Source organism: Cebidichthys violaceus, unplaced genomic scaffold (genome assembly GCF_023349555.1).
Source record: "Cebidichthys violaceus isolate CVI_PGR_0920_01 unplaced genomic scaffold, fCebVio1.0.p SCAF_3, whole genome shotgun sequence".
In the NCBI taxonomy this organism is placed as follows: domain Eukaryota; kingdom Metazoa; phylum Chordata; class Actinopteri; order Perciformes; family Stichaeidae; genus Cebidichthys; species Cebidichthys violaceus.
In genome coordinates this window covers 5,200,826-5,272,914 of record NW_027176483.1, presented here as the reverse complement: position 1 = coordinate 5,272,914, position 72,089 = coordinate 5,200,826, and the positions used below count along the sequence as shown (strand labels likewise).

The 72,089-nt window shown below is 40.3% G+C and overlaps 3 protein-coding genes across 7 annotated transcripts in view; 1 reads left to right on the top strand and 2 right to left on the bottom strand.

The window, feature by feature from the left end:
* Positions 1–13,741: 13,741 nt before the first annotated feature.
* On the top strand, positions 13,742–48,637 carry shisal1b (shisa like 1b). Of its 2 annotated transcripts, none has more exons than XM_068723636.1 (4): positions 13,742–13,950; positions 32,014–32,225; positions 35,721–35,934; positions 38,828–39,134. In XM_068723636.1, exons 2-4 carry the CDS (start codon positions 32,159–32,161, stop codon positions 39,132–39,134), a joined length of 588 nt encoding a protein of 195 aa, XP_068579737.1. In that variant the 5' UTR covers positions 13,742–13,950; positions 32,014–32,158. The 2 variants fall into 2 exon arrangements, with proteins under 2 accessions (XP_068579737.1, XP_068579736.1); XM_068723635.1 differs by lacking the exon at positions 13,742–13,950 and adding an exon at positions 45,194–48,637 and having other exon boundaries at positions 32,060–32,225; positions 38,828–39,130.
* A 7,243-nt stretch (positions 48,638–55,880) lies between these two features.
* parvg (parvin, gamma) lies at positions 55,881–66,587 on the bottom strand. Of its 2 annotated transcripts, none has more exons than XM_068723687.1 (13): positions 66,368–66,587; positions 65,560–65,666; positions 64,431–64,495; positions 63,669–63,771; positions 63,157–63,300; positions 62,163–62,278; positions 62,014–62,069; positions 61,900–61,934; positions 61,726–61,787; positions 61,033–61,101; positions 60,792–60,893; positions 59,697–59,769; positions 55,881–57,954 (listed from the first exon to the last, which is right to left on the bottom strand). In XM_068723687.1, the coding sequence occupies exons 2-13, from the start codon at positions 65,621–65,623 to the stop codon at positions 57,881–57,883; spliced, it is 963 nt and encodes a 320-aa protein (XP_068579788.1). In that variant the 5' UTR covers positions 65,624–65,666; positions 66,368–66,587; the 3' UTR covers positions 55,881–57,880. The 2 variants fall into 2 exon arrangements, with proteins under 2 accessions (XP_068579788.1, XP_068579789.1); XM_068723688.1 differs by lacking the exon at positions 66,368–66,587 and adding an exon at positions 65,871–65,929.
* A 608-nt stretch (positions 66,588–67,195) lies between these two features.
* Positions 67,196–72,089, bottom strand: part of parvb (parvin, beta) — a 16,754-nt gene continuing 11,860 nt past the window's right edge. For all 3 annotated transcript variants that reach the window (XM_068723596.1, XM_068723598.1, XM_068723597.1), the window contains exons 9-13: positions 71,544–71,605; positions 71,357–71,425; positions 71,017–71,118; positions 70,862–70,934; positions 67,196–69,162 (exon numbers count right to left, since the gene is read on the bottom strand). In XM_068723596.1, the coding sequence (XP_068579697.1) occupies positions 69,086–69,162; positions 70,862–70,934; positions 71,017–71,118; positions 71,357–71,425; positions 71,544–71,605 (383 nt within the window). In that variant the 3' untranslated portion in view covers positions 67,196–69,085. The remainder of the gene's footprint in view (positions 69,163–70,861; positions 70,935–71,016; positions 71,119–71,356; positions 71,426–71,543; positions 71,606–72,089) is intronic.

Below are 72,089 nucleotides of genomic sequence, written 5' to 3'. Positions count from 1 at the left end.
TGCCCACATCTGTGTCTGAACTCGGTCCGCTGTCTTAAAGGAGAGCAGCGCTGCAACACTAGCAGGCTGACGAGGACAAAAGTAAAGAATTTGTGATTTGATCTGCTTTACTTTAGCTGATACAGATCCATTCAAGTGTGTGCTGATCGGCTGTGATACAGGTCATTAAATTATGACATTGTGGGAATATTAGGTTGAACCAAAGACAGAAGGAGAACCTGAAAGCATTGAGCGGCGTTGGCATTGCAGGGGATACTGCTCTCTGCATGCTGTGGTCCTCCGAGTGTTTGGTCATGGCCTGTCTGTCTCGTGTCATGTTAAGTTAATGTGATTCACGACAAATCAAATTGAAATCACCTCGTCTGCTTTTTTTCCAAGGGCTCAGGGAGGGCAAGTCTGTCTCTCTCGGTCTCTTTCTTCTTCCTCCCACCAGTCTCAAAAGGGACACACACACACACACACACACACACACACACACACTCACACACAAAAAGAAAGACATAACAGACCCTGAGGTGCTTCAAGTATGAACAATTGACAGATGGAATCAAACAGTGAGAGCAGATGAAAGACGAGACACAATACGTCTGTTCTCATGAGTGCGTGTGCGCGTACGATCAAAGCTAATCTCGCTTTTCCTCAAGGCGATCCCAAAAAACAGTGTCACTGTTGGCTCAGCAGAGGGGTTTGAGTGTGAATGTGTTGCTATGATTGGATTTGCAGTATTCTTCAGATCCAAGGGAAAACACACAACACACAGCACTCCCAATCCCAAAATGGGAATAGAAATATCTTAAGAGTCAAATTTAAACAATCACGTGCCAGATTTAGGCAAATTGTGATTTAAACCACCGCGTCATTTAACACCTTTCTCAAAGCATTTATTGTGTAGGTAATGAACAGGATATAATGTATTTGCAAATATGCACATAAATGTTGATAATCCAAGTATTGAGGGAAAAAGATGATTTATATTTTCTGTGACTTTACACAGGGCTTAAATCATGTCTCCGTCCGTGACGTTTCTCAGTAAATGATGCGTTGCAGGTCTGCTGACATCGACACTGCTAATAAATCTCGAGCCCATCTGTCTACCTTCATAGGGGTCTCAGAGATACTGGTTTATTCGCCTTAAATTAAGGGTGATTCCCTGAAAATCAATAGAGTACAGGAAGGAAGTGCGTGACTAGCATACTAGAGGAATTGACCTCAGGATTTCAGGAATGACAATACCTGTTGTGCTTAAAATGAAAAACATTCCAAATAAGATCTGTTTTAAGTGCAAAGTGTTTTGTTTTTGCAGTAATTTGTTTTTTAAATGAGTTGTCGTCATGCCGCTTTAACACCCTTTAATTGCTTTTTTCACTTATTCTGTGTTCTTTCTCATGATCTACTAGAATTATATTGTTGGTTTCACAAATGATCCTGGAGTTGATGATTCATGCTTGATTTAACAGCTTAGTCTTGTGTAGCCAAAACCCAAACACCGGATGGAATAACAACGGTTCAGCCGGCTTCTTTGTTCTGCATGAGTTCAGGCCGACTACCAAAGACACCATGTTATAATAATCCAGGAATGAGCAAACAGGACAAATGTAGAGCGTCGGTGCAGGTCCTCTGTAAGTTATATCCCTCATTCCTATGGTACTAAATGCTTTTCTGTGATAGCATACTGATCCCACTAATAAGAAATTTCTCATTTCGGAGTCAGAAACTCCTGACTTGGGGGGGTTTAGTGTTTTCCTCAAGGACGCTTCAGTATAGCGAATGCTTTCTTTCCCAGTGTATTCCCAGTGTTAGTGTTATTTATGTAGTTACTTCAGGTCATTGACTCACACTAATAAATGGTTATTTTGACCTAGTAATAACATCATCTTTATATTTCTGCTTCTTTCTACCTTCTTTCTGCCATGTTACCTCTCTTATTGAAAAAAACACAAAACAGAACATGATGAAACACAACTAGCAGTGCTGTCATTGAAAATGTGACGCCTTATTACCTATTCCTAACCATGCAAGCATTCCTCACTGCCATTACATAACTTCAGCTACAATAGTACTAAGCATGAACAGCGTGATAGTCCTTTCACATAAATTAGAAACAGATGTACTGTATACGCACGCTAGAAACATGCACTCTCACTACCTTGAAACATGTCAATAAGGCAGAGAAGGTAGTGAATCAATAGTGAATGAATTGATTCATGAATTATTCAGATTATACCGTTTTTTGTTTCACCACACAAACGCTCCAGGCTATTCACCTCCAGTTGCTGAAGCTCAAAGTGCTTCCTTTACACCAGAGGATTAACCCTCAATGTAGTGGCAGATTTTAAAAGCAACCTGTCACTGAATTTAGATCTGTAGCGTTTTATCAGCTGTTATCAAAGTTGCTTACAGTGTCTGATAGTTCTAACTAAAGCAGAGCAAGGCAAATATGTTCAGAGGCTAGCACTAAAAAACGTTCCAAATCTATCCACTTTTTGTTTTTTACAAATAGAACAGAACCATCTTTGAACAACCAGAACATGCTATGATCTATCTAATTGTAGTGTGGGAAAAAGATATATAGGTTTCAGATTTATTGGATCAGGTTTATGAGCTACCAGCCTCAGGCTTCAGTGTGTGAGCAGCCTCTATATAGGCAGAGGGATCTCGTAATGCCGTCGCACACACACACCGAGGTCAGAGGTCAGCTCATCAGTCATGAGGAGCGTGCTCAAAAGAGCCCTACTTACATCGTCAGGTCGCCTGATTTTAAGCAGCTAGATGCACACTTACAGACAGACACAGACACACACACACACACACACACACACACACACACTCACACACACAAGGGGGCTCTTGAATGCGACTGAATAGCTGTCTAACAACCTCGTGCAATCACACCAAATGGCTCTTATGCTGATTGAGTAATAAAGTGCTGATCACTATTCCTTCTCCAATCAACAAAAATTTCAGAGACAAGAACTTTGCCACAGATGTCTACTCCTTGCTGTACCTTAATGTACCTTACTTGTACGGCACTGAAGGTTTTATATCTAATGATTTATTGTGATCATCTCTCCATTCTAGCACGTCAAATATACAGTTTACAGTGGCAGATTCAACACTCGATTCATTTCACACACATGCAGGCTCCTCTTGTCTAGCAGACAGTTGTAGATATCGTCAGCGGCAATGGCACATTTTATTTCAGCCATAGCCAGCTAGTTGATGCTAACGCAAACAAATGTTTGTGTTAAGATAACCCTAGGATGGTTTGGGCTTTAGAATATTTGGATAAGCAGCACAGGTGAATGTTCACAACGAGGAACATCTGAGATAGCAAGTGTGAAGAGAGTTCACACAGGAGTCACAGACTTCACGGAGCCTTGTATGTTAAACAATAAGAACTGATCATTCTAAAAGTTATTTTTCTCCAACATTTTCAAACAGTATGTTTCACTTTTAATGATGAGGAATATGCTAATCTTAATGTCTTTAGTTGCTCAAGTGTAAACTTCACCCAGGAAGTGAAGTTTACACTATGCAAACGTTATTCCAAACTCCATATTTCTTACACTTTTGCTCTAGTGTTTTTGGTTTTTATAGTGGCTTGAAAAAACAAAACACCACCACCCAAACTCTTTAAATCCAGTATTGTGTTTACCAAAGCCCAACACACACCACTTCAACTTGAGGAGAAATCCAAAGCTTGACAGGCCTGTCGTGCCTAGTTACGGTCTGCAATCACTGTTCAGGGGCAGGGTTCAGAGAACAGTCAATAACCAGAACATTTAGATTGATCGATAGTAATAGTTGTAAAAATATCAAATATGTGATGCACACAACTTCGCAAAGAGGAGGGTAGGTTTCATATCATTTTAAAATCAATACACTACCCAACGCTGAGTGTTGACTTCACAGTGCAAGGAGGCTGGTGACAATGTTGTGTTTTACGAGTTACTGTTATCTATAAATCTGTCCAGGAAAGACCGCAGTGTGCAGGCAGTGTTATAGTTACAGAGGAAGTTTGAGACATTCGGTCCCCACAGCAACTGTGCATCGTGTGTCTGTGTCCCTGAGCTGCTTCATACGGACTCGTTTTAAGCTCCTCCGGATAACTATGTCACTAAAAGCCTCAAAGGTAAACATTACATAAATAGTCCTTTGCAGTGCTGACAGTCTTTGCGTGCCCTTCCTGTAGAAGGCTTCGAGAAGGACTTCCTTTAAAGCCTCAATGGACGTGAATGTTTGTTTCATTGAACTGAATACCATCTTAACACCTCAACTGCTCCACTCCAAAACTAGTGTTGCCAGAAACAGAAGTACAGATAATGGTGTATAATATATAAAGTAATGAAGTTACAGTATAATTTTCCGTCCAGCTCAAAGATGCCGGGATACTTCGCTTCCCAAAACTACACAAGGCTTTTTTGTTTGGGTTCATCTGGTTCTTTGTCCGTTGAGTCCATTAACACATTTGTTTGTTGCGTTGACGGGTTAGTCAGCCCACAGACAACAACATAATTTGCTTCACCATTGTCTGATTGTCTGTCATTTGTCTCTAAAAATGTGTTTACCTAGGATGCACATTTTGCTGTTTGCGGCCCCTATTTTTTATATATTTAAAAGCAATAGCCCGGAATTGGTTGCCAATTTCTCAAAGTAGTTGCCAATAGCACTACTGGAATCTCAAATAGTATAATAGCCTACTTATAATATAAGGTAACCGTTTCTTTGGATAGTATGCAAATAGTTGGGTTGGGTAGTTTTGTTAAAATATACGGTTGTTGAGGTTTGGAGTAGGTCTTTTGTTTATGTATAGATACCGTTTACATCATGGGTTTGTCAATTACCTGCAGATAGGAGTTATGGTTCAGTTAAAGGGTTGTTTTTTTACAAAGTAATTTATTTCTTTGTTCACCACTGCTTTTAAAACACTGTCAACAGCTTGGTTTTTGTACAACTTATTAGAACTCATGTGCTTTTCCATTAACAATGACGAGGAAGATGGTGTGAATGGTAAAAGGGCTTGTACTTGTATAGCACCTTTCCAGTTTTCCGATCACTCAAAGTGCTTTTACACTACACGTCATTCACTCCCATTCATACACCTGCTCATCAGGACTAACTAACATTCACACCCATTCACATGTCGATGGCACAGCCCTCGGGAGCAATTTGGGGTTAATTGTCTTTCCCAAGGACACATCGACATAGATTAGAGGAGCCGGGGAAGATTAAAGGTCGACCCGCTCTAACTCTGAGCCACAGTTGCCCCTGGAGTCATGTCCAGTCATCTAGCAAGGTGTTGCTATTCAAACGGGCCACAAGTTGAAACTGTGAATCATGTTGAAAGATGACTCTGATCAAACAAACTTGAGGACATTATTTTTCAAGATTCTGGTTAAAAGGAAGGTGGGGATTATACACAAAAGAGTTGATTTTTCTCAATGTACTGAAGTCTACATGGAAAAATCTGAAAAGTACTGAGGCTGAGAGCAGATAAACAGAAACTGGAGATGAGACATTGCGAGGTTGAAAAAGCCTTAATTGGATTTCTTGAAAGTGGACAGAAATGTTCAGGTCAGGAGGTCAGTTCGTGTCTTAGACCTCCACACTCCCATAAGAAGCCCTTTTTAGACAAGTAATACATAACATTTCTGGCTTCATCTATCTGTGTAAGTGATGGCATTCAGACATACAAATACTTACATAAACGTTCCTTATGGCTTCATTCAGACATGACATTTAAAGAAAGAGTTGCCTGCTTGCGCAACTTTTGGCGGCAGTGAATTAAAAAGTTATGATGGCAAGGAAGAAACGTTTTCTCTGTTCTCTGAAAGGCACTGATGGATTAAAAAAAATATTTTGCTTCTGAAGCAAAAGAGATGCTCGCCATCACTTCGAACAATGAAACTATGGATACATTTTCCTATTCATTTCTAATATGTGAAGAACAATCTCCTCAATGCCTTAAATGCGTCTCTCTAACTTTCTCTAGGTGGCATCTTCCTGGTTCTGAAAAGAAAAACTAATGCGGAAGTATCTTAAACTTGCATTCTCTCTACTGGCCATCAGGGGGCGACTCCTCTGATAGCAAAAATAAGTCAGATTGTATAGAAGTCAATGAGAAAATGACCCTACTTCTCACTTGATTTATTACCTCAGTAAACATTGTAAACATGAGTTTTGGGTCTCAATTGCAATGTTTCTCTTTTTCAATACAGCATGATGTTCATTTAGTAAATAAAATTTAATTTAGAGTAAAATAGACGATAAAGCAGGGTATGTTTTAGGGCGAGGTCTTGTGATTGACAGGTCACTGCCGCAACCACAGCCGTATCCGGCATCTCTACATCACTCCTCCGCAGTCCAAATATTATCACTTGTCTACACTGGTTGCAAAAAAACAAGACGGTGAAGGCCAAAGCGCCAAATTTGAGGCTTCAAAACCGCAGTCCACACACCAATGGGTGACATCAAAACAACTAAATTGATTTCTTATATACAGTCTATAATTACAGTACAAATTCATTAAATTTATGTTTTTTTGTGTGCATAAGATACAATGATTGATATAACACATTTATTACTGTGATCTTAAAAGGTGGTACACAACACGCATTTAATCTCTCTCACTGTTGCAGCCTTTACGTTACAGGCTTTTTGCCATGTTGGAAGACTTACAGACAGTTTACTATGTGCGACCTATAAAATCTCCGCTGTTAATCTCCACTTAATGTAAAAGTCACCGGTGTGCTTTTTCAGATATGAGACAAACAAGGGACTTATGACTATCAAAGCAGAGGCCGTATTCATTACTCTAAACAATGACCTAAAAAGTAAGTACTATGAGATAACTAGACATAAATGAGCATTATATTGCCAGTGCTGCCCCTTCTAGTTGAATTTGATGGAGGTAATTTCATCAAATGCAAGATCTATTTTTCCTCTCAGAGAGCACACCGGGTCGACAAGTTAGAGCACTGTGAATCACAACCTGAGACACGAGGAGCCAGACACCCAGGTGTGTTAGATTTGACTTGGGCAGACATCACAAAGGCTCCTTGCCACGAAGATTTGCAACTTAATGTTGCAGTTAAAAAATGTGTTGCGTTAATGCCAAAATTAGTCGTATTTCAAGTTATTGTCTTGACTGTTCTCTCCAATGCTTCTTCTCTGGTTTTAATTTGTAGCTCCACGTTACTGAAGCTATCAGTAAGGTTGGCACGATTCAGAAGGCTGAGCTACAAAAAGGTGATTAGAGGTGAAGCAGAAAGTTCTTGAAGTACTACATGAATGAGTTTCAGTTTATTTCCTTTCTAAAAAAAAAACACACATTAAAAAAGAGCTAAAATCTAATCAGTTTGTCATTAAAAGCTTTGATGGCAGCACACAATTGCTTTTCTTAATTAGTTATTGACCATTTGTTCTGCTTCTAAAGTTTAACAAAACATTGTTTACTAACTTTATTGGTGGCAAAAATTTGATTAGGTCAGCATTAGATATCCTCAGTTACTAATAACGCCTCTGAACATTTTCATGTTAAATTCTGCAAATTCTTTCCATTTATCCCCCATCTCCTTTTATTGCATGCGTTTGTCATTGGCTAAGTTAAAACCTCTCACAGGAACCTTAAAAGCCGCAAATTTACATCCATGCTGCTCATCAGCTATTCCACAGTGTGTCATTTTAACAGCCTGCTGTTCTGAGGCACTGTTTAATTTTATTATGGACGCCATAAAGAAAAAAAAGGAAAAATCCTTTTCAGCCAATTGCTGAATTGTTTTCTCACTAATGATCAAATCGACAGCAAAGACATCAATTACTGCAAAAGACACGGTTGCTCTGGAGGTGAAAAGCTATTAAACTTTGCACAAAAAACCCCCACTTCATCTCAGTAGCAGGATTGTTGTAATAATGCATCACCTGTATTCACAAACACAAAAGTAATTGCAGTGCTTTATGGCGGCAATAACAAGTTGTCGGCTGTGACGGTGACCATGATCATGATGAGCGAAGCCTTGTTATTTTGTTTAATCCAAAAGTGTGTATCTAAAGTAAGAGGGTTGCAGATATTTACATTCATGAATTCATCTTAAAAGCTTTTCCCCCAAAAAGCCTCATACACAATTTAAGTGGACCACCAGTTACATCAGTCTGCATCCGTTTGACGGACAGCTGCTCTCCCCACTGAGGCTTCAGAGTGAAGCGTCCTGATGGGCGATGGTGACGGAGCGCTGAGGCTTTCTTGTTTACACACAGACGAGAGGATGAAGAGAGAGCAGACATACTATTGACAGCTGGTGAATATTTTATGGAGCCGTTCTGTGTTGTCTGACATTTCTTCTGGCCTCTTCATCTTCTGAGTATGTCGTACAAAAAAAGATTTTAAGAGCTTCGTCCCAGAATGTCTAAAAGTTTAAATAGTGCACACTGTGATTTACAGTAGGAGCCATCCTTTTCATAAATTAGGAGTATTTGCCTATAACATTGATAGTTTTTGAGGGCAAAGTCATTTGGTTGTGCAGGTTTTGTAGCATTTTGTCTTCTGAAAATTATATATATGCCTCTTCTAATTAAATCATCCCATTTAGCAGGTCGCCTACCAGGACAATTTGCTAATTGGAGGCGCCTCTCTTGCACATTACAGGCTAAACTTTTCTCAAATATTTAGGATCCATTAAGTTAATACTATATATAAATAAAGAGAGCAAATCTGTCCTTGAAACAGCAATTCTTTACACATATTTAATTAATCAAAAACCTATAGTTCTGTCATCAAGTACATCATTTGTTTATGATGCCAAACCTTTTATTTTATTTTTTACAATTAATTAATTTATCATTTAGATCACTTAAATAGCTTGCTCTTTCCGACCACCAGGCCTTGATCCAAAGATATTTAATTTATAATAATAATGTAAAACTGAGAAAAGAGAAACACATCCACATTTAAAGAGGCTGAAAACAGTGAGGCATTTTTACATTTAGATGACGTAAAGATTGATTGAAAATTGTTCCTGCTTTATGTTTTTCTGACTAACAGGTTAATGAACTGGTTGTTTCAGTCATTTCAGGTATTCTTTCTTCCCCCATGAGCAACATCTCATTTCTGAATGAGTTGGAAAAACAATGCAGTGCAGACGGACTAACAGTAGTGTGTCTGTGTTGTTTTGACAGTAAAAATGTTAGTGATTACATGATGAAGGTGAAAGGCTGCTGGAATAGAAACAGTAACACCAGAGATGACCTCAGTCTTGGCAATATGGCGACAGCTGCAAAAGTCCGGAGTTTGGACAGAGTGACTTTTGAGAGAGCAAAGCTCTTTCAGTGTGATGCCAGGACCCATTTGTCACTTCACATTCAGTCGGAGAGAACATCGATTAGACGTACGACTGACTCACAGAAAACACAACACACTGGAGGTATGACTCAAAACCTGTCAGAGAGAATTTCTTCAGCAGGGAAAAGTGGAAAAGTAGGAAAAGTTGGAGGTTATACTCTCGTAAAATCCGTCCCCCAAACAACAATATGATCTATAAATGCCAATTAAAGTTATATTCTACAACAATGAAAAGCTAGTTTCTCTGTTTAAGTATGCATATAATTCGGCTTTGTAATTCCCTCCAGACGTAGATTTTGGTGAGAAATGCAGCTGCTCAGCTCAGAACAACAAGTATTCAAAGAGGAGCCATAAAAACTGCATATTACTGTGTTCACTGGGTTGTTTGTTTTTCAAGGAGGAAAAAAATTATTATCCTTACATTTTTCAGATGGCTGAGCGGTTTATGATTGAGTCTTGTAATTGCTGATGTTAAGTGACACCCCGCTGCTTTCAAGATGGGGTTTAAAGCTTTGCAACAAGCAACGCTACCTTCGATGCAATTAGGAGGACACACTTCCCTGAATGAGGGAAAGCAAGCGGACAGCCACCCGTCAGGGGATTTGGCTAAACAGAGAGCTGCTGTTGTCTGATTTTTCTTTTTTGTAAAGGCTGTGTCAGCACCAGCATGTTCGCGATATCATGAAGGGGTGGAGGTATAAGTGTCCTTAACCAGCCTACCTGGAGGCCCACTTTTCAAACTTATCCTTGAAGAGCAACAATCGACTGAAACAAGAAACGGCTCATTTTGGGGAATTAAAGGAAGAAATTCGCTCATCTTTCTCCTTTCTGACCTTTTGAAATGAAACGAAGCAAAAGCAAAAACTGCTCCCAGATGTCCAAAAGTCACACTCGAGAGAGCAGCAAGATGCACGTTTCTATTAGCGGCGTACATCTAAAGAGCAGAGGACATGCAATGACTTGCAGGGATTTGCACAATTCCCCACTTCTCTCCTGACCTCCATCTAGTGTGCTTAAGCAGGGCCCCGGAGAAAAGCTTGACAACCACATTCACTCACTTTATTACCATGGGACTTACACGGCATCAGCTGCAGGACACTGAATTCATAGCTGGGCTACATTTTTGCATAAGAACGTAAATTCATTTTAAATCCACCACTACAAATGCCCTGCAAAAGGAGGTAACCCAGCCCCAGAGGCCTGTGCTGTAGAAGGGAGAAGGATCTAAGAGAGGAAAAAGAAAGACAAGCCTTTTCTAAAAGTCATTGCCTTGCACTTGGACCATATAATACAAAGCTGAGCCAAAATCTCTATTTTTTTTTTTTTGTAGATTGAAAGTCACATCTGTATCAAATACCCTGCAGGTTTAATAGTGAGCTGTGTAAGCTGATCCCCTACATTTATGGAGCCTCCTTAAAGAAATTCAAAGAAATCTCCCGGAGCTTGGCTTAAAGGAGGAAAGGCCACGCTAGACAGAATAACTCCTACCATCTCTGAATCTCTGAGAGGAACTGAAACAGAAAAGGGAACTGGAGGAGATCATTCTCATCTGTAAGAAGGTAGCGATATAATGAGGTGATGCACAGCCACTTGTATTATAAATGAGCCGAGCTGTGTGGAGGACGATTCAAATCAAGTCACTTACACAACCCTGGACCTCAGCAGGGCCACTGAGAGACTCTGTGTTGTCTCTGGTTCACAGAGGGAGCACACACCTGGAGGTGAAACTCCCACCTTTGTCCAGCTGCTGCAAAACTTGACTATTGACAGTAAGGATGGTCAAGTGCGTGTGGTGTCTGATATACAGTCATCAGAGGCATTATCTTGTGTCTAAGTGCCGCCAGCGAACAATCCATGCAGCCAGCTTCCCCTGCTTTGCATTCATTTATCATGACCTCGTTTCCCGAGTACATTTCAAGCCACTCAATATTTCATAAGAGTTGTAAGAGAAATGTGTAATATTTACTTTCTGGCACTCCGGGTGAGCGTTCCATATAAAAACAGCAATCCTGGCAAGAATTTCATCACAGCTCTTTTTCTGTGACAAATAAAATCATCTTTTGTGGTTTTGTGATGGATTCCAGCTTATTTCCCCGCATTTATAGTTTTTGGTTCACATGTAGCGCAAATGCAATATGATATACTGAAAATTGATTTCAGCCAGCTTTTCACTTGCTAAGTGTTTCTGTGTACGCTGAATGTTGGTAACAAAGAACGGCACTAAAGATGGCCCTGAAGCAATTGTGCTGGATCGGAAATGACTATGAGTAGTTAGCTATTTCCTGCAAACACTCACTCAAGTCCACATGCGGAAACACAAACGCACTGGTTATTTCGCGGCTGTGCACACTTCCTCCGTGGCTGATCATCACACATCCTTCCTCAGGCCGCCCTGTCGACCCACTCTCCCTGTGACAGAAGCTGGCCCTGATCGGAGCTCCGTCCTCCTGCTGCATGTGGCGGAGCATCACCCGCCAGCTGTGACGGCGCGATACCCACAGTGCACCAAGGGAGCACCTCTTGATCGCCCCGGTCCGCGGGTCAACGTGCAGCGTCAATATAGCCCGGTCACATGTTAGTACCTTTTGCTCTGGAGAGATTCTCTATCACTTCATCAGTGATGTGAACTTTGCCTGTGGTGTGTGTGTGTGTGTGTGATTCATGACATTTTGACACTTCATCAACATAATTGGGGACGCTGTCAGTTTGGCCCCTGAATCACCTTTCAGTGATGCGTGTGACCCGATTGATCTGCCGCTCCACGTGCATATTGACTCGAGTATATGTGGCGTACCCCAGGGAGGCGCTTTAGGCTCTCCGGCTGCCGTGCAACATCAGGAATCGGCAGAGCAGAAAAGAAAGGCAGAGCATCACAGGTACAGCATGTCCCATACACACTTCCAGACCAAGTCACCACTGTCAATACTGGTTTGTCTTTACGCCTGTAAATGTTACAAAACCAACAGTTCTCACTAGTTTACTGTTCGGGCAGTGACGTAAAAGCCGGGCTTCGAAAAAAAAAAAATGTCCCTGTAGTTTTAATAATAATTTGGACAGCTTTAATTTAATCCTGACCTACGATAAGCACTGGAAGTGTTGATGAGCACAGCTGGGAGGTGGCCAAAAAGGGCTTCAATTCCCATAGTGGCCTGGAGCAAGCCAATCTTCTCACACTTAACCAGCACCAGTCCTAAAATGTTTGCATGTTAATGCAATAGTGCTGCACATAATGACGATTTTATTTCAATGAATTAGTCTACAGATCAACAGAAAACTGTAAAAAAAAAATGCATATTCACAGCTTTCCGTAGCCCAAGGTGATGTCTTTTGTTAGCTTTGTCTCTACAATTGCATTGATGGTAATGGATGTTATAGTATACTATTTATATTCTATTTCATATTTACTTCTATTGTCGCTACCGCTATCACAAGGTGGCCCCGCCCTGAAGCTTACCCTGCTTTATGGTCTATTTCACTGTAAATGGGACCATGAATTACGAAATGAACATCATGCTGTATTGAAGAAGACTTAAAACTAACGATTGAGACCATAAACTCATGTTGACTGAGGTAATAAATCAAGTGAGAAGTAGGATCATTTTCTCATAGACTTCTATACAACCGGACTTATTTTTGCAACCGGACTCGCCGCCCCCTGTTGGCCATGAGAGAGAATGCAAGTTTAAGGCTCTTCTGCATTGGCTTCACTTTTCAGAAATGGGAGGTTACCGCCTGGTGCTGCATGAATGCAGTTTTTGAAAATCTTTTTCCTGTGTGTACAAGTACAAACCAGGCAGTTTTCTCTTCAGTGTATCAGTTAATTTGTGCATTTGACACAATATCGCTTCTGTTTGTCTGTGTTCATCTTTGCACAGCGTGAATCCGAAATAAAATTGCAGCACATTCCTCGCTGGAACAACCTCTGGGCAGGCAATGCTGGTGAGAGAAGAGATTAGATTAACTCTCACAAGGATGCTAATAAATGAAGGGACAGGAACAGAGAGCTTTTAAAATGCATTAAAACGCAGGGAGTATATCACTCATGAGGGAAGTTGAGCGGAGAACGAACGGGAAGTCTTTTCCCTCAAGAGGAAACAATGTGTCGTTACTGTAAAAGCAGCTGACCTTGTGGCTTCTGTCTAGAAGAAATGCATGCAGAGGAGACAGACAGGCAGATAAACATGAGCTCATACAGTAGAGAGGCTCTCCCTCCAATGCATACACACAAGCTCTCTCTTCCTCCCTCCCTCTCTCTTTCTCTCTCTCTCTCTCTCTCACTCGCCCACTTACTCAGTATCATTTCATCTGTCGCTCGCTCTCTCTCTCACACTCTCTCTCAGTCGCTGTGCTCTGACGGATGGGGATACACTGCCAGGGAGGACTTAGGGGCGAGAAGAGAAGTGTTTCTTTTCTTCTCTGGCATGTTTTCTTTCTCTTCCGCCTGGCTTCCCTCATGAGCTGTTAATTCCTTGCCCCGGTCCTGAGGATGAGGAGGTTCTATTTGTGAGGAAGGTCGCAACAAAGGAAGAGGAAACAAGGAGCAACAGGGTGGTAAATTCTGCGAGCGGGAGTGAGCGAGAAGACCTTTTCTTTTTCTCCAGGCTCGAGCAAAGGTTAGTGAGGAAAGCTGCTTATTGTTAAAGCAAACACTGCTGCTATTGTTTCATTCTCTGCTCTTTACTTTGTAATCTCAAACAAGACATTTGCTATTCAAAGCCCTTCATATTCATGTGCTTTCCATCCCATAGAGTCTATTAGGGCTTAAATCAAATGTCCTCACAGAGCAGTTTCCTAAATTGAAACAGTTTATCAAAATTAAAAGTCCCTCAGTTACATTTCTTTTTCATACAGTAAGTCCCCAGTTCAGCTACTGAAGTTTCACTCTAGGTCAACACCACTGCGTGATTTCCCAAAGGTATGTACGGTGTGGTTCCCAGGTGGAGTCTCTCCTTTGGTGAGGTAGCAGCAAGCGAGCGGCAGGAAAAGGCGAGGACAGCTCGTTCTCATCAGTCGCCACTTTACACGGGAGGCAATTAAGTGAGATTGGCAGCCGACGCTGCCGGTAACTTGGAAACAGGCGTGTGGGAGACGCATGGTGGCACATGATAGGATTTAGAGGGATAGGGGAGCAGAGGAGGAAGGAGATTCCCTTTGTTCATTCACACAAAAGCCTCTGTGAAAAACCCCTGCTCTCGCCTGTGTGTCTGTGTGAAAACAGGCCCAGGGGCAGCGGTTGTGGGCTCTCATGATTTTGCATGACAGCAAACACTGTTGCGAGTGTGTGTGTGTGTGTGTGTGTGTGTGTGTGCTGCAAGCGCATGTGCATAGAAAGTGTGTTAGTGTGCTATATCTGCAGCTGTGTGTGCGTGCTCATGCATGCACACACGGATAATACGTCTCTTGGGTGTGTGTGTGTGTGTGTGTGTGTGTGTGTGTGTGTGTGTGTATTGGAGTTAGTGAGTCTCTTAGGTGAGCCCTTGTGTTTAATTACCGCAAGTGGAGGAAATTATTCATGCTGTAAACTAGTCAGACAACAGGAGAATAAGAATAACAAAAAGTCATTAAAACAACCAAAAACATGTTCCATATAGTGATTTCTTACGGTGATGAACGATTGTGTAATTTCTGTAATGGAATGGATGAGCAGTTGTGTACGCGATGAATGAGCTCCCTAAGGACTCTGCTTTTTCAGGCTGTATTTGTTTACAGTGTGCGAGTGAGAAAATTCTCCTTGAAACCAATAAAATCCTCTTCCGCTCACCGTTTTTCCACAAAGCCTATACTCACAGCCATTTTTCAGCTTGGTTAAGATGAGTGTGCCTGGAGACACTGAGGTTGGCCTCTGGCTCCTGCGAACAAAGGCCTCTGTCGCAGGCTGATGAACGGTTGAGTTCTTTAAAGATTCACTCTTGGGTGGGGGGGGGAGAAGGGGAGGCGATTGGATTAAAATGTATTAAAGACAAAAAAAAAAAAAAAGGTATTGTGTTCTCTTTGTAAACACAGGTGGAGGAACGTAAGGCAATTATTCTAAACTCGGTGTGTTTTGACACAAAAGGAGAGATATTGCATAAGCCTAAGCCTTAGTGTCCATTCATTTCAGTGACAGTAAAGTGTTGGTCTATATTCAACAGGATGTGTTTATACAAAAAAAAAAAAAACTGAAGTGAAGCGATGCTTTCAAAAAGGATCATTCAGCACCAGATTAGTGACCAAGCTCGCTTTGTGTTTAGTCTGGACTTTGTTTTTGTCACATAATCTCAGTCAACTATAGCAGGACAGTTGGGCTCGGCCATCAGTCATCAGTAAAAGGCCCGTTTCCTGTGTCACCTTGTCTCCGGCACACACGCGCACACGCACACGCACACACACACACACACACACACACACACACACACACACACACAGTACTGCCACAAAAGGGCAGTTAGTGAGTCCATCAGTGGCTCACTGACTTTCCCTACTAGGAAGAGTCTTTGACATTGTTTCAATGTCTACCCCCGTGAACACATTGACTTGCATGTACAGTTTATACACTCACATTCCCCCCCCCAGGCATGTCATGCACCAATACACATGCACAAAGGCAGAACAGCACACACACACACACACACTTTCTCACACCAGGGGAGGCAGAGCAGGGAGAGGCGTCGTGACCGGTGGCTTGGCAGAAGCCCTCAAGGTGAAAAATTTGGAGTGAGGAGCATTTCAAATTCAGAACAGATGATCAAACCGGTGTCGGAGCTGCAGAGTAGCTGGCCGCACCAGATGCAGACAATCTTTTGGCAGAGGAAAGACTTTTTGGTGCGCCAATCTCAAAATATAAAAGTCGTAAGCGAAGGAGCTGAAATAAATACAACCGTGGTATCGTCATCTCACGGATGGTGGTTCTTATCACAGTTCAGATGTGGCAAAAAAAAAAAGCTCTCGGCAATACGGAGCGGCATTTTCTGTCACTGCACACATATCACAATCCAGCCATGAATCTAGACGTATCAGAGTGCAGACAGAGTAGGTTATTTAGGAGAGAGCACCAACTGAAACTGTATTTCAGAGTCTAGTGTCCCCAGTTTATCACACACAAACAGAAGTCAATGTTTGACCGGATATTGAACATTTTGTCGGCCAGGTAACTGTATATTCCCAAATTTCTCCAATGTAAAAGGGTTGTATACTCACAGATAGCTTATTACCTTCCATCCTACTAACTCTGTATGAACCATGAGGAAAAACTACTGTAACCTACTACTGTTTCAATAAGCATTTCACAATTATTATTTTCAACTCCTGATGACTCATTTAGTTTTTGCCTTCCACCCTCTGAAATAGATAGATATTCTGAATTTGCAAAAAAAACCAAAAACACAGGGACAGAAACTGAGTGTTTAACCGCTGCTATACCATTTAATGGCCACAAGGAGCGGACAAGCTAACCATGAGTGAATAAATTAATAAACAACTAAGGCCACATGAGCTGAGCTGAACGAAGCACCGCCACGTGTACAAGCCGCAAAGAATTACAAAAAAAATTGCACTCTTTCTTCACCACCCTCGTATGATAGACGTTGCCAGCAACAAATAATTTATTATCGCTGAGTCTGTTTCGTTTTTTTGTCCACAAATCAATTCATTGTTTTGTCCAAAAAGTGTCAATTTTCCAGAGCTCTTGATGAGGTCATCAAATGTCTTTGTTGTTTTGTTCAGAGCCAACAGTCCCGAAGCTAAATATATCCAGTTAACATTGGACATTTACAACATTTTAGAAACAGGAACAAGCAGATGTTTGATATTTCTGCTTGATAAATGCCAAATCAATCAATTACTAAATTGTTGACGATAAGACAACAGACTAATAGATTAATCAACCTTCAGCATTAATTATCATAAGGTATTTAGTTGGGTTTGAAGTTTACACACGTATCTTTGTGTATCTGTGAGGCATTTGTCTACGCCTTTTTCTCTGCTAACGTTGTAAGAATATGACTGAGGATGTTATGATATGAACACATACATTTGAGCCCAGATTGCATGATTGAAAACCCCTGAAGACTTATAAATATTTATTATAATGTTCATTGTAGGCGTTCATGCTCTCTGGAGTTTTATCCTTTAGTTGGGATTTTAAAATAGCAAACAAACAAATCTGCTAAAAAAACTATAAGTGAAACAAGGAAATACATCTGTTGGCACATCTGAACAGAATAAAGGCTTTTAAGTGCACTGGATTCTCTCATTCCCCACTCACCAAAAATCATATTGAACAGTTTCCAGCCGAGAGCATAACTGATTAATAACACCAACAGCAGCCATATAATTACATTCTCCAACCCCAAATAAACAGCATGTAGTCACTCCGTGTGCACAGAAGTGTCTTGCATTCCGATCTGCGGCTCTGTCATCGTGACTTCTCTCTCTCCCCAGGGTTCACACCGAGTTCCCCAGCCCTGGGCTCGGCTCTGTGTGTGTGTGTGTGTGTGTGTGTGTGTGTGTGTGTGTGTGTGTGTGTGTGTGTGTGTGTGTGTGTGTGTGCGTCTGTGGGTGTACAGTATGTGTGTCTTACGCGTTTGCTTTAATTTGTGTTGAGTTCTGTTCATGTGCTTGTTAGAAAGAAAGAGTTAGAAGGAAATAGAAAGAGAGGAAGAGTATGTGTGTACAGTATTCATGTGCATACAGCTGTGTGTGGGTGAGAATATAAATGTGTGTGTCTTTAGTGATGTGTATGAGAGAGAGAGAGAGAGAGAGAGAGAGAGAGAGAGAGAGAGAGAGAGAGAGAGAGGGAGAGGCTGACAGAGGCAGGTTTCTTGACGAAACGTTTCCTTTGATGGCAGCTTCTCCTCCGTATCAGATTCCACCAAACAGATGATAATCTAGCAGAGGCCTGTGGAGCGAATAACACACAAACAAACACACACACACACACGCGCACACACACACACACACACACACACACACACACACACACACTGTCCCTACTCATCAGCTGTAAGCTCTTGCTCTCCCTCCATGTGGCCACTGTGTACTTCAATGCTGTAACCATTAGACGCCAGAGGCAGACAGCCAGCTAGCTCATGGTGCCATCATACTCTCGATGCTAATATCAGTAGCCTGCTCTGCGTGGATCCGTGCGTCCCGACCCCTCTGGGTGTACGTTTACACTTGTGCAGCAGCCACACAAGTCCAAACTCTCTGCTTGTTTGCTGCTGATAAAACAGCCCATTAAATGTGTTTCCCTCAATCTAAATGTCAATATGTTGAAGAGGAGCATTTATTTTCCTCCTCCATATGTGTACATTGCTTTGAGCTTTGTTGCTGTGTTATTTATGGGGGGGGGGGGGGGGTATTTTTTATATTGGCGTCAGAAAGGCATTTTCCTCCTTGAGTGCAGTTACTGAAATGAGAGGCTGAAGGAATAATCAAATAACGAACAAGCTGTTGAAATTCAGAAACTGGTTCACCCAGTAGCTGCTTTGAATATTAACACACAGGTTGCTGTGTGTGTGTGTGTGTGTGTGTGTGTGTGTGTGTGTGTGTGTGTGTGTGTGTGTGTGTGTGTCAGGTCACCATTTAAGGGAAGACAAATTACATCAATTCAGGCTCCTTGGAGGCTTTTGTAGTATTGACCAAGCTGAAACTGTTCAATCACACATGAATAATCATTGATAAGAGGAACATGTAGTACTTGGGGAAATCAGAAGTTGGGTCCATTCGGCAAAGTGGCATTCATGCTTATTATTCATTACAATGCATGACTATGAATAAGCCCCATCTTTTTTTATTGTTCTCATTTCAATGTAATCAGTTCTTAAAAACCTTAATTTAGGGAGGAAGGACTTTTCTCAAGGGTGGTATTAGAAAAGAGAAAACCCTGAAAGAATAAGCATATTATTGACATATTGGCATGTATGCATGACCCCACTCTATGCCAATACTCATTATTTGGTGTCTGACCTGTGATCAGAGGCCTCCTCTTTGACCTGTGTTTACCCTCCAATTGATCAGTGTTATATGTGACTACAACAAGAGTAATGTTGATCACCTTCACAGATCTCACGTCACTGTAACAAGAAGTATCGCCTGCTGCTGGTGGTGACACTATACCAGTAATGAATCCAAACCTGCACTGACTTGTGAACTTTATTCAGACTTTAATATCAGTTCACGCCAAATAGAACAGCTTTCAAATTTCAGAGTCATCCTGCAGTGGAGAAATACACTAATACCCCATTATGTTAAAACAACTGGAGTTAACTTTATGATAAGAGAAGCTCTGTGTATCTTTATACAAAGTATATATATCTTCTATAATGTGTGTGCAGTATGTTACAGATCTGTGGAAACACTTCGTATTAAACTGGTTATTTCATCTGAGAGCAGTAAACAAAGCTGTGTCAAAATAGTTAAAATTCAGACTATTGTGGCAAATGAGAGACACATTGTTTTTGGTCACAATTTCTGCTATTTTGCCTGCACACACACACACACACACACACACACACACACACACACACACACACACATACACACAGATTTAGACGTTATAGTGTTACAACTCCTCATTTAGAGCATCTTAGCAGAAAGTATCATGTGCTTAAACTCACTCAGTTATATGTCTACAGTGTGTGTGTGTGTGTGTGTGTGTGTGTGTGTGTGTGTGTGTGTGTGTGTGTTTGTGTGTGCACCGCCAAGGGACATAGAACAATATTCCTAGTTATACTGAATATAACTCTCGTGCTTTTAGTAAAATCACAAAACAGAAGAATCCAAAATACTAGACTAACTGCTCTCAACAACAGCCACATAAAGCCGTACGTCTGACGGACCTCCCTTACTGAAAGCAGATGCGATTGACAGCAGGGATGCACGTGGAGTCGACGAAGGGTTAAGTGCCCGTCGGACACTGGCTGTTGATTACAGAGGCGGAGGTGCAGCAGAGCCTCTGTCACTTATAAGCTCAGCCGTGCGACGTAGAGAAAAAGCTTTTATCACCAGATAAAAGGAGCATGTCGAGGTAACGGCTTTAATGCATCTACAGCGCCAACAAGGAGTGGCAAGTAAGACGACTGAAGGAACAGCTGGGCACGCAACCTCTGGACGAGCAGTCATATAAAGATGTTTGCTTTATTCTTGTAATGACTTGGTTTAACCTTTTAAAAACGAGGCCTATTTGCAGGCCTCAGCTCGAATAAAGATAAGAAATACCTAATTAATTGTATAAAAAAAAAAAAATAAATAAAAAAAAAAAATTTAATATATTTTTGAGATGAGAAAAATCATGGAACTATCAGAATACATGTTACTGGTTCACATAAGATAAGGATGGAACACAGCAGAACTTGGAAAACTCAAAAGCTCGATCTTGAAAAACAGCACTTTTAGGGTATTGTTTTTTGGAAAGTATGGGTATCCAAGACTTTTAATATGCTGGGCTCTTAGAACAACTGATATAGGCTCTATATACACAGCTATACATAGATACAGTGAAACATTTATGAAATATAGAGCATTTCAAATTAGAAAACTGATCAAATACTCCAATATTTGAATAAAAAATATTTTTAAAATTCAAAAACACTCTATATCACTTCTATGTATCACTCATGATGTTCATTGAATCAATAGACCGAAGATTGGACCTTTTTTGAGTGTTTTAAGCTCTTTCTATGCCCTTTTTAGTTATTTAGTTTAAGGTCAAATCCTGCTTCAGACTCTCTGTTCAGGGCTGTATCTCAGCCCCCCCTTCTCCGATTTTCACCATTGAGACATCCTTCGAACCGTAGGAGCCAATAGAATTGCCTGGAATTGAAAGCTAGATGATTGACAGCACTATTAGCCAATAAAGCTCAAAAAGGTCCAGCTCTGAAATCTGATTTGCTGAGCTTCCAACCCTCCCAAGAATCCGAGGAGTGTCGGAGAGACACGAATCGAACGGATTCACACGGAGCACCAGCAGCTGGACAAACATGCGTTGGAAGTACGGAGATATTCCATTTTTTCGCTGAGATTCGACCAAAAGTAAGTACAATATTCGATGAAAGCTGTGTGACTTTTTGTGTTCGAAGCTGAATATCTCTGCGATGGTTTACCGGGGAGAGAAATGGAAACTATGTCCGTAATCTCCGTCAGGCGCTCGTGCTTTTTCATGCTGCATGTTCGTAGGTAGCACGTTGCTAACGGAGTGTAGCAGCCTTTTTCTCCGGTCTGTCCCAGTCATATCGAGTATGATTTATGATATTTTGTTATTTGTTTGGTTGGCTGATGGGAGATGTGTTTGTCTCATGTAGAAGTGACCTAGTTCATGTTGTTCCCAGGACGCTGAGGTTTCTGCAGAACTATAACATCACTATATTCGTTCTTCGTGGGTTCTCTGCCAGTTACTTTTAACACAAAACTCTCTAAGTTTTGATGTACTCTGCGTCCAAATGGGGGACCCTCGGGTGTATCTGTTAAGCGATAAGAAATAGTTATTATGGTGGAAAACTGTTTTTCCTGCATGGATCGACCGTGAAAAATGCTTATGAGTTCAATTTAGATTTTTGGAAAGAGTATATATATATATATATAACAAAATAACCAAAATACCGTAATATTCACTATTTTTTAGCTCAGTTTTTGGTCTTCTTCTGAGAGGAATATCAGTTTTTTTTCAACATTTCTTTAAAAAAAAAAAGTATTAAACAAAATCCATCTTCCTCTAAAACCGTCTGATAGACTAGTATAAATACAGATTGGGCCTCTGAGACATTAGTAGTCACACGCTTCGTCACCCCTCCCTCAAAACAATGCATTTTTGCATTTTTTCTCATCGTTAAAACAGAAGACACAGTGATGCTGCCGTTGGTTCGAGGCAGGAAAAGCATTAATGTGGTTAAAAGCTGCCACGGAGGCCGCTGCTTCACACACTGTAGTCGAATGGCACACATCAGAAAATCCTCATTATAGGGGGTGTAAACTCAACTGTTAAATGTGTGTGTGTGTGTGTGTGTGTGTGTGTGTGTGTGTGTGTGTGTGTGTCTATATTGCAGCACCAAACATATATGTGCTCACCATGCTGACAGAGGTAATGTTATTTAAAGACTCACTATAATCCGTGAGTCATTATGGGCTCAAATGACCGTAATTTTTTTGGATTCATCATGTAATATATTGGCTGACTGTAATCCCTCTCTCCAATAATGACTAATAATTTAGATAGGCACAGTAATCACGTCCACATATTATCAGTGAATAACAGCAGGTAACTCTGCTATTGTTCAATTCGATAATAAAAAAAAAAGTCATTCCAGTCACATAAATCAGCTCAATTGGACCTTTTTAGTGGATTCTTCAGAGCATTTAGCACAAATGTATAATATTAGAGAGCAGCGTTGAACTCACTAGCATTCAGAAAGCATTTCAGGACATAATAGGAAGTTATTATTCACAGGAGATCTGCCAAAATGATGCGAACTTGAGTTGAGTTCACTCTCCACGGGTCAAAATCCGGACAGCCTCATTAATGAGGTGCCGTCCCACTACGACGGCCAGTCAACCAACACTTCCAGTAACAATTGCTGGAACGACCCACAAATGGTTCCTTGCATTTCAAGGTTTTTCTAACAGGCTATGTATACAGGCTGCCAAAACACCCTGAAGAGCAGTGTGGAGGATTGTCCTCTCTCGTCGGAGGTATTCTTGGCGATGCAGTGTGACCGCCGCCCTAAGTGACCTCTGGGACCCCAAGGTGTAATAGAGCTCTCCGGGTCCCCACGGGACATCTGTCACAGCTATTTCTAGGCTATACAGTAAGACGCATGGGGTCTGGTCTGGGGTGTTAAACCTCTTAAGGCAGACTATTGTTCAGGAGGGTTATCTGAAGGTGAACTCCCACCCATACTCTGCGTTCACTGTGCCCCGTTTGGATCTGACACACTCGTAAATGTCACCATGGATTAGTATTTCTGTTGATATTTTCAGCAGGGAGTGTTGGTTGACATGGCAACATGATACACTTAAAGGAACAGGGTTATCTAGTGACATATGTAGTAATAGGTTACATCTTGTAGGTACATATAGTTAGTCATGTCAAGTGTGTGAATATACACCAAACAAACTACACTTCACATCAAGGATTTTACTATTTATGGCTTGTTGGTTTATTATTATTAAATACCGTGAGATAACTGCTGGATCAGAACATTATATTGCCTCACAACCGTGGTGGTCTGTGTAACCTAGAATATTAACACAGATTCACAAACTGCTGTGTTTCAGCTACAGTGTTGTCATGCATTGCAGTCCCATGTCATGATTTTGTCTTTCTTCATTTTCTGAATTCCCACCAGGCTATTAGTCCGCGGGTAGAAGCTATTTTAAATCCAGGGTCAGGCGGAGAATGACACGGAACGTTTCCAAGAGAAACCAACTGAGCCCAGATTCGGGTGTTAAAGCAAATCCAAACAAACAATGCTGGCTTGTGTCTGGGAGATAATGTCCCGTCTGTCTGCATCACAGACACCAAGAATCGCAAAAATGTGTCTCCCAAAACCCCGGAGCCAAAATCGAGTCCAGTTCTTCTCCATGAGTCACAGACCTGCTACCAAAGAAAACTGAATTTGAGTGCCAAAGCGCCGATGCGTTGACAGACGAGGTCTCTGCGTAGCCTGCAGGCAACTCCAACCTTGATGGAGCTTGTGTGTTGGGAGCTGCGGTGGAACAATTCCTGGAAGGCTTCCTGTGGCCTTAAAAGTGACTTAACCGCGACAGCTACTGCGTCTCGGTGACATTTAGCAGTCAAACTCAACAACGACCAACCCTCAAAGTGGCTTGATCTAGATATGCTGCTCAGGGACAGCAAAATCTAATCATAGTAGGACTGCAACTCATTTTATTTCAACTAATCGATTTATCAGTGCTAGTCAAAAGAGACCGGAGCTTAGCACTCTGGCTGCTTTTTCTGTTGTCTAATAAAAGGTTTTATCCTTTGATACATAATCTTAAATATCCAGTCTCACATGTAGCATCAAGTAAGCTAGAATGAATTCATGCTGCAGACCTTTGTAGATCTGCATTATCTTAAATGGATCTCCCAAAGTGTTCATCCCCCAACTGACTTTTCAGACCTTGATTGTATAATGAATTCAACTTACTAGACTCCAGTAGATGTCTCATTAGCTGTCTTCCCCTCACTGCATGCATATATTTACTTCTCTCCTATCAGCTGCTGGATGGTGCTAATCACTGGGCTGTTCTGATGTGTTGTAATTACTCCTTTCACTCTTTCTATATGTGGTTCAAACTTGAGGAAATGTATCAGGTGTCTTTTCCCATCACCTCCGTAGTTTTGATAGCAGTTGCTCATTCAAGCCGAAATGAGGCTGGAGTAGTGGAGCTGAAGCTGTTGGAGGATTATTTCCAGATGGACGCCTATCAACTAAAAGTCTTACTACAGTAGATTGTCCCAAACAATGACGCCGTGCTGCCATTTCTACCAGGTATTATGAAAGCTGCATGTAAAATTAAGTTTATCAGAGGTTTTATTCTGGTTCGATTCGGGGAGATTCAGACAAATACTTGTATTACTTTCAAAGCTTCCTTTGTGATCCAAATATAAGATGAATTGAGGGTGTGAGACAACATGAAGCAGGAGGCCGAATGGTTTCCATCAACATGACAGCACTCAGCAGGTAGAAACTCAGCCAGCCAGCGGCAGATGTAGGTTTGATTACAGCTCTTCTCTCATCTTCAGCTTGTGTTACGCTAACAAACCATTACCAAGTCAAACACAGAAACAGACCACCCATGCAGCAAGGTGGCCGCACTGCTCAATAGCCGAATCCAGCATGTTGCCTTCTTGGCCAAACTCTCCACAACAAGCTCTATGGCAACCCTGCTGTGCTTTTCTCCCTTTTAGGCTACATCCACAAACTCCGTTTCCAAACGAAAACGATCTCCATCCACACGGCGTTTCAGCCATCGTTTCCGAAATTATCTCCGTCCATATTACACGCCTGGAAACGAATATCACGTGACTCTTCACGTACACTGGGCATGCGCCGATGTAAACAGGAAGTAGATTGTGTATTTTGTAACTAAGCAACCAGAGTAATAAAGTAGTCTTTAATGATCGTAAGTATGTGTTTGATACTTAAGATCTTCTCTCAAATCTTCCTCTATAAACTCAAACAGATACAGTTCGTGGAAAGTTTAATACGTTTTATTTTTCAGACTTAAAGTTAGTTACAGCGCTGCGGGTCTCTCTCTCTCTCTCTCTCTCTCTCTCTCTCACAAGCCACTCACCGATCGCTACAATAACAGCTGTTTCCTCCGCAGACATGCAGACTTTAACTGGACAACAGCTGCTAGTAAAGACAACAAGGTCAGCAATGCCTGTAATCAGTTGTCCGCGTTAAATTAACCTGGTAGTCGATCGCGGGTGTCTACGTCATCGTTTCCAAACTTATGCGTTTCCGTCCGTCCACACGAATATGCTACCCGGAGTTTCCAAAGTTATCCGGCTTCGGGATCTTTCTAAACTTATCCGTTTACGGTGCCCGAAAACCCCGGCGTAGTGTGGACGCTCAGTGTAAACGGAGCAAAACATATGCGTTTCCAAACGAAAACGGAGTAATGTGGATGTACTCTTAGATTGACCGTATTAATTTCCTGTACGCCACATTGTGGCTGCTAATTACCAGACGTTACATTCCTCATCATATCTTCTGTGAGTAAACGTCTCCCAAGCAACATCAAGCCACCAGACCAAAACAGCTGCTGCCTCTGGGCTTTATTTAGACTATTTGATCTGGAATATTTATTCAGGCGGATGATTATATAAACCAAAGAAGAACCTCTGTTCATCAGTCATATTTATCTGTAGCGCTGCAGCTCTTAGCTCTCAGTGATACGGCGCAAATGAATGAGCAGTTGTTAACCTGACAGCATCAGTTTCATGGAAAGATACCTGGGCTGTGCCTGTTTGGAGCAAATAGATAAAAAAAATAAAATAAAAGTGTAGTATATGTCACTTGAATCAATCAGTATTTCTCTTGTTGCTTTTATCTTCCTAATAAATAATGGAAAACAAGACCTATCGGCCTGTCCTTCTATCTTCATTCACTAGGTTTCAGGGCAATACAACTAAATATAAAGTTCATGGTATTGCATTTCCTTCTTACTTGTATTACATACAAGAAATCAAATTGAAATCATGCATCATGAAGCCCAGCATTAAATTTGCTCAGAGCCATCAGAGCTGGCACAGAACACGCAACCCATGTTCTTTACAACAAGGTATAAACTGTGAACAGTGACTCTTAAATAATATCCCACAGATATTTACAGTAAGTTAAATTGCTGTTGACATACAGTCTACTTCTTTGGTGAATTCGTATCAGTTCCAGCTGCAGAAAAAGATTTTCCTGTCAAGAGTTGGTCAATGGTTGTGTCAGGAAAAACATGTTGCAGGTTTATGTTAAAGGATTCTTTTTTCCACATGTGTGCATGGTTTATGTTTGAATATTTGTTATGAGGATAGACTGGTATTATGGCCAGTACAAACCTTATTAAGTCGATAAGGTTCTTGGACAGTGATCATTTTGGTGTTTTTAGCTCTACGTTACAAAAAATCCCCGGCCTCATGTAACCTTTTATAAAAATGATCTCAAGGAGTTTGTGAAAAGAGACCTCAGGTATCGGGTCAGTCCTCCTGGATGTGGGACCTGAGTTTAAGTAGCTTAAGCGCATCAGGAGGGAAACATTGTTGAAGCTTGGTACATCTCTACCAGTTTCTAACCCAGTGTTTGCTGGAATATGTTTCAGACCCAGCTGTGCTGAGCAGGAAAGGTATATAAAATGACTGGAAAGGTCTTAAAATTCATATATTTATATTTCAAACAGTTGGACATTGTATTTATGTTGCGGTGAAAGCCATTGGCGGCGCTTACTGTACATCCCATTTACCAGCCATCCAGTCCGCTGCCTCAGGCCGCCGCTCTTAACTCATTGACAATTGTGCTGCACACAATTCACGTCTCTGTGCCAGCGACGATCATTAGATCTTGGCTCTAAATCTCCCGACTTGGAGTCATGTCCTAATGGAGCGCTGTGGGGCCTCTGAGTGAAGCTCTAATGTCATCAAATGTGAATGAAACCCAATTTATTATGATGACAGTCAAAGGGAGCATCAATTAGGAGCGGGGCTCGTTGCAGCAGAATACTGATCGGTATTTGGATGCGAGCCCATCAGCAGACCCAGATATGAGTTGCAGTCACTTAGCTAACGCAGACTCATTCCCCCATGTGAAGTGAGAGTCTCATCTCTGAACTGTACTTCACTCCGGATGCTCACAAACTTGTGTGATTTAGGGCGATTGTCAACGCACTTTAACACTGATTAAAACCCGACGTACCCACAGAGAGTGTGCGCTCTTAGGCAAACCTAATAAAAGAGGCACAGAGTGTGCATAAATCACCACCTACTATCATCCACAGGCAAAAAAAGAAGAGAAGGTTATACTCAAAATGACAAGCCTAAATGTTTCACCTAAAAATAAAGTTAAGCTGTCGAGAAAGAGAGAAAAAAAATGTAATGTCGAGTTTGTGCCTTTACAAACCTGAAAGCCTCTCAGATAAAAGATACAGCAGGCCAAAAATAAATAAATGATGATTTTTAGAAAGCATAATATAGTGTCACAGACTTTGAAGTTAATGTTAGAACAAAAAAAAGAAGTTCTGTTCATGAAATGGGGAGCTGCATATCACTGTAATCTCCAAATAGTCCAAAATCTTCCACTGCACTTTCCCTCATCAAACCTCTGACAGATCCGGGTCTCCTGCTGCGCTGTGATGGAAAGTGTGCCGTTACCCCGCTGCAGTAATTGGTCACTTATAATACTTCCTTCTTCTCTCGGTCAACAACATTGAGTACCATGTAGACAAATCAACAAGCTCGTTGTACTTTTGGTTACCCCAGAAGTGTGTTAATCTTTTATATACGTATTTCCTCTTATACAGTTTGTCTGAGAGCGGTAACACTGGGTTGTCATGGTCTTTATGTATATTTTAGTTTGATCTCAGACATAAACAGCGAGTGGCTCCATCTGTGTTGCACGCCCTGCTCAGCTGAGCAGTATGTTCTCTTTTCATTCCCAGGGAGCTATGCACTGTGTACTACATTGTGTATTTACAGTACATGTTCTGCTTCGCTACCATCAGGCTCATTACTATGCACTGTATACTACGTCATGTATTTACAGTACATGTTCTGCTTCGCTACCATCAGGCTCATTACTATGCACTGTATACTACGTCATGTATTTACAGTACATGTTCTGCTTCGCTACCATCAGGCTCCTTACGCAAACCCTTCACATTCACTTCTTTCTTTGCCAACAAGCCTTGCGTCTTGACGAAGTGAACCTTGCCCTTTTACAGCCCGCACAGCACAGGTAGCGATGTGACAGTGATGCGGCTCTATGTGACGAAGACAGAATGTCTATAACGCCATTGTAAAAGACAACAGCAGCAGAGAGGAATAGGAGGCGGTTCGCTGGGGGACTTGATGGGATGGGAATCCCTCGTTGTGCTGCACAGTCGTCTGACAGTACACCGAAGCTCTCCCTCGAAGTATAAAGAGAGGAAAGAAACATAAAAAAATGCCACTCTAACAAGCCTCCTGGGACCCTTAGCTGCCTGGCTTTCTGAACAGGGAACAGCTTGTCTGATCAAAATGTTTTAAAAGACTCCAGCAGAAACAGGCTGCTGTGCTCCACGTGTACACATAGTCTGTCCATACGGTCCATAGCAACGGCTTTGTGCATCGGTTTGGTCACGTGTGCAGCCATCGGCCCGTGCTGTTTGGATTACGTAAGAAACATGGCAACAAGTAGGAGCTGGAACAGGTAGAGCGACAGTAACTAACACAGCAACTGACAGGGAACGGGATTCACCAATGTGTTTAAGCAACTTTAGTTTCCTCCACAGAGGCTCAATTGAACAGGCACATATTCTTTTCAGTAATGCTTGACTTCACAATATATTTATAGCTAGAGGCTGCATTGTGTATGTGTATATATATATATATATATATTTATATTCTCTTAAGGGTGTAGTCCAGGCAGTCTGAAAAGGGAGTGCAGGTCCTTACAGGTTCAAATTAGATTTCATCTCATGGTCATGTAGGATCCTATTGTTTTGCTTCAGGCTCTCAGGTCTGTGTGTCAGTATGTGCAATACTCAAGCGGACACGTTATCAGATTTGATCACGTCGTGATTCAAAATCTTTTCAAAGCTTTTTGTTAACTGGTGTTGCACCCTAAGGTCTACAGTAATTATTCTCCGGCCTACTAAGGTCAGTCTCTAATTTGGAAGTCTGCATTACCCAGTGTTTTCCGAAACTGACAAGCGGTCAGCCAAGCCTGTTTGCTGCATGGATCAGCCAGGAGTGCAATGGTCAATTCTGTATTGGCAGCTATAAAGGCTGTGTTCTTTCAAAGAGAGACGTTCTTATACCATTGCATCCTGTCCTGAAGCCGATTCCATAATGAACAAATATAAATATATATAAATATACATGCATGTTGAGAGTTGCACATGCGCAGTACCGATCAGGCAGGATATAAGGATCTGGTAGCAAGTGACACGTGTTGTTCTTGTGCAGCAAACATGAGCTGATAATGTGATATCAGATCAGTGCATAGACTCAAATACTAGCTGATACCCCGTCTAGTATTTTAGGCTGTGTCGTAGGCATTTCCCAAACTGTGATTGATATCGGAAAAGCTCTGCTTTCAAATACGGCAGTCTCCTCCTCGCTAACTTCTAAAAAAGTGTGACTTTGCATTTCTGACCTTGGTGAATGAAGATCGCGTGTTCACGTGAAACAAAGAGAAGCCTCAAAACAAAACAAAAAATTTCCACCGAGATGTTTGTGTTTCACCAAAACAGCTTGCAAAAACGTTCAGTAAAAAGACAGTGATGATGCAACATTAAACTGGATGTGATCCACCATTACATTCTTTTTCATCACGAGAAGAAGTAGAACATTCATGCTGTTTTACACTTGTTGTTGTTGCTTCTTATATGCGGTTTCTATTCCGCTGTCAGCTTCTCAATTATTCAGGACTTGAGTTTTGTTACACTTTCCATGTAGATTCTACAGAGAAGAACTTTTTTTTTGCACAAGCTTGCAGCTAAAGCCCTCGGCGGTCTTGGGGTCTTTTTCAAAGCTATATTCTGGTACTTTACTTGAAAATCTATTTATAACGGTGTAGATTTTATGGTTTGAGGAGCAAATTACTTGAAAACACTTGTGCAGATAGCTAGCTTTGCTGACTTTAATTTCAGCCACCCTTAAATTGAGACAAACAACCCATTATCATCCATGTTCTCAGCTCATGCTGGGTTCCTCGGTTGCATGTGGCTGCCACTGGATCAGCGCTTTAAAGTCACATTAAACCACAAAGGGGTTTCTTGCATTACCTCTGTAAAACCACTGCTAAATGCAAATTATTCATTGACAGAGTTTGTGAAAAATTACCATAAACATCACCTTTAACTTATTCATGGCCCATTTATATGCAATTTCCTCAGGTACTTTTAAAGGAATAAATTAGCCAAAGAACAGGAGGAACAAGCATGGCTAAGCACAATGTGCGGCCACCCCATTAATCTTATTTAGCATCAGTGGACAAATGACAGGAGTTTGAATGGTAACTGTACAGCGACAGAAGAAGAAGAAGAGTTCATGAACTTCCACGACGCACCATTTTCAAGTAAACTGCTCTTCAGCAGTTCTGCAATCAAAACTCTGTAAACTGTGCTGAAGGAGCAAGTTCCCTGTAACTCATTAAATATTTGATAAAAACATTACTTAGTCAAAGAACACCATCATTTAGTGCACTTGTGGCCCTTTTCTTAACTGCAAAGCATAGTTATGTAATCAAATATCTGCTGGCTGGTGTTTTTTTTATTTCTTTAATCTCATTTCCTAATGGGAGAAATTGATACATTAGAAACATTTTCATTAAACATTCATAAGATAAATATATGTATTAGTTCAGTCTTGTTTTGGGTTGCTGATATAATGCATCAGTAAACATTATGTGTGGTGAAGGGAAATGGGGTCAAAAGGAAAAGTAGTGCATATTTAGTACTGCAACTAATCGCAATGTTTAACTTTATGGGTCTGGAATTTCCAGAATTTGAACCAGTAAATGTTATTTAATAATGTATTATTGGAAACTTAACTCTCCTTATGTTGATTTGCAAGCTTGTTTGAAGGCAGATTTAAATTTTTTGCGTTATCAAATGTTTGTAAAACAACATAATTAATGAATCGATTATCAAGTAGTTGCCAATACATTGCAGGTAACCACTAAATTGATTAAGTTCTTCCTCAATAATTTATATTATTTATGGTTATTTATGTGCTCCAAACTTCTGAAATGCCAGCATCAAGTGCAAACATTTCTCCTGTCAAAAGCATAAAAACTGTTGTCACAATCGGGATTTCTCCCAGAGTGCCTATTTCAATTATAATTGATGCCCAAGCCATCCTATTATATAAACCTGAGGACAGATTTGGGAAGGCATCATGGGAGCTCGCTGCCAGACAAGCTGTCCACACAGTAGGGTGGAACTTACCAGAAATACAAATCAAATCTCTTAATCTTTCCCCTCTCTGCTCGTCTTGTTCCCATCAGGAGTCCTGAAGCCCAGCAGCAGCCATGTGAGAGGAGCTGTCATCAAGCAGAGGATGCCCACGCCCAGCTAAAGGAGAGCCACCCCCTTCCCTCCATCCCTCCCTACCTCTCACTCCCTCCCTTCTTCCCGCATGAGGACGAGAAGATGACTATCACCAGCCGGCAGTCCTTCAATGTCCTGACGGTCATCTTCCTCTTGCTGTCCACTGCAGGTCTGTAAAGTCTAGTGTGTGGTGTTTATCAGCGAGTCTGCCTGTGTGGCCCTCAGAAGTTCATATTTATGTTACTAGAGGAGCCTCCAGACACTCAGGGTGTTCTCATGTTATGTGCTCAGAGTGGTTTGATAAACGTTGGATGCTTCGAAATGTGTGTCTCATTCCTTTACTGAGAGAGCCGCTATAGTGCCATGAACTAAATGCAGGAAACAACCCCAAAAGACACAGTTTATATGGATAGAAGGGGATAGATGTTGACGTCTGATGGCCAGAAGTTACGTCAAAGACATTCAACATCAAGAGACTTTAAAAACACTTCTTGCCAAAGTGCACTTGGCAGGAAAAAGCTCTGAACCTCAGGGCGCTCTCTAAATGAGGACATACAGCGTAAAACTGGGAAGAGAGCACATTATAACCCCGAAAGATACAAAGAGAAGAACCCAGCCAACGCGTGTCTCTGAGATACGGCATATACATTATGCACAAGGGAAAAGATGCCAACTCAAGTTTTAAAATGACAAAATAGGGCAAGAGGAGGGTGGAGGCGGAAATCCGCTGGCGCAGTAACAGGAGCAGGTTGGAATGAATGGAAAACCCATAATAATCAGCAGAGTGAGTGTGAACGATGCTAACGACTTTTTAACTCAAACACTTAAAATCCATTGCAATGAACGCTGTAGATTTAAACCAGAGTCAACTGATACAACAAAGTGAGTTTACATCTAACCATTAACTTAAAGAAGTCAATTATTTTTTTATAAAGAATAATTATATTGTTACATTGTTAATCTTATTCCTAAATTAGTTTAAATGTAATCGGATTGTACATATAGCATATTGATAGGGCTGCAACTAACAACGATTTAACATCAATTTAATAAATAAACAAGCCATTTCAAAAAAAAAAAATCTATCTTTTTGTCAACAAAAGTAGCAAAACAAATCACCATTAAAGTGTCCTAAAGTTACATAATCAAGTTTGTTTTGTTCGACCAACGGTCAAAGCCAAATGATATTAAATTTACAATGATGAAAAATAGCAGGAATGAAAAGCTAGCACCAGTGAATATTTGGCATTTTTGCCTGATAAATGATTGATTGTTTTTTTGTTCTATTGATAAGCTGATGGCATGTATTATGCTGTTTCAGAAGAAAGATGGCAAACTGTGAGCCTGAGTGTCGCCATCAATAAATAAGTATGATGTTAGAGCATGTTGCTGGTGGTTAGGGAACGGGAGAGAGAGCCGTGGCATGTTTTCAGACCGCAGATTGTAAACATACTGCAACGCTGGAGCCAAGCTGTTAACTGTATCCTAAATTTCAAGAGGTGTTAATGAAATTAAGCAGGTGGGCGTGTTTACAACTGTATGGTTTCCAGAACCAGCTGTTGCTCATTCCTACTCTTCTCTTTCCAAACCTTTAAGCCTTGCGTCGTTAAAAGGACTTTATGGTCCACTTCCGTTGTTCCGTTTCCTTATTGCCAGTTCGTGCACCTTCAAACTGCTGACCCCTCCTTTACGTGCAAGGCCTTATGGGACATCATGAGTTGATTGCAGAACCACAGTACAGTCAATGCAAAGGTCAAATGAAGAACTGTGGACAAACAACCTTTCACTTCTAATCCGGCAGCGCTTCACTGCACCCCCTGTTCTGCTTTGGGCTGTCAAAGGGAAGATGGCTGGCCACGCCGAGCTCATTATAACCTGAAAGAGCCTTTCAAATGCTGATCCATCCCTGCCTGAGATTACTGAAAGACTTCTATCACCCCGCAGCATAAGTGGACATTGAACTAAATCACAGCGACAACACTTTTACTCCCAGATTTGTAGGCTGCGCTGATGAAAGGAAACATACAAGATAAAGACAAATCAGTTACAATAGAACTAATCTGGATGAACTTCACATGAAACTGCTTAATTTAATTCACGCTTAGAGAGAGGATGATGAAGCAAATTAAATCAAAGAGGCTAATTTATTACAAAATCACCAAATGATGTACGTAAATAGAGCCAGACTGATTTATCAGCATGTTTTGGTAGCTGAAAATGATAGTATTTTAGAAGTTCTCGTTTTAGATTGGTCTTATTTATATTTAGGTTGTTAGACAACTCTTGGGTTGTTTTAAAAGGTGCTATTTAAGTTGTTTCTATGGTGAAACAACCAAAAATAGATCACATTACTGTGATATGTGGCATGTTTTGTGTTATCTGTCTTATTCTTATGTGGTTTCTCTGTAACTTACTGCTATTGTTGACAATCTTTGCCAGATTTATAATTTCAAGGAGACGTTCCTTCTTAAATGATGGGTAAATAAAATGAAAAAACAAATTATTTTGGACAGTTTCTATATAATTACTATTCAGTTTACACAGTCTGTCCCCAGGCAAACTAGAGCATTCATGCTTGGTCTTTTTACCAGTAATATAAAGTGAAGATGCTTCATATGTGATACTGATGAGTTATCAAAGCATTGAGTCCCCATAAACTGACAGTAATCATATCTAGTTCATTTCTCTGACAAATTGGTGATTTATTATTATCAGATGGCGTCTCAGCTGCTGCTGAAGTGAATCGCCAGATTCTATAACAAAAACAAGATTGCTTTTTTCCCCTTTTGTGGCAGCAAGTATGCAGAGATTTATCGTCTCCTAAAGCAGCATGGACTCCAATGCACAGCTACAGATGGATGATGGATGCAAATGAGCCAGAGTGATATTCGTACCACATTACCTTTGCATTATTCAATAATAAACTCGGTACTCTTATCAGCTCGTATCACTCCAGCTGCCAAAAAGAAGTAGGACTGACATAACAAATTATGTAACCGGTCTGAGGAGCATATTTGGTGTTTCCATCCAGAAGCACTCACACTCGTATGTTTACGTAATGACCTAATAGATCAGACGCACTCAGTGTTTTTTGGGTTGATGAGCTTCTGCCATCAACGTCTGTATGGGTGGCGTCTTCTATCCGTTTGTTTTCTGTTCCTCGTCCTACACCATTATTAATACATGCGTCTCCAGTCATGTCTGTTTTGAGGCGTCTAAAGAAAACAAAAAATATTCAGTACTTTGTTTTGAAGTTTAGATGCGCCGATCCAACTTCTTTTACTCTCGATACTGTTACCGTTAACTGGGCCTCACTGTGCAGCAAACACTTTGTCAAAAGTTAAACATGAATTATAGTTCCAGCATAACATTTATATAAAGTAAACATACAATTAAATTGAATAGATCGGCCCCATTGTCACAATACCCAATCCAGCTATTTGTGATGGGCCTGATGTTTGTTTTGTAGTTCGGCTGCTGAAGTTTGGAAGGTGTTTCCTTCACAGCTATTTGTCATCAATAAGAGGTTGTCATTTTCCAGAGTGGGAAGACAAATACATACTATCTCAAAAGGTCATGAGTCACATTCCACTGAGTGTTTGTCTCCCGCTTTACTATAATACTTCCCGTCTGACATTTCTGTTTGTCTTCCACAAAACTGCAGCCCTCTCCGCTCATTACCGAGTGTGTGAGCCCTACTCGGACCACAAAGGGGGTTACCACTTCGGCTTTCACTGCCCTCGCCTCTCGGACAACAAGACCTACATGTTCTGCTGCCACCACAACAACACCGCCTTCAAATACTGCTGCAACGAAACAGAGTTCCAGATAGTCATGCAGATCAACCTCACTACCACCTCAGATGGTTATGCACACAAGTAAGTAAAAAGAAAAGAATTACACTACCATATGACCCTATTTGACCTCTTTACAAACCTGAATCTGTACCAGTAATTGGTCCCATTTCTTTTTTTGGTTTAATTTGACATCTGTTTCCTTTTTTTTAATATTGAAGATAAGACTATAAGGGCAACAGACAGTTTGAAGTAGTTTACCTAGTGGTTCAAAAAGGTAAACACTGTCAATAAGTAAACACTGGAATTCACACACGTTAAGTTAATTAATTACTAATAAGTTCAAATTTGAACTTTTTCATTGTGACCTAGAAACCCCTCATAGAGTGCATACCTCCGCTAAGGCTGCTACTCTAAATTCGTCACTGTAATAACAGAAAAAAATGTTTGGAAATGTCCGTCAGCATCTGGATCCAGATCAAAATACATGATGATGGACAGTCAGTTATGTTGATGTTGGAGAATAATTAAATCGGGTCTAGCAGGCACAGATCTATGAGACCAAGGGGAAGAGAATATTTGTCATTCTTGCAAAAATTTTGCTTGAAAAAATGATGAATCCTTTAGCAAAATAGTTATTTTTCTGTCAATCGACTAATTGTTACAGCTGTAAAGCAATCCAAAAACAGGAAAAGGATATCTACTTATACGCCTCATGGTTCAGGAGCGCTGAGCCGAAATATTGAGCGCTTTATTGACGGCCACATTGCTGAGCTCTCCACATCAAACGGTTCTTCTTTGGGCCATGATGGAACTTCACTACATTGGAATCTGTTTAATAGTTCTTGAGTTATGCTGCAAAACACAAACAAACGGGACCGATGCATAACCTCCGTGGCTCAGTGGAGGTAATTAGGGAGAAAATAGGTTGTGCTGAATCTTGAGTTGAGGTTTATGGGAACAGCTTTGGTGAAACAAACAGTTTCAGAGATGACATTTCCTCAGATCAGATGAAAACAGCTGGTTGTAGTCTGCTTGCTCACAAACGCTTCGCTCCCTCGACAGCATCGCACTCATTGACACCGCTTGCCTCTCACTCAGAGGGTTTGTTGACATTGATCCACACCTACGGAGGCATTCAAAACCACCACAGAGAAGAAGAGCAGATGCTGAAAGCAGTTGTTGTGTTGTGAGAGCGACGCCTCCACACGATAGCTCACAAAGGCAGGTGTTAAGTGCTGGCTATGATATCAAGTTCCACCATGGTATCATACCCTACAGTAGAACAGATGCACGACTTATTGTACTTTTTAGTAGTATTAATAGCGAACTACATCACACGCACCGATTTGTGACAGAGAGAATACATGCACATTTATTCGTCGCAGCATAAACAGATTTCAGCCGAGTGAGGGACACAGAAGAACGAGCCTCTTGATCAGTGGGCGCTCTCAGCTCTCTGTGCTAATGCCCTCCCAGCATGCCTCGGCCCCGGGTGGTTCACGCTGCACTGCAGCAGGTCCTGATATTTCCTTTTAGTGTCAGATGGCCTCTTTGGCCGCTCTTTCATCCTGGCTCACTGGGCGATAGGGCTGCGGGGTCTGATATTTACCACAATCCAAGCGAGTTAAACTGGCCATAATTCTGCTCTCTACTCACACTGCACGGAGAGAAATGAGAATATAGTTTGAGATTTACTGCAGCTCAAGGTAAAGCTAAAGGCGTTTGTCCTCTGAGGGTTTCATGAGTCAATGCTCTGTACTATATAGCTCACCATGTAGTTACAGAGTAGCTGGAATGATGCAGAGTCAGAATAGATTCAGAGAAGAAGATCTTAGAATTCAATTTCAGAAAAGCAGCAGCAAGGGAAGCAGAAGCAATTGATTATCTGTCAAAGGTTTCTTGCTGTGTTGAATATTGAATAACATTTGTTTTAGTTGTGTGGTCATGATCGATCCCTCCGAGGACTGTGCACATGTTGTTTGCTTACTTCCAGATTGACTCAAGTATTGCCTGTTGCCCCCACAAATTACCCGAGTAGACGCACAAACTAAATTGTAGGTAAATGTCTCAAACGCTGAGGTGAAGAAAGGCAATTGCGGTTAAGGATACAATTAGATTTGAGTGCAGTAGTGGCATTCGCCTGTCTAACAGATGTTCGTTTTAAAGCCATTTATTCAGATAAATATCCCAAGGCCACATCGTTTTCAGAAAGAAGGGGATTCACTTGATCAACTGAACTGGAAGCTCTTGGGCATCACTTTTTTTTGTGAGGGCTTCAATCAATGCAGTCAAACAAACTGCAAAGTGTGCCCAAAATGACATAATAGATGGGTTTCCCTCAAATAAATCTGTATTTTGAATACTATCCTGCTTCGTCTCTCAGAGTCATAATACTTTTTTCATTCCGTACGATAGAATCACCCTAATAGGACCGAATCACTTTCAATTTGTGTGATATTCCCCAACTAAATGTCCTCAGCGCCATCGCACCCAGATATTTAGTGTCCCTTTTTTGGCGCATTTACCTTGCTGTACTTTATGGATGTGGGTGGGCTAAACAAAAGTTCAAAAGTGCCACATTAAATCCAGCTGGATCATGTAATACATGACGAAAAATGTATGAGTAAAAAGTAGGAGCACAGATTTTCGGAGGCACGGAGGAGCAAATGGATTAAAATGTGTATTGTGCAACTGAAATGTGTTGTAGAATTGAAGAAGCAGCAAGTGGAACAGATGGAGGGCTTCTTAATCATTTTTTTTGGTTTTGTTTATTTAACTAGTTTTTATCTAGGGAGGATTTGATGAACGTCTTGGCCTTACCACATGAACAGAAAACATTCACACCTGGCATCATAGCTGGGATTTAAGGGCCCAGCCTGAGGGGTATCTGGATGTTAGCTATGAGCATGCGAGAGTGTTACTCATCTCTCCCAGATTACACTGTGCTAATACTCATAGTCTGTCTCTCACGCAGTAATTACACAGCCCTGGTCGGCGTGTGGATCTACGGCTTCTTCGTCATGGTGCTGCTGGCGCTGGACTTTCTCTACTACTCAGCCATAAACTACGAGCTGTGCCGGGTCTACCTGGAGAAATGGGGTCTGGGAGGACGCTGGCTGAAAAAGGCTCGCAGTCAGTGGCATAGGTCCATGCCAGAGGAGAGCGAAGCCCAGGCTCCAGCCCAGCCCATGGTCGCGAGCCACTACCAGCCCAGACACAGCCTCAGAGGGGAGAGCCACAGTCCCACACTCCTGCCCTACAACACGTCCACCGCATGGTGAGTCACTGTCTGTCACATGGCGGCCGCCAACCGGCAGTTTGGCACGTAAAGCTGCAAAAATCAGCAAAATGTGAACTAAGATTTACGTCACAAATCACCTGGGTAATTACAGCTGGTGTCTTAACGGAAATATCTCAATGGGAGCGCTGGCAGTGTGCAAATAATGCTTTATACATCACAGACAGGAAGCTGGAAAAGACTATTGGGATTGTAGATCAGTTCATTGGACCATCTGATGATGTAGATTCATTTTAAGTAATTATAGTCAAATCCATTTTATTTAGAAAGCCCAATAGGACACCCTCTAACCTTAGATCCTTAATTCAGATACAGTATAGACAAACATTAAAAAAGAATTACAAAATTAAGTAAATAAAGTAAATCAGTTTCCCCAAGTGGTAAGCAATGATGTCTCTCCACACACACACACACACACACACACACACACACACACACTCACACTCACACTCACAAAGCAAAGGAAAGACAGGTGAACTAAAGATAAAGTTGTCGGTATTGGTTATAGTGACCGACACGCTAACCTGCTGACGGATTCTGTGTTTTTGTGTCTTTAGCTAAACTGACGGAAGTTATGTTATGTGTTTTGATTAAGCGCCAGACTCCATTTAAAAAATAGTCTATTTAAAGGCTACATTGCTTGTCTGCAACCATATGGTAACTTAGGAGGCAATTTTGCTTGTGCTGTGTGGTAGATCTTGTGGATTTTGAGAAATCTGAAAATTTGAGAATATAAGATATACTTAAAGAAACTTTAAAGAAATATAGGTGGCCGAATAGATATCTGATTAGATTAGCCAATAAGGTTATCTGTTGAAGTTCTTTTAGAGCTCAAAGTAAGAAAATTAGAAAAACTGAAGACCTCCAAAAGGACAATATGATTTGTTCTACTCTGATGAGCATATTATAGAGCAGACTATTGCTGTGGTTTGGAATACTGTAACAGATGCTAAGAAAGAAATTCAAATGTCTCTTTAAGAAATGTTCTTTTACTGATTTCTTTTTTTTAACACAGGTTCTGTCTGTGTCTCATTTCCTTGTCGGTTTTTCTTTGTACTCAGTGTTTTGTCACGTAGAGAGAGCAACATGGCAGGGAAACACTAACAGGACAAATTAGAGCATTTCCAGCATACTTTTCCCAAGCCAACATAGAGGAAGCTCAAACATCAAGCTCCCTGTTTACTTGCATTCCTTATTAAGAGTGCAGTGCACACACAAAGATACACACAGGACACAAACACACATGATTACTGCCTACCAATGGTATTGCTACTACAGGAACTATGTCCCTGTCAGAATCACTATTTGGGTTTTAAGTCTGACCAGCTCATTAAGGAGCTGTCATTATTAATGAATAGAAAAGAACAGAATAATGTGAAAGCTGCCCCAGGCCCCTAACTCTTATTTAACCTGAATGATTCGACTCTGAGTCACATAAAATACCTTTCATGGAGTTCCTGTGGAAAAAAACCCCACCATCTGCTGTCCTTTTGGTTTATCTTTTTCTCACCTTTGAGAGCAGTCACAGGAGTCTCAAGGTGTGCTGGGCTGCATGTGTGTGACTGTTGTTAAAACACACCGCGAGGAACTTATTCTTCTTTTGGCAGCCAGTGCTCAGACTTTCATAATAAAGCTCCACAATCAGAGAGCACAGTCTGAACAAACCTACATTTCTGTGCAGTCCATTTTTCATGCAGTTCTTCGTCTCTGTCTGACTGCTGCTCAGAGCCTCTCGCTAGAGGTAGATATCTCTCTCGGGTCATGATAATTTAATGTGGGCAGAGGTTTGACAAATGGCTCTGAGAAGCAGCGTCGACTGTGCGAGCCATAGATAGGGGAGCTGGGATGCTGCAGAAGGATCCTGGGGCTGCTTTGCTGGTGGAAACATGGTTAAGTTACAGCGGACATACCCATGGAGCCTCCTCATTAGACATGAAGTCAGTTCAATATGATCGGACTCATCAATCCTATCCTATCCTAGACTTACTTGTTGGCCTACAGTGGAAGCTCTCGGGCTTTAAGCCAGAGGAGATCTATAAAAAGGTGTTTAAAACCGCAGCAAAGTGCTCATTGAGCAAGTGGGCCTAAAAAACAAGAGCATACTAAGTTCATGGTAATTCATGCTGACGATGACTGATGGGAAAAGCTTCAGAATGGAAAGTGACGTGGAACTGCATCTTTTTTCTTCAAAAAATGTAGTCGCTTTTTAAGAAACAGGTACATTTTTAAAAGGAGCTATTATTGTTTGATAATCAATCAAATCAGTTAAAACTAGACTAGACTAGTAAGAACTAAATTCAGTCACACAAAGTTTCTGGGCAAGATTAGAATAGCTTGTTTGCAGTTTAACACAGTGAAGCACTTCTCACAATCTAGACAATGCTTACACATTTTGCTAAATGTGTGAAGTAACCAATACTGTATGTACACCACAGCTGATGTTGCCCACACAGTGCGTCATCGGATGGCCCGTGGTTTATTTGCGGGAAGACAGATCTTTATCCCCAGAGAAGTTTACAGGGTAAAATTCTCAGAAAACTGGGTCCAGTTAGTTGAACATCTGTTCGACTAATGTAAACAAACAGAGATGGGGTCAAGTCCCCGCAACTGGTGCAGCAGCATCTAAAAACAACCCAGTCGCACAGCAACTCAGGAATCCAGCACAAATGGTCACCAGTGCATCGGAGCGATCTTCACAGCAAGTCAAAGTATCAAATTATTTCTCCACATGCAGAGATCTTTTTCTTCAGGAAAAAGTGCAGCTTGGCATTCAAGCGTGTGGTAATATTGTTTATCATGTCGCCACGGGAGCAGGCTGGTATGCTGCAGATCTGCTGGGGGTTAAGTGTGGGCGGCCTGGGAAGCTGTTGTTACTTTCTCTCTGTGAATACCCTTTATTGGAAATCTATTCGTTGCATGTGCAATCCAGGTGAGAGAAAAACAACAGGTCTGCCAAGCCACACTTTATAGTTAATTGTTCCTTGATGTGAAGAATGCATTGGTTTTTTTTACAGATGGGACTTTAGTCACAGGGCAATGTGGCACGTAATGGCAGCAACAACCCACTCAATGACTGATAAGAGGTATTTGTACCACAGGGGTTATGTCTGCAGTTGAAAGATTATGAAGTAAAGCTCAGCTAATTTGGAAAAAAAAACTCTGAAATATTGATCTATTTCTGTTTCTTTGTGGCCTGCATGTGGCTAGACGTTACACAATGCACCTTTAAATTGGAAGCTCCTGCTCTATCGCTATAAATTGCTCAGCAGCATTAAAGCCCTGATTGGACGTCCACTCGTACATAGCACATTAAAGGACATTAAAACTTTGGCCAGCATCCCAGTTTGTGCCCTCTTTGCCCAGTAGTTCACCTCTAGCAATTATGGGTAGTGGGGAGCAGCAGCAGCATCTGGATATCTTGACACCAGAAGAAAAAATGTAAAAGGAGCTGGCAGTGAGCATCTCCTATATTATTATGTATTTTACATCCTTAGTGTGCCTGACACTCTCCTCTCTCAGAACTGCAAGAACTATCTGATCTGCTGCTGTCATTTCAGTCTGGCTATATTGCATATCATTTACATAAATTGAGTTTGTCTTTAGTCAGTGCTGATCAAGACTTGCCGTGCAAAAATAACTGCGATCAAGATTAAATTCACTTCTTTGCTCATGCTTGGTGTCAAAATTCAAAATATGCTTTGTCCAGAGCACCCCGCCTCTCATCCAATTAGCCTCCTCCCGTGACCCTTAAGGATTAGTGGGTATAACTATTGGATGGATGGATGGATGATTCAACCTTGGTTTAATGTGTGCGTAGCGTCAGCCAGGAGTGGCATAAATAAAAGTGGGAGAAATGAGATGTTGGGCGACATCAAATGGTACCATTGCACATCAACAGAACACGTCAAAGAGTCACTTGGTGATTCATAAATCACTTGGCACCAAGTTACAGCGGCACCTTGTGCCAGTAACAACCCACTCACTCTAACTCGGCAGCTTCCCTGGGCCAGCTGAGCGTAGCCACGGATGGAGCCGTCCGTGTGAGGTGGCATCTGTCACCACATTCACCTGACTCACCGGCCATCGTAACACTGCGTCTTACAGTGACTCGGCGTTATCACACAGTCAGAGTTTCCGTCACTCCGCTAAGTCTGTGAGTAACATCGCTTTGGTCGTAGGTCACCACTAACAGCAACACTCAAAGGCCTGCAGGTCTGTCTGCCGAGGAAATGACACTTGGTAAATGGTAAAGGGACTTGTATAGAGCTTTTTTGTTTTTGTCTTCATTCACCCATTCACACCCATTCATACACTGATGGCAGGGGTTTCTAAGCAAGGTTCCACCTGCCCATTAGGACTAACTAACATTCATACACTGAGGCACAATATTCAGAAGCAGTTTGGGGCTGAGTGTCTTTCCCAAGGACACATCGACATGGACTAGCGGAGCCGGGGATCAAACTGATCGATCTTCTGATTGAAGGACGACACACTCTACCACTCCGCCACAGTCGTCCACAGTCGGCTCCACTCGGGAAGCTGAAACAGCATTTCACAACTTTTTTTTTTTTTTCTGTCAAGAGTATGATCAAAGCCTATCTGTGTCTCCTGCATATTCACGTCCAACTTTGAACTCACTGGTTGGCTTTCTGTGGTAATAATAGAATTGGACATTATGAAATTATTCCTGGCTTGTCTGTCCACAGAGCAGCATGCCAAGACCTTGTCCAATTAAAGCAACACTCTCCATGTGGTGTGAGTTAATTAACATCATAGATGCTACGAAGGCAGCCAGGCACAGAGTTCTGCTGTGGGCTAAAGGGAACGAGCAGGAGAATAGGTTTGACTCCTTGAGAGCTGTAGAATGACTTTTGGCATTGCCATGAGCAAGTGAGGCAGCAGCGATGTTATTTTTGGACTGTGTTTGTGATCTTTTATTAGATCTGCTGTCATACGTCAACTTCTGCAAACTGCATTGGAGTCATTTTCTCAAGAGTGCATTATAATAACCTTCAAGTGGAAACTTTTATTTCACCATCAGCAATGTAGTTGCATTATTTTTGGGTGGCAGAAATGGCCGGGATGTGACTCATAGAGGTGGGGTAGGCTGAAAGTATTTACAAGAATTACAGACTTGTAAAATTGTTCTGTAAATCTAATTGCTTTTTGAAAAGCAGAGCTCCGGTTTTATTGGTCTTTGTGATTTCGGGCCTTGAGCTGATTCTCAAGCCAATATTAGGCCTGTATAAAGATCAATGTGGATCATTAAGCAGGCACATCACGATCTGAGACAGTTTCAGCCATGCAGCTAAAAGCCACGTCCTCGCTGTTCAATAGGATACAGGATATTCTTTCCAAAGAACTCATGTGGCAACTCAGTGGAATTTGATGACGTAGACGTGCAGTCGGGTTTTGAAATGGCAGTTGGAGAGGATATGGCAATGACACCTCCTCCGTTTCTTTTCTTCAATTTCTTAAAAGTTTTCATTCCGTTTGATCAATTTGTATGATATCTTTGAAATGTGTATGTATGTGATCCTAAAATGTTTGTTCTTCATTTGCTTGGTTTTCTTGAACCGTGGTTCTATTTGACACATGCTATTAAATGACAATTACTTTTTGAAATTGCACTCATATTAAATTGGTTAGAAAACCATCTTTATGTATATCTATTACCCGACCGCAGCTTCTTCATGGGTCCAACATTTTTAGAATTGAGAGGACCTCTAGTTCACAGATACGCGGGTGTGGTACGTTTCCGGTATAGATTCAGTGTGTTGTCCACACAACTGGTCCGGTAATGAAAACCAGAAACAAGATTAAAAACAGAACCGGAACTGGTCCCAGCATCCGACCCCAGAGACCACCCCTTTAAGAAACAGAAATTCTGTCACATGATAATATCCAAACCATCTCCATGAGAACTGGGCAACTCCCACAACTGAGAGATGTGGATGTAAGCTGTGGAGAAACTAAGAAGCTGAACCTTGTGATTTTTTTGTCAAGAATGCTCAATTTCTGCATTTCTCTCTCTCTTGACAGAATGATTCTGCAAGTGGACAAACCGAAGAGTAGCAACACCTTGTTTCCTTACGTGGTACAGAGGAGAGGTCCCACATATGCCCCCTCTCTGGACCACAGACACAGACACCAGTGGTGGGCTAGCCATACTGTAGTAGTTAGAAGAGACTACTGCCCTTTCCTAATGAGCACAAAACACCCATGGACCGACAGAAGCAGGCCGACGTGGCATTTAGAAACCCCGCTGGACAAAGGCTGCCAGGAGACACGGAGGACTGTACTGCAGAGGAGCGACACACATTCAGCAGCTCACAGGTGTTCAGTGATCCTCTGAAGAGACTGCCAAGACCTGGAGTATCCCAAAAAGATCCGAGCTGAACTGGATAAACTGTACCCGTTTTTAAAAAAAGAAGCTCATCTTTCTAGATATAAAATGTTTATTACTCTGCTGTGTCGGTTTGTGTTCAGTAGCAGTTAGACACAGTTGGTGGGTTATCTATTTTGTGATTTATTTATGTGAATTAGTCAGAGAATATATATGAGTGGTTAACATTCGGAACATGTAACAGCTTAGGTTGATGCTGAGCATCTCGCTTAGAGTAGAATGTTTTTGTTACTTACTGATACCAGACCGGAAATGTCTCTGCAGCAGCCATGTTGAGAAAACAGTATCTCGTATGAAATGTTTTAGATCTCCTCTCTGCAAAACAAGTGATTTTATCTATATTGTAACACAACGCCATACGGATAATCTGCTAAAGGCTTTACATTAGGTCATCAAGATTTTTCTTTTGGTTTAGTGATGCTGAGGAAAGGGATCTTGGCTTTCAAGTCATTCAACCAAAACATTAATGCTATGTTCACAGAACTAGCGACAGAGCTACAAAACGGTCACGCTACATTGTCTACGTGTCGCCGGGGAAGTGTTGCTCAAGCGCTCGTTGACGTCGTTACGCCGTTAATTGCACTGAGAACCGGCTAACGGCAAGAAAAAACCGGCTTCCATTGAAAATGAATTGTAGCCTGTGGCTTTGTCGCTCGTAATGTCAACACATAATGAGGATCAGGGACGCCTTCACAACAGCGAAGAGCTTCATGCTAAGTTAAACATAAGCGTAGTCCTTGGCGTCGAGCCTACAAGCCCATTTGAGACCATTACTTACAAAGTTAGTGTGAGACAGTTGCCTCTGTAACCTCATCCATTGACTTGTTTGCCCTTCCTCATTACCGGAGCTGCCTGAAAAACAGCTCCATTAGCAATATGATGCAAATGAATATCCATTTGGTTCCTTTATAAGGAGCGCTCTATATCCCACATTGGTAATAGACAATTGTAAGTGATTAGCCATAATACAAAATGTTTTTAAAAAAAACACATTAAAACCCCTTTCACTGTCAGCAATAATGTACAGTAGCTTAATCAGACGGATGACATGGTATGTAAAAGTCAGAGGCACCAGCCAAATGAGCATCGGGTAATCATTGAGGTGGAATCGCAGAGCTTTCAGTTCAGTTTACATTTAATAAGGTGAGGTTACTAAAATGGACATACAGCATTTCTGGAAAATGAACTCATGTTGAAAAAGGTCTCCAACAATTTCTGGGTCAGCGTTGTAGGAAGAAAAAAAGCAATTCACTTTTTAAAAGACAAACTTTTACATTATAGCTGCAACTAATGATGACTTTCATTATCGATTGATCTGACAATTATTTTCCCAATTTGTTTATGAATCATTTTGTCCATAACATGTCAGAATATAGTGAATATAGGTACAAAGCCAGAGGCCAGGTATTGAAATTGCTTGTTTTATTCAACCAACAGGCCAAAACCCAGGACATTCAGTTATTCTAACATATGTGATGACATATGATCAAATATTCACGTGTGAAATCAGTGTAAACTTGCCAATGATTCAGCCAATCATTTTCTCAATTAATCATTAAATTGTTTGTTCTATAAAGTGTGACACTATTACAGCAGAAAAGTAAAAGCAGCAACTCCTCATATTTGAGAAGCTGAAACTAAGGAATGATTTGGCATTTTTGCTTGAAAAATGACCTAAACAAGAAATGAATCAACCAAAAAGTGAGTTGGACTAATAGATACAACAACTAATCGTTTCAACTCTACGATCATCACGTTTCAAGATAAAGTAGTGACTTTATGCCCAAATCTGAATAAACTACTGAGATAAATTCTCTGTAATCCATTAAATACTACAACAGACAAAGCAACTGTTGGTGCCAGACTGCGTATGAGCGATAGCACGTGAAGACCAGGTGGGCAGACGGTAGGTACATCACAAAAGAGGCGTCGGCCCCAATCTTGCATCTGCAACTGGTACTCTGGCAGCTGCTGAGCCCGTACGCGTGCAGAATCTCTGGTCCGTGCAAACGTCGCAACGCCCTCGCTGAACGCTAACAAGAGATTCCGTTAATCGCTCAGAGTTGGCTTTGAGCCAGTCATGAGACCTGGGGTGTTGCCGTCATATCTGTCCTCTCCGTTTCATGAAATTTAAGTGGATCCTCCGAATAAAACTCTGGTCGTGTGCTGGGCTTCTTCCTCGGTTATCGGCAATAATATTCACATTTGCTGAGTTGTTAGAGCAAGTTAATTCCCATTTCAGTGGCTACAGTTTAATTGCGTGTGCAGGCTTTTGTGCTTTCAGGGGCAGAGAAATAGGATGTGTCCAAGTAAAATAATTGGCCCAAGGATCTGCAGTTGTCAAATTACACACTCTCCTGCTCTCTTTCCGTAGCTGCCTCCTTATTCCCAGAGCGTGAACAGGAGCACCCAACAGGGAGGGGTTTTTTTAAACAGATACAGCAGCACAAAGGGGATTTAATTAGTCCCTAATGCTGAATAAGTGGGAAAAATCTGATGTGTTTAAGGATATGTCATTTTTCAGGGGTTTTGCTGTGTGTTCTGACCTGTAATAAAGCAAAGGAGGCCAGTAAAGAAAAACTTCATTTTGCCTCCGACAAGCAGTAGCAGCGCGTCACAATTTGGATTATTTCCCTCATTTCATTAAAATGTTACAAGTTGGTTTTGTGATGTTTTCTGTTTTGTTTGAAGACAGTCGTGACTCTGGCCTGATGTGTGATGTGGTACTGTAAATCGTATCAGCTCAACCCTCTACCCAAACAAATAATCATTAAAAAAAAGGAAGAAAAAAAAAAGAAAAAGGGAAGAAGAGAGCACACATCTGTTTCAGTCCGTCAGGCGGTCATGGTAACAGTTGCCTTACAGTTGAATAGCCACCTGTACACAGAAGCTTTGTAGTGGTTGATACCTCACTTTTTGGGTGTGGCGGTGATGATAATGTGCACCACGTTCTGTCTATGTATTTACTACTAGATAGAATGATCAGTACCGTTTTCAGTTGGATTGTTATTGCACTTGTTGACTTTGTATTGTCACGACAGGGAGAAATAAAGTTTTATCTTTTCCAGTGTGTTTAAATCCCTCTGCGTCAGGTGCTCTTTGAAAAGAAAAAAGTGCTTTATTTCATTAAACCTTTAAAGCCAAGCCCCTATGGAGGCCAGAAACAGACAGAACTTAGTAAAAGGTTATCAGAGTCTAAAATATAACTGAATACATCAATGAATCATACTGTTCATTTTTAATGCCAATGGAGTTGAAAACTTTGGTTAGAAATATAAATTATATTTTCGTCCTTTACCGCAAATGATTTGATAAACTTCCACCAGCTAATTTTATTTTTCAGCACTTAAGTTCTGCTTTTTTGGGGTATTGGCACACAATTTAAAATCACAATCTAAAAACAGCATACTGTTTTTGTAGTGCAGTGTAAAGCTAATCAGCCCCAGTAAATGGACTGTGTTTATATTAGTGCTTTTCTACCAAAGAGTCCGTCATTCACACACACTCCAAACGTGGAGTTCAGTGTTTTGCTCACAAACACTTCAACATGCAGACCGGAGGAGCCGTGGTTCGATTTACCAACCTTGTGATTAATGGACGACCTGCTTTCTACCTCCAGAGCCACAGCAGCCCTATAGTATTGATCATATGATCAGGAAAAATGTGAGCAAACTGATTTATATATATATAGCGTAACCTTGTTTGGATGCTTATTACATTCTTGGACATGTTAGATATATGTTGCATTGTTAATCATTTCAAACGGGATGTTTCCAGTTGAACAGTTACCAGAGAAAAGGCTTTGAGAATGTGGGGCAACAGATGTTTTTGGGAAACGTAATGCTCACGTAATATTTTTGGGGAAATGGTTGGCTGGGGTCCTGAAGTGCAAATTTCCCAAATCCAATAAAGAGCTAGCTGTGAGTTTGTCAGCCTGACATGCTCTGTCAGGGTTTCCTGAATTATCTAACTGTTAAATCAATAACATCCCTACTGCAAACTATCGCCGCAACTTTAATCAGGAAACCACAAAGTTTAATGTTAAAATGTCAGCAACAGCATCATGTTGATTATTTACTTTGTTAGTCGGAAAGCCGATCAGGGCCTTCAAGGCCTTATCTGCTGGCCTAAACAGAATCACAAAGTTATAGCTATTTTATAATTTAATATGTCTTCTCAAATACACTACAAGTATTATAATTTATAATTATAATAATTATTTTCTCATTGCACAGCTACTGTTTTCCTCTGTTGCTCTGCTTCCAGCACAGCTTGTTTTAAGTAGAGCTTTTATCCAATCAGATTTCACCTCTGTGTCTCTAGGTAAGGAGAGAGGCCCAGGGCCTTCAGACTCACAAGTGAATCTCTTTGCACTTCAAGTGAATGGAGACCAAATTGTTGATTGTCCTAGTCTTCAACCAATCAGATCTTTAGTTTGACATGTTGGGCGTATTCTTTGACGTGCCAGAGCCTGCTAGCTGGCCCACAACTACGTCAGCATTAACTGGCAGACTGAGCAGCTATGCAGTGAGGTGCAGCTGTGCTGTGATTGGTCAGTGGGCGAGCATGTGACTATTGTGAAACAAAACTCAAGGAGCTTATTTGGAGGAGTAAGAGTTCAAATTGACAGATATGGAAGAAATTATGACATTTTTAGGGTTTTGCTTGGTGTAGTTTATTTATTTTTTTACCTAGATTTTTTTTTTAACACTCAATGGATGAATAAGGAGGACAATCGGATTTAATGCTGGAGTTACTGACAACGCCGGACGACGGACGACCGAGCAGCGAAATACAAGTGGGGAGACTCGACTGTCATCACTGGCGTCCATGAATCGAGAAGGACTTCTTACTGGAACTGAAACGATGTTACTACTGTTCATTTGTCTATCGTGGCGTTTTTATGCATAATATTTGAATGGCTTGTGCTCTTGTGTGGTGGAATGCGTGGATCCGCTGCAGGTTTGCTGGATTGATTTGTCACGCTTTGTTGTCATATAAATATATGTGACTGCTCTTGTGAGATTGTCATTGTGTTAATTAAATTGATTTGGACAATATTGTCCGTTAATGACTCAGCGTCCCGTCATGCTCATATTCATGCCTCTGCACTCTGCAGTTTGTGTTTTGTAAGTGTTGAGCTTCATGTAACGTTTTATTTCACTTGTCAAATGTTGCAGTGTTATGTGCAATTTTTTAACTGTTGTGAAGTAAAGAAAAACAATGACTCAGAACATTTTTGATTAGCAAAAACTTCTATGTTCTTGATGTTTTCAGTAGTACTTTTGACTCGACTGATAACCTTTTCCAGTCTTTTATGAGTTCCGGGGCTATACAAGCCTCTGAATGAACTGTGTTTGCTTTTCTATGGCCAATCAATACACCATGAGATGATTCATGCTGCCCTCAAAGCAGTGACCCTTCCCAGGCTGACAGAGCCACATCCAAAACTGGCTCACACAGGATCATCATTAAAGCAACGAGGTGATGGTGAGACAGACGGGTCGTGTCAGACCTCCAGATTGCTTCAAATCAGACACCTGCTGCTGCTCGCTTGCGTCAAAGGTCCGCGGCAACCTAGAAGTTTGTTACCACGTTGTCTAGGTCCCTTTGAGCTTTCCTAATAAGCTCCGACTTCTACTTTCACCCCACCTTCATCCACCTCTGTCGATCATTCCGTCAAGGTTCTGCTCATCAAACTGCTTCCTCACTCTCTACTTACTCCTCCATCTGTGTCCTCCTTCTTCCAGTATGCCAGTAACCAACGCTCTTCCCATCTGCACAAATACGTATATGAATACAATTGCTGCCATCCGTCTCCATTTAAAAATCGTTGTCTAGATTTCCACATCCTGCTGTTATTGAGGAGCCCGAGATACATCCTGCAAACATTTATCTATTAAATCTCCATTAGGCCTCGTCTCTCTGATGCCCCGTCTGCTCAGGCCGGATCTTCTGTGGCAGTGACACCACATTAAGATCCATCTGAAGAAGCCGATATTAATGTTTCCGTTTCATGACGTCCATTTAAACAAGCCGTTTTGAGTGCTCAAGTAATACTGCCTTGGTGGACCACACCCAGCCGATACAAAGAAAGGATAGTGCCAGACCAAAGTATGGTTTTGGCCAATTTGTTGTACATTAAAGGGATGTTATTGTCATCAAAGAGAAAATATGAATAAGCTTCTTTCAACAGGCCACCAGGATGGTTAACTATATGTCTTCGGCCTTGTCCACTTACACATTGTTTTCAGCTAATTACAATGTACATCGCATACTTGCATTTGTGACATTTTACATTTTACTTTATCAAATATCATTATTTTGAATCTTTAAAAACTTTCACACTAGTCGAGGGTGTTGCAGCAGCACAAAGGCAGAAATAAATACAGGTAAATAGTGAAAAGTAAAAAAATATATTTAAAAGGATGTAAAATATAAATAGAATTTATCCATGACCAATGTTCTCCACTGTCCCTTTCAAGCAAAATTACAACGACAAAGTTTCATATATTACTTGTATAGTGTAGCGTAGGTTTTTCTCTCAAATATCCATAGGAGTTGGGCGCCAGACGGGAGAATAATAGCAAGTCTACAATTCTACGTGACCAAAAAAACCTGAACCTGTGTATAATCTTAATATAGTAGTTCCCAGCCTTTTTTGGCACGTGGCCATTTGAAGTCAAGCAGTGTTTACTTGCAACCTTTTGTCACAGGTTGCAAGTATCTATGAGATGTGAGCAGTTTAACCCAAGAGTGATTAGTCTTTTAGACTGATTGAGTAATTATAGCAGTTTTTTAGACGTCTGAAGGTCCCCCTACTATTTTACATGTTTTTATAAAATGTAAGTCAGAAAAAATAATGACAATTTGTATAAAAGAAATTTTTTTTGTTTCAGTTTTTGAGTCAGTAAACTTCATTCACTTCATATTTCTTGGTATTGTATTAGTTAACATGTTCACAGGCTGTAGTGATTGATGCTATTTTTATGCAAATTGGTTTTGTAGTTTTCATTAGAGCCAAGTCAGCTATCTCACATGGAAACAGATTTATTATGTAAATAGCTAATATTTGATCCCACACCAAGCTCAACAAAACTGAGAGCTCGAGAGTAAATAATAAAAGTTAATTCCCCAAAACTGTAGGGAGTACCACAATCACCACGGCCCACATGATTTGTAGCAGCAAGCTAAAACACGTCATCTGTGCAGCAGATAATTATTATGCATGTTAAAATCGCAAAAAAATGCAATGTTGTATCCATGAGTGCAGATGAATGTAGGATTAATGACACAAGGAAACAAGGGCTCAGCAGTTAAGATGTAATTGATATGTTGGTAAGAAAAATAGTAAAGCAAGCTGTCACACAAACGACCAGTTTAAACATTTCTCTAATGCTTAGATGAATATGAAATGTGTGGAGAAAATGAAACAAAAGCCATACTGAGCTCCCCATGAAGCCAATATTACCGGATTATAATTATGTGAATGAGCTGTGTGAAGTCATGCTTACAGCCCTGAAGCCACAAAATTATTTTTTCTACAACAGATCTGGCTTGCAATGAGTCCTCAAAACAACAGCAACAAGCCACCAACAGGGAAATATACACAAAACCAACTCAGCCTCCAGGATTCATAACACTCAAACATGTGTATTTCCCCACTATGTAAATAGACAGCATGAAAGCATCCCAATGCAAGTGCCAACACCAACCAAAATAAAAATAATGTCACTGTCTGTCACCTCAAGAAGGTAATTTACAATTAATGCTGATTCCAACACTGTCAGCTAATTTAATTACCGCACCATGAAAGTAGAAAACAGTCGCAAAGATAACATTAGATCTGAGAGAAAAATTAAACAGCCGGTCTCATAACTGATTGATAATCCCAAGCACACAAACACCAACTCAACAGAGCCAACACATTCATTTACAATATTCATGTCAGCACAAGCAGCCAGTAGTTATTACAAACAAAAAAAACCTTACCTTTGGGAAGTCCTCTTTATATATTCATGGTAGTGAAGCAGTGTCAAAGTGGGAAGAGTAGGCGTCAAGATGCAGCACACGATAACGACAACTTCCGGTTGAAGTTGTCATTGAGAAGGAGAGGAAGTAGATCAATGCTGTTGTCCTACAGCAGTTGGGAGCTCAGAACTATTTTTGGGGTCCACAAAGCCTTCGTATATTGTGAAATGCAACATTAGCTATAAAGGTGTTCAGCGCATGGCTGCACAATTACAGTAAAAAGTTAGCTAACGAGTGGACGGGGCACTAATGTCTCGTTTGATATATTATAGATTGCAGCTTGACAAATAAACATCTGTTTAACCACCTCACCTCCATTAGCTTTTCTATGGGAGCTTGAGGGAGGGGATTCATTTACGTCAAAAATATTTAATAAAACCATGCAATTATGACCCAAGCCACTACATTTTTTAAAACTGCTTCTCGTTATTCATTTCACAATGCCCCCTTTCTGTCTGCTGCCATTACTTTCCGACTCCAACACAGCCTGCGAGGGTTGAAATGAGGACAAACTTGTAAAAACTGATTGTGTTATTTCACAGGTTAAAGAAATTATATTTGAGCAAATAGCTTTATGGTAATTGTATTACCAGTTCTTTTCTGGGTGGATTTTGTGTGCAACTATGTGACTCTCTGTCCATCATGGATCCATCTTGAACAGAACACGGCACAGAACACGGAACTGAGCAGACCCAAGAACACGGAACAGAGCACGGAACACACACAGAACACACAGAACACAGAACACACACAGAACACACACAGAACACACAGAACACAGAACACACACAGAACACAGAACACACACAGAACACCCACTAGGGGTCTGTGTCCTGTTTGCTGTCTGTTTCTCTTTCAGGATGTTAATGGGCCACTAATGAACCACACCTGAGCGTGGTTTGGTCCAGGCGATAAAGGCCGCCCGTCTTCTTTGGCTGGAGCTTCTCTTCTTTGGCTGCTCTGCTTCTTGGCTGACAAGACTGCTGCTTTGTTTGGTTGTTTAGTTGTTTTTTTTTAATTCCTTAAATAAATGTCAATTTATTACTTTTATCACTCGGCTTGTCTTCTTTATGTTGCAGCACTGTTGTCATTGTTAGCATTGTTTCCACCCTCTTAGAGTTGTGACCGGTCCACATGTCTTCGTCTATCCTTTTTCATTTTCAGTCATCTTGTGTCTATCGTCATTTTTATGTTGAATAATGTACAGTGCATGAAATGTGCTGTACAAATACATTTAACTGCCTTGAACACATCTCAAGTTATTTGACTAAATTCCATCTCTCTTAATTCTTTAGGTTTAACACTCCCATGATACTGTCACCTCTGTGATAACTTATATACACCCACTTATACAGCAGCTGAGTGATGAGAGCGATGCTGCTTTGTTAGCTCTGCTCCCCTCTCAATCCACAGAGAGATGCATCTGTTCAGTGTGACAAGTTAGGCAGACATTACTCATGTTTCCTGTGAACATTTTGGATGGACTCCAGTGGCTTTGCAGAGGGACATCATTTGTTTTCTCCAAAACTGCCAGTCAGTTTGAGAAATCCTCCGGTGTGGCCACCCCAGGCTGTAAAATACACTCACAGTAGCATCAAACATGATGTAATGATTTCTATAACATTCTCAGCCCTATAGCTTAACAGGCAATATAAGTTAGTTATCTATTTACAGTGACTGTTTTACAATGTTGAGAAGCGGTGATGTGGAGTCCTAATGAAGGCAGAAGAAGGTGTTGTTGCTGGAGTAGAACAGGTTTAATCCCTGAGACGTTTATCTTGAAATTTATCCTTGTTTGTTCTGATGGTTTAGAACCTGATGACAGGCTAAGCTGTGACCTTTTTCCTGACACGTATACAGTGGCTAAAAGACATTAATCTCCCTTGACTTTCACTTTGTCTTTAAGATCATCGCAATTGCGTGTCAAAGCCACAAATGTTTGCACAAACTGCAAACACATTGTGATTTATCAAGCTTGTTTTAATATTTTAAAAATGTTCACATCCGTGCCTCGAATTGATGCAGGGTAGGTATCTTAGACACACTATTAACTCTGAAACAAAACATACAAGATAAATTAGAATTGGCAATAACGGTATAAATTATTTTTAAAAAGACATTTATCATATCAGGAAACCAGATAATTGCTGTTGCTGACAAGAATGTCTGAAAGAAGACTGTCACCATAGATAAAGAAAGAGATAAATAATTTAGTACATTTCAATGAATATTGTTCAATCCATCTCATTTACAGATTCTGTTAGAAGGCTCAGTACAAACAGCCCATTCATGTCCCTTTTGCACCAAGGATTTAGCCATTTATTGCAACAATAACACATTTTATTCTTTGAAAAATATATTAGCAAGCTTCATACAGACTGTCCCTGAGCTCAAAACCCCTTTAACTGACGCTGAAATACCCAACATTTGATGAAAAAGAACATACATTTCATTTAACATTCACATACAAAACAATATGAATATAGGAAGAGTCAGATGAGGTGAAGGAAGCTACATAAAAGGCAACATGCAGAAAGATTTAATGATGAATATTTAGATGGACCACCTAATGTTAGAGATGACAAGCAAACATGTGTGATTAGATTGAATATGTAACACCCGACTATGAAATATAATTACAATTTGTACTTGAGAGGCCGTAAAATGCAAATAGAATCACTTTATTGTTCATTCATGGTTTGGTCAGGTACTACAATGGGTTTTGCTTTTCATAAAGCAATCTGCAATTTAATTTTCAACAAATAAATCTTGTTTACTATCACTCGGGATGTGGAGTTCAAGGGCTGTAAATTGGAAAACAGAAGATAAGCCATTTTGATTTCATAATACTTTAACTGTCCGCTGAAATGTGCCAATTTACATGTTGAACAAGAGCAACACACACCTAAGTGTCTCTTTGTATATCTGTCTGTCTCTCTCTATACAGTAGCTGTGTTTCCATCTGACTGCCAAGACAATTTTATGCAAACCTTTTGAAATGTCAGGGGAAATAAAATGTGAATTTAGAGTATTTTCCATCACAGTGGTGGAAACGAATAAATTGGCTTCCTGAATGTCAACAAACACATCTGCATGAAAACTGGTAGAGCTGAATAGGAGGTGTGAAAGTCGTTGTTTTTACTGTTTATAGTTCATTTAACCTCGACAAAGAAACAATGAAATTCATGCTGCAATTTGCTAATACACAAACTAAATCAACAAAAGCTAAACCAGAGTGGCAGTGAAAAGATATTTATATTTTTAACAAGTCACTAATGGTTAGAATACATTTCTTTCAAACAAAGGAATTACACGTCTATCCAACACAAAGGATAACAATTTGGATTTTTCCAGTTTTTAAATTTGCAAAAAATGCTTTGATGGTATCACATCTATTGTCTGTCTCCCATTCTCTGAGCCTGCCTCCATCGCTGCCTGACTCTCTACATGTGTGTGACATTGAGTTGTGAACAATTCAATGGCAAAAAAAAAAAAATGACAGAACTGACAATAGCATTCACAGACTAGAATAAGAGGAGGTCACAGACTGTCAGCAGGAACGCATGGAGGAAGCAGAGGACTAAAATCACACTGTTTATTGAGAAGTGGCAGTTAAGGACGATGCTTTTCTATAGCAAGAATTAAAAGCGCCATGTTCCAGCAGTGTCACACAGTGAAGGAAAGAGAACAAGAGATAGAGGAAAAAGGGAAATAACACTGGGTTACACATCCACACCACATATTAGAAACGTGTATGAAAAAATAAAGGAAAAACTAGAATTATAGCCTGGTGGTTGTATGCCTCCATCAACAGTTAACATCTGTTCAAAATGTTACCACTTCATCGTTTTATCCTATCAGACGTTTGTGTAAAATTATCATAATTGGCGTATGAATTCTTGAGTTATGGACAAAAACGAATCAATTCATCCTTGAGTCAAAGTGGACATTTGTGCCAAATTTGAAGGAATTCCCTCCTGAGGTATCACAGGAATGGACTGTGGCGAAAATAATTGATTTTGATCCAAAGTTTTGATGCTGGTCCGACTGTGCCATTATAGACACCGATATTGTTTATTATGCATGGCTCGTTAATCAAGCTTCATGTACTCTATTTTTTAAATTATCCTGAGAGCATCGGCAAAACGTCTATGAACAGTCCACTTCACCCTTTTCATGATGTACAGCATTCGTAACAGTTTAGAGACAGAAGAAACCACAAGCTGGTCGAATGCCTCAACTTTTCTTCGGCTCTGTTTGTGTTCCTGTTTGTTGAGTTCCTCTTCCTCTTCTCATTTCCCTTTGTGCTTCTTGAACAGGGCGTACAGGACCTTCAAGGTGGCGGTGTCGTCCTGAGAAACGATATCTGTCACACAACCAGGAGACATTTAGTGCGTATGTATAATGCACCTTCAGCATCTACCAAGCCAGGACATGCCGATGCTTTTATCAACATTAGCAGCATTAGCTAATAGCTATTCTTACAATCTATGCTAACAGGTCAGGTGGACATAAAACAAACATTAAATGGACATTTAATCAATACGTCCTTGGTGAGACGAGATCCCAACAAAATTGCACTCTGTTTGTAAGATACACTAACTGAATGAATGTGACATTAAGTTTCACTCCACCACTGGCTAACTCAATTAATGCACGAGGCGCGGTCCCGCTTTTAGACCGTCGGTGCTGGGATTCCTCATTCCATCACTGTAATTATGCCAGTAATTAAAAAGACACTAAAAGTGAATTAAATTAGCCACTTGCTCCTGGCTTAGATTAATTGTGCCGGTCCTAAAATTAACAGTTATCGTGTTGAGGATTTGCTTCACAATTACAGGCTGGCAGGCAATATTGTGGAGAAGCTCTAGTGGGTGTGATTCGAGCTCAGAGAGAATACAGAGCGGCTCGTCAATAACGGATCTGCAGGGAAGGGAGGGAGATCCATTTGCTATTGATTGATTCACACACTTAGATAAGTCAGTTGCTCTATTTTGCTCTTCTCTTATTTTAGTTATTTGATTGCGTTTTAAATGAATTACATGAGTGGATTTAATGTTAAATCAACAAATATCTTCCATGGTGAAACATTTATCGGCCGTATAATCTGAATTAGGACCTGAATTCTTGTGTTGTATTGGTAGTTGTTCATGTCAAATAGCTTAACTAATTGTAAATTTACCAAAACAGTGAGTTTACCATGAACCGACGCTCACATTATTAAACCAAGCAGAACGCAATGCAATGCTTTCACTGGTGTATGATCATTTAGATGAATGCTCACACTCTTCAGGCTACAAATCATGAAATCGTGGTTTTACGGTGGGAAATCTGATAACTGGCATTTGCAAGTTGAAACTGACAAACACAAAAACTAACGAGGACTTTTTACAGTCCACAGATAGAATCATAATATTTCTGGGATGTGTCTGATAACTGGGTGGTACACAGTGCTCATGAATACAGATACCATATCTTCCTCCACATACACACACACATATATACACACACACACACACACACACACACACACACACACACACACACACACACACACACACACACACACACACACACACACACACACACACAGAAGATGTAGCCATAGCGTTGAGGTTAAATCCCCGTGTCTGTCACCGGGCACCAGAGTGGCATCGTCCCCTTGAGATTGTCTCCCTCGCCGCGTCTCTCTAAATGAATGATGATGACCTCGGACTGAGACAATCATCCGCAGCGATCGAGACACTAGTCACATATTCCGCAAGCAATTTCATCTTTCCCTCCAAAACACTGTCAAACCCGCACTCCACAGAGCAGCGGAGATTAAATCAAACTACCCGGGCAATCCGCCTCCTCCTTCGCCTGATACCTGATATACAAACAGATTTGGGCGTTTCCCTGTCACACAGATAAATGCTCTCCATAGTTGATATCATCCAGATTCGTTTGACATTGCTGTCTAGGAGCTCTGGTGTTGTTCTGTTGCAATCATTTCACTGTTGTTGTTTATTGTCCATCCTCAGTGCCTGGCATTTTAATTTGAGTTTATTCTGTTGTCAACAAGGCCGAGTGTGTATGTTGTGTGAGCAGTGTGTGTTATTTCATCACCTTGTGGATCAACACTGGACACCTGAAGGCCTGTGTCATTAAGGAGATCCAAGGCCAAAGTCACGTTGTGAAGCTGGAGGTAAAAGAGATTTAAAAAAGAAAACACAAAATTTACATCAAACGCCACATTTACATCAAAAATAGTTATAAAAAGATATTAGATTCTGTTTAATTTACCCACTGATATATTAGCATAGTTTTGTAAAACTTTTCTCTTTAGCGGTGGAGGAAGTATTCTGGTCTTTTACTTATTTAAAAGTATCAATATCATTGCGTAGAAATACTCAGTTACAGGTAAAAGTCCTGCATTAAAAATGTTATGATGTAATAGTACAACAGTATTAGTTTAAAATACCAATTAAGTAAAGTTCAGATTTAAGGAAATTATATTATTGGAATACAATCTCACTTAAATTATATTTAGCATATTTGTTGCATTTCAATGATTTTATGATAGTCAAATCTAATATATTATATAATAATTTAATATATTATGGCATTATAAAACATTATAAAACTATGTGAAACATAATACACCATGAGGTATTATGGATGAGGCTGATAAATAATGTGTTTGGACTGTGTCACTGTGTGTTTTATAGATTAAGTTATTCATAAACTGCTCATATCTGTGATATAAAGAGTCATAACTTTTTTATAGACAAGTCCTATTGCTTCAGGTAAAGTGAGATGAAAGATATCATTATAAGTGACACAGAAGTAATTATGCATCTACTTTTATCATGGGAATAGTAAAATATTCATTTGATCATATCTAATATTGTAATAGGTATAATTTCGGGTCAGGTTTCAGTACTGAAGCTCATTATCCGCCATGCTCTGGTGCAAAATTAGATTAGCTGAAGATGAGTCTGTGCATATCTTCACTTTCAAAAAATATCACTCAAAAATGAAATGAATCCTAATTGAAATTGGTAATGTCTCTTCTGACCGGTTGATTTTAATAAATAAATATGTTGCAAATTAAACTCACATCACCTGTGAGCATCTACAAATACCAAATGAGGTAAGTATTGTCTGTGTGTGTTTGACGATGCACTTCCTTTACTACTGTGTCAGGAATCCATACTGTACCATCTCAGAGTGATTGACGGGAGTCAGGTTGAAGTGATACAGCGGGACGCAGAAGCCTTCCAGCTGTCCGATCAGCAGCAGCAGAATCACACCGTCAGCGAACTAGACAGAAAACACACCGCAGATCGGAACCCATCCAGGGAAGGTGATGCAATCTCAGAGGAAGAGATCAATGAGGCTTTTTTCTTTCTTCTTTTTTTTACAGGAATGCTCCAAAGGTGTTCTTTTTTTTTTTTTTTACCTGTTTGTCCATATCAGCCACCTGCAGACCCATGGACGACATATTCTGGTTCACAAAGTGTAAAATGGCCTGAAAATGGACAAAGTTTGGCAGTTTGAAATACAAGTCTTATTTTGTTGACATATTAGGTATTGTCACTATTTCCTAAAATTGTATAGACTAAATTATGAATCAAATATTCAAATAATAATGAAATCATTCATAATAATCATTATGATCAGCCCTTTTTCAATTAGTTGATTTATCAAATAATTGGCAACTATTTTGATAATCAATTTAATCGTTGAAGTCACTAAAAAGGTCTTCGGGTTTTTGAAGAGAGCGACATGATGGCATCCCATTGAGCTTTAAAACATTTTTCACAATTTCATAACATTTTATAATGCAAATGATTAATCAGTTAATCAAAAAAAGAATTAGCAGATTAGTCAATACTAAAAATAGTCACCTCAAGCCTTATTTGAAGTTGCTAATTGGTTTGAATACTTTGATCCATTCGCAAATACAATATAAATGAAACACATTGCTTTCCCATTTGATAATTTCAGGCATCATTCATCGTGTTTGTTCTCAGGTTTATGAGTTAATTCCACAAACAAATTATGGTTATTTATATCCTGTCTTTACACAACGACATTTGCTCTCTCACTCAGGTAGAGATGCAACAGTTAACCTCTCCTCTCCTTGTTCTACCTTCTTCACCGTGTTGACCTTGTGAGCCTCAAGCTTTAGCAGTTGCTCGATGGGATCTTCCCCTGAGTGACCAGTCAGACAGAAAACTGTGTTAAAGTCATCGTGGGCTGAAATGCTGCTTCAGTGACATTCAAAATGTCAAATCGGCTCAACCTGCGACAGCTTTGTACTCACTTTCAGTCTTGCTTCGGGAGTCTGAGCCTGCGTCCCTGTTGAAAAAGACACACAAAAAAACATGAGATGTTTTTCTCACATTCACAGAATCACACAGGACATAAAACGGCTCACCTCTCCTCTGTCAGGACCTCCGTCTGTGCATCTGATTTGATGCCACTTCTGCTCACCTGCATGAAAATGAACCAAAACTCAGAAGCAATTACACAAGGTGTGTGTTTAAGATTTGGAGAGAAAAAAAAGTGACTTAAGTTGAAACTCACTTCCACAACTACAACTTCAATCGTTACGTTCGGAGGCAAATCCAGTTCAGGCTGGAACGCTCTCACCATGGCAACCAGCAGATGAATCGTGGCCAGAAGGTCTTTGTTGTGGATGACTGACAGGCGAAGAGCAGGGAACAAAACACACACACAAAATGAACACAAATGGAAATTTAATACCGAAAACTTTACGTTATAATCATGAAATCAAATTTGTATACTATTTATATTATTTATTTTTTTCAGCAATTGTCAATTCATGTATGTAAACAATCTGTACAACAGCACCTCTCTATGTAGTTTTCATTGTTAGTGGTCTGAAGAGAAGTGTTGCTGGAGTTTTAACCACTTCAGACTTTTTTCCCCTACTGCATGTCTTTTAGAAGAAGGTGAAGTGGTGCCAGAAATGCCCACTATGCTTAATGGCGGAGTCCGCCAATCCCGTCCTGGATTCAATTGCCTTTGCAATTCCTACACACATGTAATGTAAATATCCTCTTTCTTTATTAACCTCATTGTTCACTGTTCACGCTGCTCTATCAAACATTTCCTACGACTGCTGCTTCACATTAAACGCATGCAACTGGTAAAACATGGGGTTGCAGGAAATGCAATGTATTTGTCAGAGGTAAGAGCTCACCACAATTGTCAAGACAATGGTCATTTTTGGCTCTTTTTTTTTTTTTTTTTTTGGTGGATCAGTTTACATCCTTTCAGTCTTATAATTCATGAAGTAAAAGTTCAGATGATGCAATTCACACTTAGGTGTTCAGTTGTTTCTAAAATTCGCCAACAGCAGGGCAAAAAAACAAAATCCACTGACAGGTGATTCAAACAGAACCCCATCGTGTTTATCTCCACCAAAATCCCTCACAGTTGGTGTGAGCAAACATGGCATCCTTGAGCTAGCACCAAATCCCGATGTAATTTGAAGACGTTGCCAGAAGGGAACATTTGTTCTCTTGCTTCGAGCCGAGTCAGCTGCATGACTCACGTTTGACGTTCCACTTGATCCGACTGCTGTCCTGCAGGCCCAGTCTCTTGTCCAACTCCTCCAGGATCACTCCCAGCTTGCGGATCTGAGCAACGCTGGTCAGTGCCATCTCCTCCACAGACACGTGCACACCGGTCAACCTGGCTGTGGAAATCAGGACATTTTAATGATTATATTATATATACATTGTTATTATAATTATATGATGATAAAGATTATGAGGATTAGTATTATTATTATTATTGTTATTAGCACAATCATAATTATTAGAATTATCATCATTATTTTTATTAATTTATTTTATTTCTTAATTGAGTTTTACAAAATGTAATAATAATAATAATAATATTTTATTGGCAAGGGCTTTGTTTTGTAAATTATAAATGACAAGCTTTTAAGTGAACTACAAGGGGAAACATGTGTTAATCTTCAAATTTAGATAATGATTAACTGGAAGTACAGCGATGATGAATGACCACACTAGCCTTTCATACAAATGTGTATTAACTCACACAGCAGGTGATGAAGCACCAGTCCATCGTACAGATCCTCCTCCAGACTCTGAACCACGATGTGCTCCGATTTCAAAGTGCTATTGATCCAATAAACCAGTGCCTACCAAAACACAATTCATCACACAGTCAGATACAAACAGCAGACGCTTTCATCTTCTTGCATACATTCTTCTGTTTCCAATGCGTCAAATGAAAAGCAGCATGAAACCTTGTTTTTTTGCAATTATCTTAATTGATTTTCAAAGATTATACGATCCTGAAGTAGATGGAAATGATGACAAATACAAAATACTCCCCCCAAAATAACTGGATTTTATTTGTTTGCCCTCCCGACTCCATATATGAGACATGCCCGGCTTATTGAGTTATTTACTCATTCACTGCCGCTTGCATGAAGCACTTGTGCTGCCATCTTTTCCAATCAAAACCTTGTTTTAAAGTCAAATCCAGCAGACTCTGCCGACGACTCCTGGACGTGACTCACATAACTGTCTCCCATCACCTCTGATAATTATGTTCATTAAAATTTCACCAATCCTTCCACCTCTCTCCCGGCATCAGATATTATTCATGCTCTTCACTGCTCACATATACATGCAGGCTCTGTAATGTATTTCCTGTGTAGCATTCATCTCCAGCCCACTCAGGAAACACTCCCTTTGTAGCCCAGGATGAGCTTTGATGCTGCAGTAAATGTTTAATCGAAGACATAGATTCAGACAAAACTCTATATGTAGATAACAGGAATTCATCTCTTACCTCCTTTAGTTTTTCTAGTTTGGGGTCTTTTAAAGACGTTGGCTGAATGAGCTTCTGCTTCTGTCCTGTGTGAATATATTTACAAACTGCATTGGTCAAATTGTATTGTTTCTTATTTTACAGCCTTTTACATGCTATCAGTTATATTATCACTTGTAGCATTTTAAGTATTTTATTTATTAAAAGGCAACAACACGGTCCTTAACAATATACACACATGCTTTTTCTTTTTTTCAAAAGCCTCCCTGACATGCATTTCTTGATGTTTTTTTTCCGACTGTTCCTGACAGCCAATGCTTTCAATTAATTTCCATATGGCATGGAAATCAATTAGCCTGAAACGTGCATAAGCTGTGCGATAAATCACATTGAACATGTAATCTGCATTATTTTCTATTAATCTTACATTATTGTGGCGTAATAATGCAGTTTAAAGCTGCTCTATTCAAGGTCTTTTTTTTTGTTTTAGCGGTTTGAGCTCATTGTTTTGGTTTTGTGTCCCACATTTTGATGCATTCAGCCATTTTTCAGAAGGAAAAGTTTTGATTAACCCATCAAACATCAGACGGGCCATGTTAGCAATATCTGGTGAACTTAGTGAAACATTTAGCAGCTAAAGAGACAGATATTTCTCTAAGGAGGTGGTGGAGACCAAACTATAGCTCAAAATAGGGACTCTAAATAAGTGATAATGTTACTCCGTGTCTGCTGGATTTGTAAATAGGCAACAGCTTGCCGACACTTTCAAACAATACAACTTAAACAATACAGACTGACTTGAAATGTCTGCACATTAACTCGTTATGATAATGTCATAATGCTGATGGTTGCTCAGCATTGGAGGATAAACAGTGTTGAAAAAAGGAATTTATGGTAAATTACCTAAAACATACAAAACTCCTGCTGTGGTCTTTTTAGATAATAGCTGATTTGAAACTTCAGCAGTCTGAATTAACCAAAGCAAGTGGTCAATTCCAAAATTACAGTCTTTTCAATATAAAATTCTCTCATTTCTTCCAGTATGGACAAGATGAATTATTACAGCCCCTACTAACTTTTTCAATGTACATAGGTGTGAGTATTGCATCAAGACAAACTAAATGTATTGCAGGAACCCTGATTGACTGACCCTGAAAATCCTCGATGTCCACAGTGTCTTCCTCTTTGTGATACTCAAAGATAGCAGCCTCCATCGCTTCTCCTCAAGACGAGATATTCAACATCCGTCAGCAGAACCTGCAGAGAAGAAGAGCTTGAATACAAACCACAGAAGAATGAAGAAACACTTTCTCCGTCACCATGTTTGCCAGAAACTCTCTCTCTCTCAACAGGAGCTCAGTAAGTGTCCTTGACCATAATTTGCTCAACTTCCAACTGCTGCAGCGGAGTTACTCGCTGGCCAGCAGTGGGGGAGGCTGATTGCACTGCCAGGCAGCTTACTGTTGCATGAAAATCCAAAATTCAGCTTCTTGGGTACAAAGGAAAACAATTTGTGCTCAGTGGATTTCCAGAGTTGTGTTTTGAAAGGGTTTGTTTTATCATTGAGGATGTTAAGAAGTTTCTAAAAACACTACTGAAGAGGAAGATGTTTAGTTTCCTCACTTCCTTTTCTCTTTTACAGCAGTACGCTCAGCAGTTCAAGTACTGTAGCCCCCCCACAGATTTGCAGGGCTGCACCTCTCCCTCTGAACATTTTTTTTTTTTGAATCACACGGTCTTGAGACAAAGCACAGCAAACACATAAAGTAACCCTGACAAAACAGACGTGACCTGGAGTGTGTCAAACTGTTGTTTCCTGGATGTGAAGAAGAGAAAAGCTACCGGTGAGAAACTTTACTTTTCCTGTGTGTTTTAAGTGTGTGGGGCTTCCTTTTCCTGACTTTGACAGAGACTTTCAAACAAGGTCACAAACAAAAAGCCTTTTTGAATGAGCTTACCTTCGACACTCTTGAGAGCGACTCGACAGAATCGGATGACTTCAGCTGAATTGAGTTCCTTAACTGATGTTTTCACGGACTGTCATAACAGCAATATAAGAAGGGAAGGGCTGCACTCTATCTGAGCAAAAGGTCTAACTGTACTGCATTTCAAACCGTTGCTTTAAAAGAAAATAACATGTCACAGGGCCGAAAGGGAAGATACGCACAAATGAGAGGATGTGGCAGAGAAGAAGGTAGCGCACTTCCTCTTTTTGATACTGCCTTTGTGCAGTGTTTTTTTTTTTTTTTAGATAAGGGCGTCTATATTCTGTGTCACGAACTGTATGAAGCTTTAATAATAAGTATGTGTCGAGAGAAAAAGAAAACAAGAAAGGCTCTTGGGCGCAAATGAATTGTTTGGAAAACCACACTTCAGGAGGGCCGGGAGAAACGTGACACTCAGAGGCCTGAACCACTCAGGCTCGACTCACACATCTCCATCTGTGACCGGATCAATTCACTGTCGTCTGGTCTCCAGCAAAGAACAACAACAAAAAGAAAGAAAGAGATAGAGACAACACAACAAAAAGCTCTGCATGCGCACCGGCCTAGATGAAGAATAGAAGAAGGACCACCCATCAGCCAGACGAAGGGGCAATTTGGGGGATGTGGAAGGTTACCATAGCAACAAAGGAATGAGACAAGAAAATAAAGGTCTAAAATAAACCCCATAATTCCTTTAGCGAAACCCAAATTGCAGGAATTGGCTGTTCCAAAGCCAATCTCGCTCAAAAGCTGAAGCAAATCTAACCCATCTCACAAGTAAGAGACATAATGAAATTCTCATTCTGTTTGATTTCAGGCGTTTATTTCTTGATAGGCAAGATAAAAATAAAAAAGCACACACAGGGGCGAGACATCCAGCGCAAGCACGGTTTAGATTGACTCATCCACTTTCTTAATAATTCAGACTCGGCTCTAAAATGCACAAGTCGTGCACTGTACATCTTAGCAGGTCTCCAGGTGGCACGGCGGGCAAATGCTCTGCATCAGGAGGGCACCGTGTGGTCCAGGCCTCCTCGGAGACTCGTCTGAAAGGCCGGTGAATACGAAGATACTCTGACTGGGGCTCTCCCAGGACGCAGAGAGCCCGCTGCACTTAAGGCAACAGCATTGGCTTTTAAATATGGCTTGTGATGTGGTCTGCATAGTTCAGAGTAAACAAGGACCATTCACAGTTCCTTCAGCTGTCAAGTATGTAGTAAGAATATATAAAGCATTTTCAGATATTATAGAATACATAGCATTTTCAAGTTTCTTAAAGGAATAGTTTGGGGGAAAATGTGCATTTGCTTTCTTGTCAAGAGTTAGTCTGCGGGAGAAGATCGATAACACCCAAAAATGAGTCCACAAATATGAAGCTACAGCCAGCTGCTAAGCTAAGTTAGCTTAGCATTAAGATGGAAGCAGGGGGAAATGAAGGAAAAATGCATTATTTAATTAATATTATGAATCCATATATTATATATTATATTTGGTCACGGGTTAGGATCAGTTTTTAACATGTTTGCCAACTACACAGCTAAAGATAGAGAGTGATATCATCTCACAGCTAACAGAAAATAAATAAATAAAAACCATCTCAAGGCTAGCTAGTGAGATAGTCACAGCTAGCTTTAGCTAAAGCTAAAACTAAATTTACTCATTGTTTTCACCCTGGATGTTATTTGCAAATAAAGAAAAATCTATTTCAATTAACATATTTTTTAATCATAAGTAAATTAGCTAATTCCAGTCCTGGAGCAAGATGAACTCTTGCTAACGATGCTTAGCAGGCTAGCAGTAACTGCCATCTCAGCTCTTGATTCTATTGGACAAGTATGGTGCAATTAGATGTGCTTATTGAGCTACAGCAAAACATTTGCATTTTTAAATAGATATAGACCATTTCAGTTATAAACCTAAACATTACAAATGACTCCCATGATCTATAGGTTTAATGGCACTGATTTCCTAAAAACTGTGCACCTTTTTATCTGGTGCACAGTTATTGCCGTTTTTACACTTTTCTTTTTAAACGGATTAAACAAAGCAATGTAGAAGTTTATAGATATAATGTGTTGCATGAGCTTTACGCAGATTGTGTTATCTTTCATCAGGATCAGACGAGCAGTTTCCCCATTTCCGGCCTTTATGCTAAGCTAAGCTAACCGGCTGCTGGCTCTAAAGTTAGTGTAATATTTAGCATACAAACATGAGCTTGGTGTCAATCTTCTCATCAAACTCTTGGCAAGAAAGCAAATATGTGTCATTCCCAAAACTATTCTCTTAATAGTTACACAAATACATTTTTGATACTATATAATATGTAACATAATTTTCAACTTTCTTAAATATTCTGGAGTTAACAGAGAAATGTTTTCCAGTTTTAACATCCTGCCCTCATTCATTATTCCTGTGACGGCTGAGTATTCAAATGCAGGCTAAAGGTCGCAGTTTCCTGGGTTGAATTTAACATTCAAGGAAGGAATAAATAAATGCTGACATTTGGAGAAGATAAAATACTAACATTCAGAGCCTTTTTCAGGCTACTCCCTATGGATCTTTATAAGTCCCACATAATGATGACTTTCAGTCCCAGTTGGTCTCCTCCAGTGTCCAGACTGTCACACATAATATCAGCACAGGAACAGGGTAGCATTAAAAAGTAATATCAGGGGGTGGAACTGGAAAAGTTCACTCAGAGTTTTTGTAGTTGGTGAACAGGTTGTAGAGGACTCTGAGGGTGGATTTTAGGTTCAGGTTGACGACATCTGGAAAACAAAATGGACACAGCAGAGATCTGTAGTGTGCAGTGCTGCAGGAAGAAAGAATTAGACCTTTGACATGCACAAAAACTAATCTTATACGATAAAAAATTGGATCCTTGGACACTGAAGCACAAAATAAATGAGCTGTGCCACCATAAAAGCATGTTCACAATGCGAACGAGCTTGTTCTGTGATTGCTGTTGGACTACTTTCCTTAAAAGGTTATTTGACATTTTGAAAACGAATTGGAGCTTAAAATAGCTCATCATAGATCATTTGATGTACTACTTCTTACCAGGAGAGCACAAAAACACTTTCTGTTCTCTTCATCAGTAACATGATGTACTACATCAGTGCCTATTTGTTTGTTGTACTTTATCATCACAACGAGGTCTTTGTTAAGTGATTCAAGCCAGACATCATTTTGTTACAGCGGTGTCATATTGCATGACCATTTAAACTAGGACGCCTTTAGCTCCTTATCGTCTGCATATCCCTGTTAGCTCGGGTGACACTGTTGATATCATAAATTGAGTTTATAATGAACCTGCAGATGTGCACAAACCTCAGCAAACTGAATACTAATCAGAACACATAACTGTCGGAGCAGCGCAGTTGGAAGATAATATTAGTATGAAAATGATAGTTATAATGTCCAATTACTGCAAAGAAAATATTTTTTTGCTGGGAAGAAATATTTCCTTTTTGGCTTCGTCCAAAAAATGTTTGAATAAGGGAAAAGCATTTGCATTAATACAGTGTGGAGGAAAACAATATTTACACATTTTGAAAGTTAGATAGATTCAAATAGTTATAATCAAATTCACAACTGAGCAGTATAATATATCTTCAAGGACTGTGCATAGTGCACTTATAATACAACAGATGAAAATAAAATCAACATTTAAAGAGCAATTAATGCCAAAGAAAATAAGAGCGCAATAGCATCAATATGTACAGAGCATTACTTAGTAGAACATAAGTAAGTGGATGAAAACTGGAATGTGGGACATGAAATATGGACAAATATGGGACGGGAATGTGGAGCAAAACGTGAATATTTAAAGTAGCTCTGAGAATTATATAATTACATTCAAGAGAAGTGTACTTTATAATTAAACACGTGTTCTTAAATATATTGAGCTGACATGACTGTACTGACTGTAAACAGTTTAATTTAAAGTCACACAGCAAAACAACGAACGCATTATTCTTTCAATATCACATTCTGTGGATTAAAATGAGTAAGAGTACGTGATATCAATTTGAAGGCTTCAGTGGAGTCAAATGCTGATTACAGTTAAAGTACGCTATCAGTCAACTGTATTAGATATCTGAAAGCTATTCCTGTAATAGCGTTTCTAACTCTACAGGGGGTTTGTAGAGCAAAATGGGTTAATGAAATGTGTCTGTGAAAAACAGGGGAAATACTTACTTATTAACTAATAGTCAACGTAATAACTACGTGAAGCCAGTAAGTCATAGTTTGATTCTTTAAGTATAAGCTCTCTTTAAAAAGAACAGGACGGTTCATTCAAACGTGTAGCTCAGGGCAGAACAAGCTCAGCACCATCCATCCAGTATTAAAGTTTAAGGGTGAGACAAAGTCTCCATCTACTGGACAACCGTTAATATTACTGCTACTGTAAGACACCAACCATTAAACACCCTTTTCAAATGGCCCCCAATGTCTATAAAATACCTTCTGGTCTGGCTTTGGGTTTCTTCAGGCCTCCATCCTGCATCAGCTCAAAGGCAAACGCCACATTGTGGACCTGAGGGGACACAATGTACTGATCAGTTGCTAAAAATCTTCCCATTTAACCGACAAATGTCACTATTTGAGGGCGTGATCACCTTCTGTTCGAAGTTCTCAGGGGTGAGGAAGAAGTTGTACAGAGGGACAAAGTAGTCCTCTAGCAGCCCCATCAGCAATATCAGGTACACGCCATCAGCAAACTGGACACACACAGACGTAAATATATACATATGCAGTATATACGTACATGCAGACTGCATAACAATTCACAGCACGTACAATATTAAAACGCATAAGCAAATCGGATTGGATTATATGTATTTGAAAAATAAAATTGTGCATGCAAATAGAGGGATGATGAGAGGATGGAAATATGTTGCATAACGCAAACTTATGATCATTTTAATAACTGACTGGATAAACGATCAAATCTCTTACCTGAGATTCCAGCTCAGTAACTTCCAGGTTCAGCTTGTTCAGGTGTTTGTTCACGAAGGTGATGAGAGACTGGTAACAGGATCAGTTAACTATTAATTGTTTTACAGCATAATCATATTATTATCATTATGCTATCTATTATGTATATTATTGTTATATTATCACGCAAATGAAAGGTCTTGAATACCGTTTTCACCACGTTGAGCTTGTCTGGTGCGTGATCCAACAAAGTGTCAAACGCGTCCCTCTCTTTGTAAAAAAGAAAAGAAAATCAAAAGTAAGGAACACTTAAAGGAACAGTTTGACAATTTGGAAAATGTTGAGATAAGAAGATCAATAACCCTCTCATATCTATCCTGTAAATATACGTCTACAGCTAGCAGATGGTTCGCTTAGCTTAGCATAATGAGTGGGAACAGGGGGGAACAGCTAGCCTGGCAAGTTGTCATTTTACAGATGTTATTCAGCTGGGGTTGCGAGGCAGTAGACAGGAAGTCACTGCACCCGGCCAAGAAATAGTCCCCCGATTGTTGCTTTTACACTTTAGTTTTTCTATGAATTAAACAAAAAAGATTCAACATGTTTATTAGTGAGCTTCAGAGGTGTGAGAAGACATATGTTGTGACCTTTAGACGGAGCTAGACTAGCTGTAACATCATATTTAACAAACAGATATTAGAGTGACTGATCTACTCATCTGATGTTCAGCAAGGAAGCGAACAACCCAGTTCCC

Bases quoted from the DNA above. Each gene is read 5' to 3' on its own strand.
- shisal1b (XM_068723636.1), top strand. From the start codon at position 32,159: ATGACTATCACCAGCCGGCAGTCCTTCAATGTCCTGACGGTCATCTTC. The intron at 32,226-35,720 runs GTCTGTAAAGTC...ACAAAACTGCAG, and splicing joins CCTCTTGCTGTCCACTGCAG to CCCTCTCCGCTCATTACCGA. The intron at 35,935-38,827 runs GTAAGTAAAAAG...TCTCTCACGCAG, and splicing joins TCAGATGGTTATGCACACAA to TAATTACACAGCCCTGGTCG.
- parvg (XM_068723687.1), bottom strand. From the start codon at position 65,623: ATGGAGGCTGCTATCTTTGAGTATCACAAAGAGGAAGACACTGTGGAC. The intron at 61,935-62,013 runs GTGAGCCGTTTT...CTTTTTCAACAG, and splicing joins GAGGTCCTGACAGAGGAGAG to GGACGCAGGCTCAGACTCCC. The intron at 61,102-61,725 runs GTAGAACAAGGA...GTCCATTTTCAG, and splicing joins AGGTCAACACGGTGAAGAAG to GCCATTTTACACTTTGTGAA.